The sequence below is a fragment of the Rattus norvegicus genome, chromosome 4 (assembly GCF_036323735.1).
Source record: "Rattus norvegicus strain BN/NHsdMcwi chromosome 4, GRCr8, whole genome shotgun sequence".
NCBI classification, from domain to species: Eukaryota; Metazoa; Chordata; class Mammalia; order Rodentia; family Muridae; genus Rattus; species Rattus norvegicus.
In genome coordinates, this window is record NC_086022.1 from 123694821 (window position 1) to 123766909 (window position 72089).

Sequence of the window (72089 nt, forward strand, 5' to 3'; positions counted from 1 at the left end):
TAAACATTGTAATAATGAGAACTGACATGTCAATTTTCTTTAAATCTATTCCTGTCAAACCATTCAAATATCATCCCATAAGGGAGATATATATATATATATATATATATATATATATATATATATGAATGATTAGGGATTAAGCTCGGGTAACAGTTGTTACATTTTTATTTTTGTGTGAGATAGGATCTTTGCAGGGTACCATGGAGCTGGCCTGGTCTAGCTTCCTTGAGAGGCATGCATTATAGACTTAATGTGCCTTCCAGTTCCCAAGAGACTGGCACAGTCTTTCAGGCAGTTAAAGTATTCAGACAGCTTTGTGTTTCTCTGTATGTTATTTTAGAAGTTAAGAAAACATGGAAGCTTGACAGACAATTGCTCTTAGACATAAATCTTGCATACCCTGTATTTCTTGTAAACGTCAGTGTATCTTGGCAACAACAACTGTATTGATCCTGGCAATTGCCATTATATTCTGTTTCTGATATGGGTATAAAAAGTCTGATTGGTTTCAATAACATTGTCACAGCCTCAGCCTTTCTGCCGCCCCTCTAACTGGCCTAGTTTAATTCCCCGAAGCCAGGTAACGTTGGCCCAATAAGTAGGCACAACACACTTCTGTTGTTCTCTAATGTGTATTTCATGTTAGTTGGCCCACAAGATTCTAGGGATACTCCATTCTCTGCTCTTCCCATCTCACTATAGCAGCAATGGGTATAGACAGGCACTACTATTTCTGGCTTCATGTGGGTTCTGGGTACTCCAGCTAAGTCTCTCAGGCTTCATTGACAAATGCTTTGCTGAACCCGAACCTTGTCAATCTGGCTAGACTAGATGGTCAATGAGCTTTATATTCTTGTCTCTGCCGCCTCAGGGCTGGGATTGCAAGAATTCATACCTTGCATGGCTTTTCCATCAGTGTCGAAGATTCAAATTCAGTCTTGATGTTTGTGCAGTAAACACTGTTATGCTCCCCCACTAGATACCTCCTCAACCCTACCCTATAGCCTTTTATTTGGTTTCAGAAGATTAGGGATTTTTCTTTTCTTCTGAATGGTCATTCTACAGCTATTAAGTAAGTATTCCCCTCTGTGCCCTTTCTCAGCCCCTGACAGACACCATCGTATTTTTGGCTTGAGAAATTACAGTACTCTCAGTTCCACCTTCTAGATGCAGGTTTATAGAATGATTGTCATTTTGTGACTGACATTTAACTTGAAGTATGTATTCCAAGCTCACCTGTGGTGGACCTACCTCTGGCTTTCCATCCTGTTTTAGCTGAGTAATAGTCCATGGTTATATAAAGGCTACATGTGGTTGGTATATTCATCTGCTCATAGAGAGTCGTTTCTGTCTTGGCTGCTGCTAAGTGCTGCGGCTATGAACAAGCAGGCATCTGAGACTTTGCATTGATTATTTTTGTATAACTATGAAAGAATGATATGCTAATTTGTGGTAACATTTACATATTTAATTGGGTAGAAAACAAACTGTTGAGATAATTGGCTTAGTAAAATGTGCTGTACACTTTAGCTTATTGATAAGTGCACAAGTTACCCTAATCTGTGAAAGTGTCACAGATGTCCCCTACTGACACTGAGAAGAAATACACATGAAGAAATTTGACTCAAATATCTACAGGTGTTGGTAATACACATTTCAAAAGAAGCAGGTTTAACGAAGCATGAGTCATGTATTAATTTGTTCAGGATTGCATGAGGACTAGGCCAGGATTCATTATTCAGTAGCTAGCATATTGGCTCCTTTAGTGGGCCTGCCTCCCCTCAATACTTAAGCATCTACTGTCCTTCCTAGCAAGGACTTCAAAAACCTACTAATTCGATTTTCAGTAACAATTAACAGCAAAGGGCTGAGGGTGGCATAGCTATTGGAGACCATCATCTGAATACTGTGGTGGATTGGTTCACCGTTGTGCATAAGTCTGGAGGCGGATATGGTGCAGTCCAAGCAGTACATCAACACAAAGAAGCTCATGAGCAACAGGATGGTCCTGGTGGCCCTTTGCTCTGGGGATGCTTTTGGAGAAAGGCTGGTCCTGTGAAGATGCTGGGCCTGTTTCCTGTGTCTGCACAAGAGGGCCACCATGTACCCGCTGGAGAGGGCCATGAGACCTATGAAGGACACATCCCGAAATATCCCCAATATGAAAAATAAATGCCTGGTGATGTAATCCATGGGTAAAATAATGCAGGATTCAGTGACAAATATGAGACTGCGTGAAGAGAAGTTGTAGTCAGCAACGATGGTGAAGGAGTAGTGAGTACCACAGGACATGTAGAAGGCCCAGAGCACAAGAAGGGAACACAGGCTGTGCTGTGTGGATTTATATTTGAACTTTGCTAAACAGGAGCTTCTGGGGCTAAGGGTGATGGCCTGGAAGATACTCAGCAGACAGGTAGCACAAAGAGAGAGGCCCCTCAAAAGTCTGTGTAAGTGGGCAAGGGATTTGCATTTGATGTCATTCCACACATTCTGAGATGCAAAAATATCAACAGCTCTGAATCCCATGACTGTTAGCATCCCAAGGTGGATGAGGGCCAAGAGACTGATGATCAGGTCAGTGATCCGGAGCCTACGCTCAAGAAGGAACTGAAAGATGTGGAAGAGGAAGAGGATACTGTTGAATGAGATCCCGATGACTACTTCAGAGAAAAATATAGCTTGCTTGTCAACAACTCCATACAGTGTGCTGATTCTCCTCATTGTATGGGACAAAGAACTAGGGTAAGTAGCTGAGGAGAAAGGCAACAGGAAGTCTTAGTTACAAACAATCATGAAATCAGTGCTACCCACACAGTTATTGCCTTTAGGAATATTAATGGACCCAGCCCAGTGCACCCTTCAGTACGTGAGTTTGCCTGAGGTCCAATACCCATTCACTGTCAGTCATGGTTGGATTGTACCTATAGATGGGCTTCCTTGGTGCCTAAAGTTCCCTGTGCATTAAAATGATCACATATTATAGAAGCACTTCCCTACTACTGCCTCATTTTGAGGTTTTTGGGGGACACTGTGATACCTGGCCTGTTTTTGTCATCCTGTCAGGTATAGTGAGAGTCTCATAAGTTTTGATGATTTCAAGTGAGATGTTTTCCCATTTTGTTTCTCTTGCTGTGGTAAAACACCCTAATTAAAATCAACACAAGGGAGGGAAGGGTTTATCTGGGATATACTTCAGATTGCAGTGCATCAGTATGAAGAAGGGGGGGTGGGATAGGGGGTTTATGGACAGGAAACTGGGAAAGGGCATAACATTTGAAAGTAAGTAAAAAAATCCAATAAAAGAAAAAAATAGTACCAAGTCAAAGAAAAGAAGAGAAGAAAAGGAGGAAGAGGAGGAGGAGGAGGAGGAGAAAAAGAAGAAGAAGGGCAAAAAGAAGAAGAGAAGTCAGGAACCCAAAGCAGCTAGTCAGGTGCCACCAGTTCAGTTCAGTTCCCAGTACCTATATGAACTGGCTCACAACCATCTGAATTAGGGCATCAGTGGCCTCTTCAGGCCTCTATGGCACTTGCACTCACATGCAAATAATGTACACACATAATTAAAAAATAAAAGTAAGTAAATCTTAATTTATACTAGAAATATTTGATAGAATGTTTCCTATAAAATACATGTTGGGGCTGGAGAGATGACTCAGTGGCTAAGAGCACTGGCTGCTCTTGCAGAGGACCAGGTTTGAGTCCCTTTAAACACTTGGACCTCCCAGTTGTCTGTAACTCCAGACCCAGAAATCTGACACCTTCTTCTGGCCTCCATGGGCATTGCCTGCACATGGTACACTGACATAAATGCCGGCAAACCACACGCAAAATAAGATTTTAAAAGATTAAACCCATGTTTCTATGTCTTCTTCTGCCCTCCGTGAGCACTGCACATATGTGGTGCATTGACATATATGCAGACATAATACCCATTCACTTAAAATAAGTGAGCTAAAAACAATTTAAGGTACTTGTTTATGTTTTCAGTCAAATTTCTTAAAAAGGAAAAGCATGTTGCTGTGAATTTTCCAGTTACATATGGAAAAGGAATTTCATCAGAAAATTAAGGTTTGTAAGGCTGCTGGCCATTCTGTAGTTTATACTGTGTCCTCGAATGTATGCGTCCGTAAGTTACTCAGAGAAGGCAAATGTGGTTAGTGCTCACTAACACGTCATACTATTCAGAACTGGGACAAAATCTTGACATGTGGACTTCTCTCACATTTTAACTTGCATTTATTTTCACTTAGCCGAGGGGCACCGTATCACAGCTCTTCTCTGACCGAGTCAGGATCATTTCCACCTTCTCAAATACTCTCATTTCTCTGGTTTTGAAATCTCCAATTCAGAAGCCCTTGGTCCTGCCAAGGCTGGACCCTCCAGTGTAGGGGAATGTCAGAGTAGGGAGGTGGGAAGGGGTGGGCAGCTGGGGAGGGGAACACTCTCATAGAAGAAGGGGGAGGGGCTCTTCGGGGAAAATGGTGACTCCCGCTCGCGCTCCAGAATCGCCGCCGGCCGCGGGCGCTGCGCCCGCCGTGGGCCCTGCTGGGGAACCCTGCCCGCCGCGCCAGCCGCAGCCCATGCGCATTGTGCTCGCTGCCCCGCGGCTTCGAGCCCCCAGCTCCCGAGGACTTAGGGTGGCAGAGTTCGGCGGAGCTGAGGGAGAGGTTGAGGCGCCAGGAGAGACTTTTGTGCAACGAAAAATTCATTTGCAAATTGCCCGACAAAGGTAAAAAGATCTCAGACACCATTGCCAAACTGAAAGCTGCCATTTCAGAACGTGAAGAGGTCAGAGGGAGAACTGAACTACTTCATCCTGTTAGTGTAGACTGTAAGCTAAGGCATAAAGCAACCACAAGAGTTGATACCGACATAGACAAGGCCCAGAATTCTGACCTGATGCTTGATACTTCATCATTAGTTCCTAAATGTTCCTCAGTAGACATTGAATCATCTAAAACAACCTCAGAAACACAGGGACCTACACATCTCACTCACAAAGGCAATGAAGAGACTTTGGCGACTGGCTGCACAGTGAATACCAGCCTGTTTGCCCGCATCACAACCCAGGATCCCTCATCTGAAGTTAATGAACATCTCCCCCAGCATTCAAGTCAAGTGGAAGAGATTTCCAGCAGCGTCGACAGTCTGTTTATCACTAAATTGCAAAAGATCACAATTGCAGACCAGACTGAACCCTCAGAAGAAAACACTAGCACTAAGAACTTTCCAGGACTGCAGAGTGAGACTCCTAAGAAGCCTCATTACATGAAAGTGCTAGAAATGAGAGCTAAAAACCCAGTGCCCCCCTCCTCATAAGTTTAAGACCAATGTGTTACCCACACAACAGAGTGACTCATCAAGTCATTGTCACAGGGGTCAGTCTCCTGCTTCCTCAGAAGAGCAGCGACGCAGGGCTAGGCAGCATCTTGATGATGTCACAGCAGCACGCCTTCTTCCGCTCCACCACCTGCCTGCACAGCTGCTCTCCATAGAAGAGTCGCTGGCTCTGTAGAAAGAGCAGAAGCAGATTATGAGGAGATGCAGGCGAAGCTCGCAGCATAGAAACTAGCCAAGAGACTGAATATTAAAATGCAGAGCTTCAATCCAGAAGGGGAGTCTTCAGGGAGATACCGAGAAGTGAGGGATGAAGATGATGCCCAGTCCTCAGACGAATGCTGAAGATGAGCGCTGGGAGATCCCGGGAGTTGACTGTTGAGCGTACATTGTCTCATTGAACTTCCTAACAAGTATCAAGACAGTGTCAGACCTTGTTGAGGGACAGCAGTTTTTTAAGTTACACAAAGGTAGCTACAAATAAGAACCCAGTTTGTCTTTCAGAAGATGATCTTCACATGCTTGAACAGTTTAATATTTGAACATTGTGTTTGGCCGTATTGTGTTACAGTTTTGCAGTATATTGTGCATTGGTCTGATATTTTAGTGTAAGTAGAGCACACGTTTTCTTTAAGATATCTGCTTTTTCCTTCTTCGTATTCTTATCAGATAGCATTGCTTACACCCCTTCTGGTGAAATACTTTGTTATCCCAGGCACCTAAAGTGAATTAGGAAGGCCTGGTCCCCTCACTCGAGAAATGAGGGGAGCAGTCTAAAGAATGGTACGCATGCTTGCATGGACACGTTCCTGAGACGCTGGATGTGAAATGCCGCACACAACACTCAGAAACCACAACCAGTGTATCTGCTGCTCTGTCCTCTCTGGGGGCGACTGCTGTCTTCCTATGAGGAGATTAAGGAGCACTTGAAAGAAGTGCTGGGTGGGGAGGGTCTTCTGAGCTGGTGTGGGGAGCTGCTCCTGGCTGCCCTAGGCTTGAACTCATTGCCATCTTGGATGATAGGTCCCTGTAAAGGACACTTGTGCTTGGTAAGGAAACCGGTGTTTTTCTAAGAGTTACAGTTGAATTGTCAGTATATTGCTTTTTTCCTTGTTAAACCAACAGAGATGTTTATAGGCGCAGAAACCTCAGTCATGTATGTACACATTTGTGTTGTTTAAAATGATTATATGATCGTTTTCAGCAAAGATAACAATGTTATCAAAAAGCCTTTGTCTATTATGTGGAACTTGTAAAGGAGAAATAAAATACCAATCAGAGCAACTCCAAAAAAAAAAAAAAAAGAAGAAGAAGGGGGAGGGGGACTGGAATAGGGGGTTTATGGAAGGGAAACCAGGAAAGGGGATAACATTTGAAATGTAAATAAAAGAATATCCAGTTAAAAAAAAACCCAAAAAGCAAAAACAAAAACAAAGTAAAAAAGGCTTATATCTCTACAGTTAGAAAAAAAATAAAGACATCTCTAATTTGTCAGATTCCTTTGAAACTCACAAGCAGTTGATGTGGACTACATCTGTGCTGCAGGGCTATAAGGCACAAGCACCATGCTTCCACACAGCCATCTGTGCTGTATCTATTTTCTCTCAGTCCTGTCCCACATTCTCTTTCTTGCCTTGACTGACCTCCATTCTTCTCACTATTTTGTGTATCAACTTTGTCAGCTTCCACACTGACAGATGCCAGACAGTATATTTGCCTGAAATTGAAAAATGTGCACCTCCATAAGGAAAAGCTTACTTTCCCCAGTAAGCATCATCAATAGGACATTGTCTTCCCCATTCACTGGTTCAGTGCTCACAGGTTTGCTCCCATCAAAAGCAAAGGTGCCAGTCAAAGGCCTCTATCCATTACAGGTCACAGTTGATCACTAGGACACTGCACCATCTCTGTGACATTGCTATGTATATGTAGTATATATGTATTTTAGTACTTTTAATAAAAGGTAAAATACATATTGATAATGTCTTGATTGCATATATTATGCATGGTGATATCTTAAGAGTAACCTCAGATCTGTGTGATATAATGAATGTTGAAAAGCATTCTGATATTGTCTCCTCTTGCATCAGTCTGTGAAAACAGGCTCTTATAAGGCTTACAGACCTAGCAATATAAACCCCATACAACCTAAGCTTTAGTTACCTAGGAATCAAAGGTGTTGGGTGCCACCATCTTAAGTGCGATGTGGCTAACTGCCCTCACAGGCATTAAAGGAAAGGATTTCAGGGCTGCTGAGAACTTACAGTAAGGACCATGATTTGCAGGTTTATTTTATAATTACTTTAAACCACTGCAAAGCTTTTTCTACAGGTTAAATGGACAGACGCAACATAGGAGAAACTAACCCTTTTCTCCAGAGTAGGTTCAGACACACTCTGATGGCATCGTAAGTGCCAGCTCACCTTCCTTGATGCAGCATCAGGAGCGGCTACAGAAAAACATCCCATTCGCTATCTATCACAGACAACTGGATGGGCGATCATGTCCCTCAGGCAAACATAGCTCACATATGTAAATATCAGGGATCATTAAAAGAAAAGCATATAATGACTTCCGATGCATCACTTAAAGAAAGACTTAAAATGTTTCATTTTTATTTTCTGTGTGTTTTCCTGCATAAAACATCATGATCAAGAAGCCAGTTGGGGAAGAAACGGTTTATTCAGCTTACACTTTCCACATACACTGTTCACCAAAGGAAGTCAGTACTGGAACTCAAGCAGGTCAGGAAGCAGGAGCTGATGCAGAGGCCATGGAGGGATGTTATTTACTGGCTTGCTTCCCCTGGCTTGCTCAGCTTGCTTTCTTATAGAACCCAAGACCACCAGCCCGGGGACGGCACCACCCACAAGGGTCCTCCCCCTTGATTACTAATTGAGATTATAGCTGGATCTTATGGAGGCATCTCCTCAAGGGAGGCTCCTTTCTCTGTGATAACTCCAGCTTGTGTCAAGTTGACACACAAGACCAGTCAGTACACTGTGTATGTATGGTTTGCCTCCTGAATTGCTGAAGTAGTTCTTGTACAGCTGCTGTGCTCTGCACTGACACTGCACCTAACACGCGGAGAAATCTCCCTCTTCTGCCTTTGCTGTTCTGAGTAAAGGGAAGGAGGCCATGGGGACAGAACACAAGTTTCTGAAATGTTTCCACATCTGAGAATTTTGTGCTCTGGGATGGAGGTAGGGACTATGCTGGCACATTAGAAAACATGCCCACTATGGAGAAAGAAGCAGCAAAGGAAAATCTGCACTTGGTGAAAGCCGTTATGGAAAGGTAGATCTCAGGAACAGAGTGGTGCTAAAAGTCTCATCCCAACACACATCAAGGAGCAGTCCCTTTAGGACAGGGTCCTAAATGCTGACAATCCTGTGAGACATGGAACCATTAGATGGCCCAAAACTAGTGCCAAGTTTTGTAGATAATAGACTTGATCCATCAGTAGAAAAGAAGCAGAGAGTAGAACAGGATTGAGAAGCCCTGTACAGACCCTGATCTGAGTTTGGACTTTCATGACCTTTCAGGTGGGCAGAATCCAGGGTGAAGGCTGGAGGGCAGGATGTGTTTTCTCGTCTGTAGCATGGGTTCAAGCATATCTGTTGGTGCATAGTGTAATTTCTCCACACTTACAACCCATGTCCAGACTCACACCCAGAAAGGCCTTTGGTTTGTCATTATCATATTGACCAACATTGGATGTTGCACCATCACCACCTTCTGTACGCTGAAGCAAAACTGTGTGAAAGGCCTGAGGGATGTGACTGCAGTATATGTGGTTGAATTTGAACTTCAGTTAAATACAGCCTTTGCCTTTCTAATGGTGCCGTTCTGCTTGGAAAAGTAGGGACACTAGGGAGACATGGCCAGTATCACAGTGAAGGCAAAACCTCCACCAGCTAAGTGTATTTGTTGTGTACAGAGAAAGCCCGAGTAGCTGTAGTCCAGGACTGCTAATAACAAACACCCAGGAAGGTTTGGTGAAGGACTGGCAGCTAACTCTGAATTGTCCACAGCCTTTGTACATTGATAGGATCATGAAGTTCAGCTTAGGGTCATACTTGCAGATACAGTATTTATAATAACCACTATTTAAAAAAATCTCCTTAAAAGTCAGTAGAAAAAAACATACTTTTTCCATAGAGAAATGAGAAGACCTAGAGTAGTGTCCCACAGACTCAGCCACCAACAGTGGACACACACAACCTGCTTCCCTCACCACCCAGTGATGACTCGTGAAAGGTTTGGCTTTGCTGCTAAGCAGCTCTGACCTCCCTCCCATTGTGTTTGTCTGGCATTTCTAGTATCAGAAAGGGATACTTATTGAATGACCAGAACACAGTAATGATTAATGGACACAAGTATCGTGTCCATTGGTACTGTGTTCACTGTTTATTAACAATCCGTGTCCTGTGACCTCATCACCACAGTGACTCAGGTGACCACTCCACCAGGCAGAATGAGAATAAGGGCTGACATAATTCATGAAGTAAAACAGGGAATGGAAAGGCTCTTAAGAAATTCCTGTCTATAAAGGTCAGCAAGGAGCCCTCTGTTAGGTGAGGTTTGAACATACCACCCATTTCCTTTTCAACGGCTTTTAGAACTTCTAGGTATCCACACTCTAGAAGCCAGTATGTCAACACTATTCCTTTTATGGTACATAATCAACAGAAGCAAAATTAAGTGTATTTGTTTACATTTGAAATTAAAACATCACTTCGTTTCAAGATGCATACAAAGGATCACTTCTGAAAACCTCTAGAAATTATACCATACAACTTATGGATGATAAAGTAAATTTTGTAATTAGGTCAGAAAAATATATGGAAATTAAAATTGACTGATAAATTATAAAAAATAAAGTAACGTTAGGACCTTAAGGAAATGGATATCCCAGGAAGAAAATGCACTTGATGCAGAGCCTTGTGCTGAGGGGCCTTCAGAGCTCAGCTGTGCCATGGCAGGTGCTGAAACTCCACACGCAGCTCCAGAGCTCCTCCTCCAACAGCCTGCCTGGGATCCAACCACCTTCTGATTCTGCATTTGCATGAGGAGCACTTACCCAGATACACATAGCAGGGAAGGACTCTGAGTCTGAGGAGATCCCATAGACTTAGATGAAGGGAGTCTTAAATGCATCTCTGCAGCCTGTAATTTTAGTGACTGTCAGTGACAAGTTCCCACTGGAGAGCAGGGACAAGTGGCATCCCAGTGGAACATTTTACCTGTTGAGCTGACTCTACTCTGTTGGCTAATAGCCATGATGGGAGAGCTGGGCCCAAACTTTTAGCTGAGTGTCCTTGGCACACCTGCAAGTTAGATAGGGACACTATGTAGTTTACCAACTTGCTAATTTTCCCCTCAGGCAAATGAGTACAAACTAAACTTCTACTGCATAATTCACCTGCTAACAGTGAGGTCTCTGGTGCCTTCCTTGAGCTTCCATGTTTCTGATTAAATCTACACAGAGTCCTTCAACACATGGAGAACCTATATGCAAGAAATCGTGTTTCTGTGCCCTGTGACTTCCAGCTTTCCAGCTCTTGGTAAACAGTAAAAATGAATTTAAAGAAAATACAGAGATAAAGGAAGACTTGGGAGTTTGGGGCTGTGCAATCATAGGCAGCTTGGACATAACGGTGCCCGAGGCCAATCCTGAACTGGATTCTTTTCCCAGGGAGCTTTAATGGCCACCTTCCTGTTCACCAATGGAGTCTGAAAGTCTTATCATCTGTATGGACAGAAATGACATGCAATTGTGTTTCATCCCCTAGATGGTTTACATACATCCTGACATATGGAGCTACAGCTCATACTCAGAAGAGAGTCCAATCATCCAGGGTGGCCTACTCCTGTTTTTCGGTCTCAGAATTAGAAGGTAGCATTTTTATAATAACTGCTTTCAATATGTCAAGGGTTCACAAAGGATCAAAGCATGAAAGATTACCTATTTCCAGAGATGAATGGAGACTTAAGGAACTAAATATATGTAAAAAACCAAAGGCCAGTTCTCTGCACCCAAATCCCGTGGGAGGGAGAGCTAAACCTTCAGAGAGGCAGACAAGCCTGGGAAACCAGAAGAGACTGCTCTCTGTACACACATCTCAGACGCCAGAGGAAAACACCAAAGGCCATCTGGAACCCTGGTGCACTGAAGCTCCCGGAAGGGGAGGCACAGGTCTTCCTGGTTGCTGCCGCCGCAGAGAGCCCATGGGCAGCACCCCGCGAGCAAACTTGAGCCTCGGGACCACAGGTAAGACCAACTTGTCTGCTGCAAGAAAGCTGCCTGGTGAAATCGGGACACACAGAGGCAGAATTCCTCTAGGACCGGGTACGTCCTGTGTTTACCGGAAGTCCCACACCCGCGGATCCCGGCCCACAGCAGCTCTCTGCTCCCAGACCCCGTGGGCAAGAGACCTCAACGCCTGGTCAGGTGGGCACTCCTGAGGCTGCAGAGCGGAAGAGACCACCAACACTGCCCACCCCTGCCCACATCCCTGGCCCAAGAGGAAACTGTATAAGGCCTCTGGGCTCCCGTGGGGGAGGGCCCAGGAGCGGCAGGACACCTGCCTGAGACACCGCCGGAACCTGAAGGAAACAGACCGGATAAACAGTTCTCTGCACCCAAATCCCGTGGGAGGGAGAGCTAAACCTTCAGAGAGGCAGACAAGCCTGGGAAACCAGAAGAGACTGCTCTCTGCACACACATCTCGGACGCCAGAGGAAAACACCAAAGGCCATCTGGAACCCTGGTGCACTGAAGCTCCCGGAAGGGGCGGCGCATATCTTCCTGGTTGCTGCCGCTGCAGAGAGCCCGAGGGCAGCACCCCACGAGTGAACTTGTGCCTCGGGACCACAGGTAAGACCAACTTTTCTGCTGCAAGTGACCTGCCTGGTGAACTCAAGACACAGGCCCACAGGAACAGCTGAAGACCTGTAGAGAGGAAAAACTACACGCCCGAAAGCAGAACACTCTGTCCCCATAACTGACTGAAAGAGAGGAAAACAGGTCTACAGCACTCCTGACACACAGGCTCATAGGACAGTCTAGCCACTGTCAGAAATAGCAGAACAAAGTACCACTAGAGATAATCTGATGGCGAGAGGCAAGCGCAGGAACCCAAGCAACAGAAACCAAGACTACATGGCATCATCGGAGCCCAATTCTCCCACCAAAACAAACATGGAATATCCAAACACACCAGAAAAGCAAGATCTAGTTCCAAAATCATTTTTGATCATGATGCTGGAGGACTTCAAGAAAGACATGAAGAACTCCCTTAGAGAAACACAGGAAAACATTAATAAACAAGTAGAAGCCTACAGAGAGGAATCTCAAAAATCCCTGAAAGAATTCCAGGAAAACACAATCAAACAGTTGAAGGAATTAAAAATGGAAATAGAAGCAATCAAGAAAGAACACATGGAAACAACCCTGGATATAGAAAACCAAAAGAAGAGACAAGGAGCTGTAGATACAAGCTTCACCAACAGAATACAAGAGATGGAAGAGAGAATCTCAGGAGCAGAAGATTCCATAGAAATCATTGACTCAACTGTCAAAGATAATGTAAAGCGGAAAAAGCTACTGGTCCAAAACATACAGGAAATCCAGGACTCAATGAGAAGATCAAACCTAAGGATAATAGGTATAGAAGAGAGTGAAGACTCCCAGCTCAAAGGACCAGTAAATATCTTCAACAAAATCATAGAAGAAAACTTCCCTAACCTAAAAAAGAGATACCCATAGGCATACAAGAAGCCTACAGAACTCCAAATAGATTGGACCAGAAAAGAAACACCTCCCGTCACATAATAGTCAAAACACCAAACGCACAAAATAAAGAAAGTATATTAAAAGCAGTAAGGGAAAAAGGTCAAGTAACATATAAAGGCAGACCTATCAGAATCACACCAGACTTCTCGCCAGAAACTATGAAGGCTAGAAGATCTTGGACTGATGTCATACAGACCCTAAGAGAACACAAATGCCAGCCCAGGTTACTGTATCCTGCAAAACTCTCAATTAACATAGATGGAGAAACCAAGATATTCCATGACAAAACCAAATTTACACAATATCTTTCTACAAATCCAGCACTACAAAGGATAATAAATGGTAAAGCCCAACATAAGGAGGCAAGCTATACCCTAGAAGAAGCAAGAAACTAATCGTCTTGGCAAAAAAAACAAAGAGAATGAAAGCACACAAACATAACCTCACATCCAAATATGAATATAACAGGAAGCAATAATCACTATTCCTTAATATCTCTCAATATCAATGGCCTCAACTCCCCAATTAAAAATACATAGATTAACAAACTGGATATGCAATGAGGACCCTGCATTCTGCTGCCTACAGGAAACACACCTCAGAGACAAAGACAGACATTACCTCAGAGTGAAAGGCTGGAAAACAATTTTCCAAGCAAATAGTCAGAAGAAGTAAGCTGGAGTAGCCATTCTAATATCGAATAAAATCAATTTTCAACTAAAAGTCATCAAAAAAGATAAGGAAGGACACTTCATATTCATCAAAGGAAAAATCCACCAAGATGAACTCTCAATCCTAAATATCTATGCCCCAAATACAAGGGCACCTACATACGTAAAAGAAACCTTACTAAAGCTCAAAACACACATTGCACCTCACACAATAATAGTGGGAGATTTCAACACCCCACTCTCATCAATGGACAGATCATGGAAACAGAAATTAAACAGAGATGTAGACAGACTAAGAGAAGTCATGAGCCAAATGGACTTAACGGATATTTATAGAACATTCTATCCTAAAGCAAAAGGATATACCTTCTTCTCAGCTCCTCATGGTACTTTCTCCAAAATTGACCATATAGTTGGTCAAAAAACGGGCCTCAACAGGTACAGAAAGATAGAAATAATCCCATGCGTGCTATCGGACCACCATGGCCTAAAACTGTTCTTCAATAACAATCAAGGAAGAATGCCCACATATACTTGGAAATTGAACAATGCTCTACTCAATGATAACCTGGTCAAGGAAGAAATAAGAAATTAAAAACTTTTTAGAATTTAATGAAAATGAAGGTACAACATACCCAAACTTATGGGACACAATGAAAGCTGTGCTAAGAGGAAAACTCATAGCGCTGAGTGCCTGCAGAAAGAAACAGGAAAGAGCATATGTCAGCAGCTTGACAGCACACCTAAAAGCTCTAGAACAAAAAGAAGCAAATACACCCAGGAGGAGTAGAAGGCAGGAAATAATCAAACTCAGAGCTGAAATCAACCAAGTAGAAACAAAAAGGACCATAGAAAGAATCAACAGAACCAAAAGTTGGTTCTTTGAGAAAATCAACAAGATAGATAAACCCTTAGCCAGACTAACGAGAGGACACAGAGAGTGCATCCAAATTAACAAAATCAGAAATGAAAAGGGAGACATAACAACAGATTCAGAGGAAATTCAAAAAATCATCAGATCTTACTATAAAAACCTATATTCAACAAAATTTGAAAATCTTCAGGAAATGGACAATTTCCTAGACAGATACCAGGTATCGAAGTTAAATCAGGAACAGATAAACCAGTTAAACAACCCCATAACTCCTAAGGAAATAGAAGCAGTCATTAAAGGTCTCCCAACCAAAAAGATCCCAGGTCCAGACGGGTTTAGTGCAGAATTCTATCAAACCTTCATAGAAGACCTCATACCAATATTATCCAAACTATTCCACAAAATTGAAACAGATGGAGCCCTACTGAATTCCTTCTACGAAGCCACAATTACTCTTATACCTAAACCACACAAAGACCCAACAAAGAAAGAGAACTTCAGACCAATTTCCCTTATGCATATCAACGCAAAAATACTCAATAAAATTCTGGCAAACCGAATCCAAGAGCACATCCAAACAATCATCCACCATGACCAAGTAGGCTTCATCCCAGGCATGCAGGGCTGGTTTAATATACAGAAAACCATCAACGTGATCCATTATATAAACCAACTGAAAGAACAAAACACATGATCATTTCATTAGATGCTGAGAAAGCATTTGACAAAATCCAACACCCCTTCATGATAAAAGTCCTGGAAAGAATAGGAATTCAAGGCCCATACCTGAACATAGTAAAAGCCATATACAGCAAACCAGTTGCTAACATTAAACTAAATGGAGAGAAACTTGAAGCAATCCCACTAAAATCAGGGACTAGACAAGGCTGCCCACTCTCTCCCTACTTATTCAATATAGTTCTTTAAGTTCTAGCCAGAGCAATCAGACAACAAAAGGAGGTCAAGGGGATACAGATTGGAAAGGAAGAAGTCAAAATATCACTATTTGCACATGATATGATAGTATATTTAAGTGATCCCAAAAGTTCCACCAGAGAACTACTAAAGCTGATAAACAACTTCAGCAAAGTGGCTGCGTATAAAATTAACTCAAATAAATCAGTTGCCTTCCTCTATACAAAAGAGAAACAAGCCGAGAAAGAAATTAGGGAAACGACACCCTTCATAATAGACCCAAATAATATAAAGTACCTCGGTGTGACTTTAACCAAGCAAGTAAAAGATCTGTACAATCAGAACTTCAAGACACTGAAGAAGGAAATTGAAGAAGACCTCAGAAGTTGGACAGATCTCCCATGCTCATGGATTGGCAGGATTAATATAGTAAAAATGGCCATTTTACCAAAAGCGATCTACAGATTCAATGCAATCCCCATCAAAATACCAATCCAATTCTTCAAATAGTTAGACAGAACAATTTGCAAATTCATCTGGAATAACAAAAAACCCAGGATAGCTAAAACTATCCTCAACAATAAAAGGACTTCAGGGGGAATCACTATCCCTGAACTCAGGCAATATTACAGAGCAATAGTGATAAAAACTGCATGGTATTGGTACAGAGACAGACAGATAGACCAATGGAACAGAATTGAAGACCCAGAAATGAACCCACATACCTATGGGCACCTGATTTTTGACAAAGGAGCCAAAACCATCCAATGGAAAAAAGATAGCATTTTCAGCAAATGGTGCTGGTTCAACTGGAGGTCAACATGTAGAAGAATGCAGATCGATCCATGCTTATCACCCTGCACAAAGCTTAAGTCCAAGTGGATCAAGGACCTCTACATCAAACCTGATACACTCAAACTAATAGAAGAAAAACTAGGGCAGCATCTGGAACACGTGGGCACTGGAAAAAATTTCCTGAACAAAACACCAATGGCTTATGCTCTAAGATCAAGAATCGACAAATGGCACATCATAAAACTGCAAAGCTTCTCTAAGGCAAAGGACACTGTGGTTAGGACAGAATGGCAACCAACAGATTGGGAAAAGATCTTTACCAATCCTACAACAGATAGAGGCCTTATATCCAAAATATAAAAAGAACTCAAGAAGTTAGACCGCAGGGAGACAAATAACCCTATCAAAAATGGAGTTCAGAACTAAACAAAGAACTCACAGCTTAATATGCCGAATGATTGAGAAACACCTAAAGAAATGTTCAACATCTTTAGTCATAAGGGAAATGCAAATCAAAACAACCCTGAGATTTCACCTCACACTAGTGAGAATGGGTAAGATCAAAAACTCAGGTGACAGCAAATGCTGGTGAGGATGTGAAGAAAGAGGAACACTCCTCCATTGTTGGTGGGATTGCAGACTGGTACGACCATTTTGGAAATCAGTCTGGAGGTTCCTCAGAAAATTGGACATTGAACTACCTGAGGATCCAGCTATACCTGTCTTGGGCATATACCCACAAGATGCCCCAACATATAAAAAAGACACATGCTCCACTATGTTCATAGCAGCCTTATTTATAATAGCCAGAAGCTGGAAAGAACCCAGATGCCCTTCAACAGAGGAATGGATACAGAAACTGTGGTACATCTACACAATGGGATATTGCTCAGCTATCAAAAACAATGACTTTATGAAATTCATAGGCAAATCGATGGAACTGGAAAATATCATCCTGAGTGAGGTAACCCAATCACAGAAAACCACAGATGGTATGCACTCATTGATAAGTGGCTATTAGCCCAAATAACCCTAATAAAAAATGGAGTTCAGAACTAAACAAAGAATTCACAGTTGAGGAATGCCAAAAGGCTGAGAAACACCTAAAGAAATGTTCAACATCTTTAGTCATAAGGGAAGTGCAAATCAAAACAACCCTGAGCTTTCACCTCATACCAGTGAGAATGGCTAAGATCAAAAACTCAGGTGACAGCAAATGCTGGCGAGGATGTGGAGAAAGAGGACACTCCTCCATTGTTGGTGGGATTGCAGACTGGTAAAACCATTCTGGAAATCAGTCTGGAGGCTCCTCAGAAATTTGGACATTGAACTACCTGAGGATCCAGCTATACCTGTCTTGGGCATATACCCACAAGATGCCCCAACATATAAAAAAGACACATGCTCCACTATGTTCATAGCAGCCTTATTTATAATAGCCAGAAGCTGGAAAGAACCCAGATGCCCTTCAACAGAGGAATGGATACAGAAAATGTGGTACATCTACACAATGGAATATTACTCAGCTATCAAAAACAATGACTCTATGAAATTCATAGACAAATGGTTGGAACTGGAAAATATCCTGAGTGAGGTAACCCAATCACAGAAAAACACACATGGTATGCACTCATTGATAAGTTGCTATTAGCCCAAATGCTTGAATTACCCTAGATGCATAGAACACATGAAACTCAAGACGGATGATCAAAATGTGAATGCTTCACTCCTTCTTTAAAAGGGGAAACAAGAATACCCTTGGCAGGGAAGAGAGAGGCAAAGATTAAAACAGAGACTGAAGGAACACCCATTCAGAGCCTGCCCCACATGTGGCCCATACATATACAGCCCCCCAATTAGACAAGATGGATGAAGCAAAGAAGTGCAGACCGACAGGAGCCGGATGTAGATCGCTCCTGAGAGACACAGCCAGAATACAGCAAATACATAGGCGAATGCCAGCAGCAAACCACTGAACTGAGAATAGGACCCCCGTTGAAGGAATCAGAGAAAGAACTGGAAGAGCTTGAAGGGGCCTGAGACCCCTTATGAACAACAAGGCCAAGCAACTAGAGCTTCCAGGGACTAAGCCACTACCTAAAGACAATACATGGACTCACCCTGGACTCTGTTCTCATAGGTAGCAATGAATATCCTATTAAGATCACTGGAAGGGGAAGCCCTTGGTCCTGCTAAGACTGAACCCCCAGTGAATGTGATTGTTGTCGGGAGGGTGGCAATGGAGGGAGGATGGGGAGGGGAACACTCTAGGATGAGAGCCTCAGAGCCGATAGGAAGTCATGGGCGTCCTAGGAGTCTCTCACCCCAGTGCAAACACATCATAAAGTATGAAATGGCTTGGGATTGATTACACCTGAGGTTCAAAGTGAGAAAAGTTGGAGTTGTCTAGTTGGTGCAAACTTTCTGATCCCTCCCCAGGCATTGCAAGGTAACTCAGATAAAGTTTGTGCCCAGCCCTCCCCAGATGGCTGTTATCCAGATCACAGGAAATAAGATCAAAGGCAGGGAAGATGCTCCACTGGGATGCCAGTTCTCCATGCTCCACTGTGAAAACTTGTCACATTCTACAAACACTAAATTTACAAATTGCTGATATACATTAAAGACTCCCTTTATCCTGTGCAGGGTCTCCTCAGGCACAGAGTTCTCCCCAACACGTCTATCTGGATAAGTGTCCTGCACCCTAGTGAAGAATATGAATGTGGTCTGGACCCAGGGAGGCTGAGTGAAGAGGAGTTCTCTGACTACAAGGAAGTTTCCAGCATCTGCAATGGAGATGCTGAGATCTGACTGCTCCTCAACACAGAGGACTGAGTTCTGCATGAGTAACTAACATGCTTTCTTCTGAGGATATTCATTTTCTCTAACTCCTAAAATTCATCAGTTTTGCACACTTCTGGAATATCCATAGAATTTTGGTTTTTATACATTTTTCTAATGTAAGTGACTGTCAGCAGTTGAGCCACACAATCAATTTCCTGGCTTATTCTTTCCTACAGATCTTCTCATGTTACCAAGGAAACCTTAAACTCAAAACGTAATGTCTTCATCCTTGTGTTTATCTAAAACTGTTATTGGACTTGACTTCTATAGTTTGAATAATTCAGTCATTTGAAACTGTGGTGGTTTGAATATACTTGGCTTAGGGAGTGGCACTATTAGGAAGTGTGGCCTTGTTATAATAGATGTGGCCTTGTTGGAGAAAGTGTATCACTGTGTGCATGGGTTTTAAGACCCTTGTTCTAGCTTTGTGGAATGTAGTCTTTTACTGCTTGCCTTCGGGACAAGACGTAGATCTCTCAGCTCCTCCTACACCATGTCTGTGTGGATGCTGCCATGTTCCTGTCTTGACAATTGTGGACTGGAATTCTGAACCTCTAATCCAGCCCCAATTAAGTATTGTCCTTATAAGAATTGCCTTGGTCATAGTGTCTGTTCACATCAGTAAAACTCCAACTAAGACAGAAGTTGGTTTCAGGAACTGGGATATTGCTCTGATAGGCCCACCTATGCTTTTTCTTGTAAGAATGTGAATTTTTGGGACTTTGAATTTGGAGTGTAGTGGGATGTTTTCATGAGCCATCCTAATAGGAATGTGGATGACTTGGTTGATGATGGTGATTTGGATGTTGAAGCCTTGCTCTAGAGGTTTCAGAGGAGAAGAATGTGTGACCCAAGCCTTTTGAAGGAGCCATTGAAGATCAGATGTTGATTGCAGGCACTGGAAGAAGTTGTAATGTTGAAGTTGCCTTGGAGTCCCCAAGATGTTTGAGCTGACAGAGCTGTGGGCTATCTGCTGAGGAAAGTTGCTAACAGAGAGTGGAACCAGCAAGGAGAAAGGCGTTTGTTGCAGTCAACAAAGATGAAAAAGGAGTTGGAGATCTGAAAACTGTTTTGACATCAGACATGGAGATGCGGTTTTGATTTTGCCCAGCTGTTTTTCTGTCTTGTTTGGGGGAATACAGTTAAGTGATTGGATGAATCTCAGAAGAGACTTTGAACTTTGGAGTTTTTACAGTGTTGAGACTGCTATAGAATATAGGGACTTTGGAAATTGGACGAAATGTAGTTTTTATTTTGCTATGGATGGGTATTACTCCTGTAGACTCATATGTGAACAAGACCGTGGATATCAGTAAGTGGAATACAGTGGTTTGAATAAGCTTGGTCCAGGGAGTGGCACTATTAGGACGTGTAGCCTTGCTAAAGTAGGAGTGGCCTTTTGGGGGCAAGTGGTTCACTGTGCAATAGGCTATGAGACCCTCCTCCTATCTTTCTGGAAAATACTCTTCTCTTGTTTACCTTTGGAAGAAGATGTAGATCCCTCACCTTCTCTGGGACTTCACCATTATAGCACACTGTCTTCTCTGGAGTTTCTGAAGATGTGTTTTTAAATACTGTGACCATCTCTCTGCAAGTGGGAACCCAGAGAACAATGAAAAGCATTCCAATCCCTTCTTAGCCCAAGTATTTCTCATGGTTTCCCCCATAGCACCCATGCAGTCCCTTTTCTTCATGTCCTTTCTCAATACATTGCTGACATTTGATTCCTGATCGTTTTCCTTGTATGAGTCACTGGTGGCATCTCTCTCACTGTCTTCCAAATAGTTGTACAAGTAGAAATTTTAGATAAATACTATTGCCTGATGGAACTCCGTTTTAAACAAAACCTACTTTTCATGAAGCACTGCCAGTCCCACTTTTTCAAGCCTTGGTCCATTTTTCAGGGAGACACAATACAGGTAAGAACCATGGTATCATGGTAAGTGTAAGCTGTGTGACAATGACAAACATAAGCACACAATAGGTTTGGTCTTTTTGCAGGAAGTGGCTCACTGTGGGTGTGGGCTTTGAGACGCTCCTCCTAGCTTCCTGGAAGGTAGTCTTCTCCTGTTTGCCTTTGGAACAAGATGTAGAATTCTCTGCTTCTCATTTACTATGCCTACCTGAACTCTGCCACGCTCCCTCCTTGATGATATTGGACTGAACCTCTGAACCTGTAAGCCAGTCCCAGTTAAATGTTGTTCTCATAAGAGTTGTCTTGGTCATGGTGTCTGTCCACAGCAATAAAACCCTAAGGCAGAATCCTTACAAGGACATGAAGCTGCAGGTTCAAAGCTGCACAGTGGACAGCCTCACAGTGTGCTGTGTCTCACTCCCCGTTCATCTAGAGCTATTAGAACTCAGAGGCTGTTTGTAGCTTGGGCTCTGACCCAGGGGATGTATCATTCAAAGAACATGATTGCCAGTTATGAAATATCTTGTTTGTGGTGTACTTGGTCATGGTTTCCCCAGGTCCTAAGAACAGGAATTTATGACTCTTGTTTCTTGGCAGAAACAATAACAAAGCACTCAAATAATGGGAATACCTGGATTTTGTTGCTTTCTCTAGGTCTAGTCTCTCTTACTAGTTTTCATAATTCCCCAAACTGTATCTTCTCATGGTGTTAGAAATAGATAAACTGAAATCTATCTCCCTTTTTGTCACAAGGACTCCACCCATCAAAGCTGCTGGACAGGGAGGACATTAATCCTTTGTTCCATCATGGGATTGATCCATCACATCACAGATTGTGTCAAAGTTTCTTCTGCAGAACTGCTTGGTCTCTATAGTAACAGCAGGCTTCTGACAAAACCTCTCTCAGGTCTGTGACAAGGCGTCTCTGGGACTTCCTGTCTCTTTGCCATAAGAACACGCTGTCTTCTCTGGAGTCTCTGAAGATGTTTTTTAAATACTGTAACAGTCTAGCTGTAAGTGTGAGCCCAGAGAGCAATAAAAAGCATTTCAGTCCCTTCTTAGCCCAAGTATTTCTCGTGGTTTCACCTATCACAGCCACACAGTCCCCTTTTTCATGTCCTCTCTCTTTTTTTTTTATCTTTTTTTTAAAATTTATTTAATACTTAATAATAATTCTTTGGTTTCCGGGCAAACATCCCCCTCCCCCCTCCCCTTCCTTATGGGTGTTCCCCTCCCAACCCTCCCCACATTGCCGCCCTCCCCCCATAGTCTAGTTCACTGGGGGTTCAGTCTTAGCAGGACCCAGGGCTTCCCCTTCCACTGGTGCTCTTACTAGGATATTCATTGCTACCTATGGGGTCAGAGTCCAGGGTCAGTCCATGTATAGTCTTTAGGTAGTGCCTTAGTCCCTGGAAGCTCTGGTTGCTTGGCATTGTTGTACATATGGGGTCTTGAGCCCCTTCAAGCTCTTCCAGTTCTTTCTCTGATTCCTTCAACGGGGGACCTATTCTCAGTTCAGTGGTTTGCTGCTGGCATTCACCTCTGTATTTGCTGTATTCTGGCTGTGTCTCTCAGGAGAGATCTACATCCGGCTCCTGTCGGTCTGCACTTCTTTGCTGCATCCATCTTGTCTAATTGGGGGGCTGTATATGTATGGGCCAAGTGTGGGGCAGGCTCTGAATGGGTGTTCCTTCAGTCTTGTTCCCCTTTTAGAGAAGGAGTGAAGCATTCACATTTTGATCATCCGTCTTGAGTTTCATTTGTTCTAGGCATCTAGGGTATTCAAGCATTTGGGCTAATAGCCACTTATCAGTGAGTGCATACCATGTATGTCTTTCTGTGATTGGGTTAGCTCACTCAGGATGATATTTTCCAGTTCCAACCATTTGCCTACCAATTTCATAAAGCCGTTGTTTTTGATAGCTGAGTAATATTCCATTGTGTAGATGTACCACATTTTCTGTATCCATTCCTCTGTTGAAGGGCATCTGGGTTCTTTCCAGCTTCTGGCTATTATAAATAAGGCTGCGATGAACATAGTGGAGCACGTGTCTTTTTTATATGTTGGGGCATCTTTTGGGTATATGCCCAAGAGAGGTATAGCTGGATCCTCAGGCAGTTCAATGTCCAATTTTCTGAGGAACCTCCAGACTGATTTCCAGAATGGTTGTACCAGTCTGCAATCCCACCAACAATGGAGGAGTGTTCCTCTTTCTCCACATCCTCGCCAGCATCTGCTGTCACCTGAGTTTTTGATCTTAGCCATTCTCACTGGTATGAGGTGAAAGCTCAGGGTTGTTTTGATTTGCATTTCCCTTATGCCTAAAGATGTTGAACATTTCTTTAGGTGTTTGTCAGCCATTCGGCATTCCTCAGCTGTGAATTCTTTGTTTAGCTCTGAACCCCATTTTTTAATAGGGTTATTTGTCTCCCTGCAGTCTAACTTCTTGAGTTCTTTGTATATTTTGGATATAAGGCCTCTATCTGTTGTAGGATTGGTAAAGATCTTTCCCCAATCTGTTGGTTGCCGATTTGTCCTAACCACAGTGTCCTTTGCCTTACAGAAGCTTTGCAGTTTTATGAGATCCCATTTGTCGATTCTTGATCTTAGAGCGTAAGCCATTGGTGTTTTGTTCAGGAAATTTTTTCCAGTGCCCATGTGTTCCAGATGCTTCCCTAGTTTTTCTTCTATTAGTTTGAGTGTATCTGGTTTGATGTAGAGGTCCTTGATCCACTTGGACTTAAGCTTTGTACAGGGTGATAAGCATGGATCGATCTGCATTCTTCTACATGTTGACCTCCAGTTGAACCAGCACCATTTGCTGAAAATGCTATCTTTTTTCCATTGGATGGTTTTGGCTCCTTTGTCAAAAATCAAGTGATCATAGGTGTGTGGGTTCATTTCTGGGTCTTCAATTCTATTCCATTGGTCTATCTGTCTGTCTCTGTACCAATACCATGCAGTTTTTATCACTATTGCTCTGTAATACTGCTTGAGTTCAGGGATAGTGATTCCCCCTGAAGTCCTTTTATTGTTGAGGATAGTTTTAGCTATCCTGGGTTTTTTGTTATTCCAGATGAATTTGCAAATTGTTCTGTCTAACTCTCTGAAGAATTGGATTGGTATTTTGATGGGGATTGCGTTGAATCTGTAGATCGCTTTTGGTAAAATGGCCATTTTTACTATATTAATCCTGCCAATCCATGAGCATGGGAGATCTTTCCATCTTCTGAGGTCTTCTTCAATTTCTTTCCTCAGTGTCTTGAAGTTTTTATTGTACAGATCTTTTACTTGCTTGGTTAAAGTCACACCGAGGTACTTTATATTATTTGGTTCTATTATGAAGGTTGTCGTTTCCCTAATTTCTTTCTCGGCTTGTTTCTCTTTTGTGTAGAGGAAGGCTACTGATTTACTTGAGTTAATTTTATACCCAGCCACTTCGCTGAAGTTGTTTATCAGCTTTAGTAGTTCTCTGGTGGAACTTTTGGGATCACTTAAATAAACTATCATATCATCTGCAAATAGTGATATTTTGACTTCTTCTTTTCCGATCTGTATCCCCTTGACGTCCGTTTGTTGTCTGTTTGCTCTGGCTAGAACTTCAAGAACTATATTGAATAAGTAGGGAGAGAGTGGGCAGCCTTGTCTAGTCCCTGATTTTAATGGGATTGCTTCAACTTTCTCTCCATTTAGTTTAATGTTAGCAACTGGTTTGCTGTATATGGCTTTTACTATGTTCAGGTTTGGGCCTTGAGTTCCTATTCTTTCCAGGACTTTTATCATGAAGGGGTGTTGAATTTTGTCAAATGCTTTCTCAGCATCTAATGAAATGATCATGTGTTTTGTTCTTTCAGTTTGTTTATATAATTGATCACGTTGATGGTTTTCCGTATATTAAACCATCCCTGCATGCCTGGGATGAAGCCTACTTGATCATGGTGGATGATTGTTTTGATGTGCTCTTGGATTCGGTTTGCCAGAATTTTATTGAGTATTTTTGCGTCGATATTCATAAGGGAAATTGGTCTGAAGTTCTCTTTCTTTGTTGGGTCTTTGTGTGGTTTAGGTATAAGAGTAATTGTGGCTTCATAGAAGGAATTCGGGAGTGATCCATCTGTTTCAATTTTGTGGAATAGTTTGGATAATATTGGTATGAGGTCTTCTATGAAGGTTTGATAGAATTCTGCACTAAACCCGTCTGGACCTGGGCTCTTTTTGGTTGGGAGACCTTTAATGACTGCTTCTATTTCCTTAGGAGTTATGGGGTTGTTTAACTGGTTTATCTGTTCCTGATTTAACTTCGGTACCTGGTATCTGTCTAGGAAATTGTCCATTTCCTGCAGATTTGCAAGTTTTGTCGAATATAGGCTTTTATAGTAAGATCTGATGATTTTTTGAATTTCCTCTGAATCTGTAGTTATGTCTCCCTTTTCATTTCTGATTTTGTTAATTTGGACACACTCTCTGTGTCCTCTCGTTAGTCTGGCTAAGGGTTTATCTATCTTGTTGGTTTTCTCAAAGAACCAACTTTTGGTTCTGTTGATTCTTTCTATGGTCCTTTTTGTTTCTACTTGGTTGATTTCAGCTCTGAGTTTGATTATTTCCTGCCTTCTACTCCTCCTGGGTATATTTGCTTCTTTTTGCTCTAGAGCTTTTAGGTGTGCTGTCAAGCTGCTGACATATGCTCTTTCCTGTTTCTTTCTGCAGGCACTCAGCGCTATGAGTTTTCCTCTTAGCACAGCTTTCATTGTGTCCCATAAGTTTGGGTATGTTGTACCTTCATTTTCATTAAATTCTAAAAAGTTTTTAATTTCTTTCTTTATTTCTTCCTTGAATAGGTTGTCATTGAGTAGAGCATTGTTCAATTTCCATGTATATATGGGCATTCTTCCCTTATTGTTATTGAAGACCAGTTTTAGGCCGTGGTGGTCTGATAGCACACATGGGATTATTTCTATCTTTCTGTACCTGTGAGGCCCGTTTTTTGACCAATTATATGGTCAATTTTGGAGAAAGTACCATGAGGAGCTGAGAAGAAGGTATATCCTTTTGCTTTAGGATAGAATGTTCTATAAATATCCGTTAAGTCCATTTGGCTCATGACTTCTCTTAGTCTGTCTACGTCTCTGTTTAATTTCTGTTTCCATGATCTGTCCATTGATGAGAGTGGGGTGTTGAAATCTCCCACTATTATTGTGTGAGGTGCAATGTGTGTTTTGAGCTTTAGTAAGGTTTCTTTTACGTATGTAGGTGCCCTTGTATTTGGGGCATAGATATTTAGGATTGAGAGTTCATCTTGGTGGATTTTTCCTTTGATGAATATGAAGTGTCCTTCCTTATCTTTTTTGATGACTTTTAGTTGGAAATTGATATTATTTGATATTAGAATGGCTACTCCAGCTTGCTTCTTCTGACCATTTGCTTGGAAAGTTGTTTTCCAGCCTTTCACTTTGAGGTAGTGTCTGTCTTTGTCTCTGAGGTGTGTTTCCTGTAGGCAGCAGAATGCAGGGTCCTCGTTTCGTATCCAGTTTGTTAATCTATGTCTTTTTAATTGGGGAGTTGAGGCCATTGATGTTGAGAGATATTAAGGAACAGTGATTATTGCTTCCTGTTATATTCATATTTGGATGTGAGGTTATGTTTGTGTGCTTTCATTCTCTTTGTTTTGTTGCCAAGACGATTAGTTTCTTGCTTCTTCTAGGGTATAGCTTGCCTCCTTATGTTGGGCTTTACCATTTATTATCCTTTGTAGTGCTGGATTTGTAGAAAGATATTGTGTAAATTTGGTTTTGTCATGGAATATCTTGGTGTCTCCATCTATGTTAATTGAGAGTTTTGCAGGATACAGTAACCTGGGCTGGCATTTGTGTTCTCTTAGGGTCTGTATGACATCAGTCCAGGATCTTCTGGCCTTCATAGTTTCTGGCGAAAAGTCTGGTGTGATTCTGATAGGTCTGCCTTTATATGTTACTTGACCTTTTCCCTTTACTGCTTTTAATATTCTTTCTTTATTTTGTGCGTTTGGTGTTTTGACTATTATGTGACGGGAGGTGTTTCTTTTCTGGTCCAATCTATTTGGAGTTCTGTAGGCTTCTTGTATGCCTATGGGTATCTCTTTTTTAGGTTAGGGAAGTTTTCTTCTATGATTTTGTTGAAGATATTTACTGGTCCTTTGAGCTGGGAGTCTTCACTCTCTTCTATACCTATTATCCTTAGGTTTGATCTTCTCATTGAGTCCTAGATTTCCTGTATGTTTTGGACCAGTAGCTTTTTCTGCTTTACATTATCTTTGACAGTTGAGTCAATGATTTCTATGGAATCTTCTGCTCCTGAGATTCTCTCTTCCATCTCTTGTATTCTGTTGGTGAAGCTTGTATCTACAGCTCCTTGTCTCTTCTTTTGGTTTTCTATATCCAGGGTTGTTTCCATGTGTTCTTTCTTGATTGCTTCTATTTCCATTTTTAATTCCTTCAACTGTTTGATTGTGTTTTCCTGGAATTCTTTCAGGGATTTTTGCGATTCTTCTCTGTAGGCTTCTACTTGTTTATTAATGTTTTCCTGTGTTTCTCTAAGGGAGTTCTTCACATCTTTCTTGAAGTCCTCCAGCATCATGATCAAATATGATTTTGAAACTAGATCTTGCTTTTCTGGTGTGTTTGGATATTCCATGTTTATTTTGGTGGGAGAATTGGGCTCTGATGATGCCATGTAGTCTTGGTTTCTGTTGCTTGGGTTCCTGCGCTTGCCTCTCGCCATCAGATTATCTCTAGTGTTACTTTGTTCTGCTATTTCTGACAGTGGCTAGACTGTCCTATAAGCCTGTGTGTCAGGAGTGCCATAGACCTGTTTTCCTGTTTTCTTTCAGCCAGTTATGGGGACAGAGTGTTCTGCTTTCGGGCGTGTAGTTTTTCCTCTCTACAGGTCTTCAGCTGTTCCTGTGGGCCTGTGTCTTGAGTTCACCAGGCAGGTCACTTGCAGCAGAAAAGTTGGTCTTACCTGCGGTCCCGAGGCTCAAGTTTGCTCTCGGGGTGCTGCCCATGAGCTCTCTGTGGCTGCAGCAACCAGGAAGATCTGTCCCACCCTTTCCGGGAGCTTCCGTGCACTAGGTTTCCAGAGGGCGTTTGGTATTTTCCTCTGGCGTCCGAGATGTGTGTGCAGAGTGCAGTCTCTTCTGGTTTCCCAGGCGTGTCTGCCTCTCTGAAGGTTTAGCTCTTCCTCCCACGGGATTTGGGTGCAGAGAACTGTTTATCCAGACTGTTTCCTTCAGGTTCCGGCGGTGTTTCAGGTGCAGGGGTCCTGCCGCTCCTGGGCCCTCCCCTACGGGAACCCAGAGGCCTTATATTGTTTCTTCTTGGGCCAGGGATGTGGGCAGTGGTGGGCTGTTTTGGTGGTCTCCTCTGCTCTGCAGCCTCAGGAGTGCCCACCTGACCAGGCGGTGAGGTCTCTCTCCCTCATGTCCTCTCTTGACACATTGCTGACATCTGATTACTGACGGTTTTTCTTGTATGAGTCACTGGTGGCTTCTCCCGCACTGTTTTCCAAGTAGTTGACCAAGTCGAATTTTTAGGTAAAGAATACTGCCCATTGTAACTCCATTCCAAACAGAACCTTATTTCATACAGCAGAGCCAATCCAACCTTCCAAACCTTCATTCCATTCTACAGGGAGGCACAGCAAGGATGAGAGCTATGGTTAGGGTGAGCTTGTGACAATGATGAATACAAGCACACAGTTTCAGAAACACAAGGACAGAAACGTGTTGCTCAGACCTGACTTAAACTGTGCTCTTTACACAATCACTCAATACCAGTGTGCAGGTAGGCTAAAGCCATGTCATAGAGGAGGATGCAGACAGTCTGCCTTTCTCCTACCTGGATGCAGTGTACCCACAGGGCCATAAGCACTCAGCTTGCCGTGGACTCTGCAGAGAGGTTTCCCTCTTCCATTCTGTTCTATACTCACCCCCAGATGACAAGGTCAGGTCATTGTTGTGGTGAACACTGGCCACTTGTTTGAGGCCTATTGATGATGCCATGGATCTCAGGCTGCCTATGATGTGTGTAACTGAAGGATGACACAGTGTTTACAGTCATGTTTTCCTGGCTGCATACAGAACTGGGGCTATCTCATGCTCTTGAGCTATCGAAGTCTTTACATTTCTACTAGCAAGAATACTCAGTATTTCTTTGGATATTTCTTGCTCCAGGTGTCTTTTGTCCTCTTCCACCCTCTAAGCCTTTCCTTCCTCTCCCAAAACCTATTTCCCAAAGACAGGTCTTTTCCTTATGTACAAAACATTTGGTGTCTCTGGAGGAAACATAACAGACCAGGATATAAAGGTAATTTTAGGCATGGTACAGTTTTATCTCAAGGACACAGGCAGAAGTTGCAGTATGAGCTATTGTGCAAAAAGTCTCTCTCTTACATCATTTTTCTGATGGCAAGGAGTGGCTGTCCTGTTCTCCCATCTCTTGTTCTGTGTTGGGTAGTTATCCATGTGAGGACTAACATTTGGGAAGACAGGCTTTTAGCTTGTTTATAAACATTTTAGCTTGTTTCTATGAAGTGCTGTTAGTCACTAGAATGCTTTGAGTATAAATGATGCATTAGCCTGAAATTTTCTACATACTTTCACATAGGCACAGTTGAATGTCCTGCAAAGACTGATTGGTGCTGGTAGGTGGTTCAAGGCTGTTGTCTGTGTCTCTGCTGACAAACTGGTACTCACAGTTACAGGACATCATGCTACTCTCTCAGGTGTTTCTAGTGAGAGAAAGGGACTGTCAACCTTTACCTCCATCCTAATAAGAATCCTCTGATTTCAGGGCAACCAGCTCCTGAATCCATGATGCCAGGAGTATAGCTTAAGATTCCTTTGCCTTCAACCCCCTGGCTGTCCTAAGTGACTTATGTTTTGCATGGCTGTAGATATTGCAGTGATCCTAAAATAGCACAACCCCAATATAGAGAGGAAGACAACAATCACTACCTGAGGAGTTTGAGAATGTGATGCCTTTGCAAGGATCATTAGCCCGCCCTCTTCCGTCTTCTCTCTCCCTCTCTCTCTCTCTCTCTCTCTCTCTCTGTCTTTCTCTCTCTCTCCCCCCACCCCCCTCTGTCTCCATTTCCTTGTGTTTATATTCAGTGGAACATAAAAGCCTGCATTTCATAAAAATGACAGGAAAGAAACATGTCTCAGGATTATTTTTTGGTAATTGCTAGTGAATGCATATATTACTTATTTTTTAAACTTTTAAAATGTCTCCAATATGCACATTATCATCTTCTTCAGGCAGGGAAAGAGCTGATCAATCATTAACAGAGCTGAATTTTCTTTCCCAGGCCACATGACAAGGCACTTCATGAGAAAACCATCAGCTGACATGTCTATAGAGACCATTCTGTGCCAGAAACAGTTCCAGGTTTAGTGGGTATGTATAGAGCACGCTCTTTCACAGCTAGGGTCCTCTCACACAGGTACAGGACTGACCTCCATATGTTCCAAAGGGGTTACTGGAGCTCTGAGTGCTTAAGGTCACACTCTGAGGTAGAACTCAGAGGGTATACATCTTGGTGCAAGCTTGGTGTTGGATGGCATTTGTGAATAAGGCCATGTTCTGTAATGAAGAGTTTTCACTTTTCACCCAAGTTTGTTGCTATTTGCTTCCTACACACATACAATGAATAAAGACAACATACTTCACACTGACACAAACATAAAAATCACCTTGTTCTCTGAAGTGAGTGTTGGGATCTCAGCTAACAGTATCCTGTTTTTTGCCCACCTTTCCATGCTCCTTGGTGAGAACAGGCCCAAACCCATTGACCTTTACATTGCTTTCTTGTCCCTAACCCAACTAATGCTGCTTATAACTATGGGCCTCATAGTTCTGGACATGTTTACATATCAGGGGAGATGGGATTCTACCACATGCCAGTCCTTTATCTATTTGCACAGATTTTTGAGGGGACTCACTCTTTGTGCTATTTGTTCTCTGAATATCCTTTGGACCATCATTCTCAGTCCTAGAAGCTCCCGTTTAACAAAGTTTAAACATAAATATCCCCATCACATCTCAGGTGCCTTTCTTTTCCTCTGTGTTTTCTATATGTCCTTTAGCAGTCACTACTTAGTATCAATTATTGCTACCCCTAACTTGACTTCAGATAATTTTATGTATGTTACTCAGTCCTGCTCACTCCTACCTGTGAGTTATTCCAGAAGAAGCATGTTTTCCACACCGATGGCCATCAGGGAAGCCTTTCTTATTAGTATCATGGCCCTGTCCAGTGGGTACATGGTGGCTCTCCTATGGAGGCACAAGAATCAGGCCCAGCATCTTCAGAGCACCAGAGTTTCTACAAAAGCATCGCCAGAGCAAAGAGCCATCAGGACCATCCTGCTGCTCATGATCTTTTTTGTGGTTCTCTACATTTTGGAAAATGTTGTCTTCTACTCAAGGATGAAGTTCAAGGATTGCTCTATATTCTTCTGTTTCCATATTATTGTGTCCCATAGCTATGCCACAGTCAGTCCTTTTGTGTTCATTTGCACTGAAAAGTGAATCATTAAGTTTTTGAGGACAATGTTTGACAGAATAGCACATATTTGATCATTCAGTGATGGGCATGGACCCTGAATATATTCCAGTAAGTTGTAATCAGAGCTATGGATCGTGACATATTTGCAACATTCTTGGGCTTAAATTCATATAAGAAAATTTTCTTTTTTCTGTTAACTCTGTTTCCTTTGTGTGTGGATGACAAGTATATAAAGGAAGATTAAACAGCATGTCTTCTCAGATATCATTAAAGGTTTAGATTTCTCAGTGTGTTTTTGAAGGAGATCTGTGAGAGGGCTTAGTCCACCAGGAACATCTTGAACATGTACCCTGCCAGAGAGACACCAACAGAGTGAATTACAATGACAGATCTTAGAGGACTCAAATTGAGAGAGATGATGAACAGAGTACTTTACCTGGGGTCAAAATATTCAAATTTAAAGAATAAATTAGTCATACCTAATTACTTAGCCTTAGTCTCAGTAAACATCAAGAAAACTGTGGGCTTGTAGCATGCCTGAATACTTGAGATTAAACCAATACCTCCTCAGAGCAAACTTTGTGCAGGTGAACACAAACACAGCCACACACTTTACACAGCTGAATACCCTCAAAGAGAAACACATATTACTATCCTGTCTCAGAAAATCAATGTGTAACAAGGAGAGATTGAGCTGTTGCCTCTATGGATACATCACCCTACATTCTAGTGTCTTTCATATGAGAAGATACTCTTCAGCCTACTGTAAGAGAAGGCAAACACCAACCATCCACAAAGCCTTTCTCGCTAATGCTGTCCTGCCAGCAAAATGACCCAGGGCAACCTGGCAGAAAACTTATAGGAGTAGCCAACCAGGATGTGGATTGACTTAAGGCCCATTTCATGAGATTGACCCATACCCAACAGTGTTTGGGTGAGCAAGAATAAGAAACTAGATAGACCAGATGTTGATGGCAAAAGTAATTACTTCTAGTCTTAATAAAAGGTAATGATAAAATGTCTCAGTGATGTTCTTCTGTACTCCTAGATGAGTGCTGTATTCAGTCATCATGAGAGACTTCCTCCTGCAGCAGCTCGGAAGAAATACAGAGACCCACAACCAGACATTATGCCATTATGCAGAGAGAGAGAGAGAGAGAGAGAGAGAGAGAGAGAGAGAGAGAGAGAGAGAGAGACCTTGGGAATACATAGCTTCCAGTGGGATCCCTAAATCAAATCTCTCTCCTTAGAATTCAGGGAACCCCTAGGAAGACAAGGCAGAAACCGTGAAAGAACAGAGGAAATGGAGGCCATCAAGACAACAACACCTCTAAATCCACTGTGCAAAGCTCCTCAGAACTCACCTGGACTGAAGCAGCAAGCACAGGACCTGCACAGGTCTGCACCAAGTCCTCTGCATAATATTATAGCATTCAGTTTAGGGTTTCTATGCAGCTCCTGTAGTGAGAGTGACCCACTCTTTCATTCTTGTGCCTTCTCTAGGGCCCCTCTCCTTCTGTTGGTTATATGTGTCCAACTTGACTGTGATGTTTTTGTTTTGTATTATTGTATTTTATGTTTTGGTGTTGCCTCTTAGAAAGCTGTTTTTTTTTTTCTAATGAGAGACAGAAGTAGAGTGGATCCGATGGGAGAGGGGATTGGGAAGAGCTGGTAGGAGTAGACTGAGGATGAGCTATAATCAGAGTATATCCTATGAGAAAAACAATCTGTTTTCAGTAAGAAGGACAAAATAGCAGAGAAAAATCAATCTCTAGTATGCTCTGCAGAATATGGTGATTGGAGGTAACAATAGTTTACTAGAGATTTCAAACAGCAAGAAGAAATGCTTCAAAAACATTCATCATAAGGAAGTGACAAATGCTAGAGATACATATATTTAGCATGATGTAAGCATTGTGTAGGCTGTGAGTTTGTGTGTGTGTGTTTGTAAATTATAAATAATTATGATATGTAATATGTTAATATGTGTATAATATAACAATTATAAATAATATAAAAGTATTATGTATTACCATGTTTCTAATACCATAATATATATTACTGCAGGATATTCAAAATGAAGAGGCTAGGATGCAATTATAAAAATGATAACCTGACCCAAGTTCCTGTCCTGACAATGCTCTCCTGGGAAAGCTGGAATAAAGACATCCAAGCATGGAGGAATGTGTGATGGAGAGATGGGAAAAATGAAACGCTGTGGAGAGATGCAAGAGAAAGCAAAACTCAGGGATCTGTGCACAGTGCAGAGATGTAGCTAGAAACACAAAGCAGAGAGGAAGAGACAGGTGTGAGGAGATCGTGGGGTCCTGATCCTGGCTGTCACCAAGACATTTTCTGGGTACATTGTCCTGCTGCAGCTGAGGTATGTGTTGATGTCTCTGGTCTGAGTCACCACCAAAGCCCAAACTGATACCTGTGGTCTGGGCTGCTGCTGGCGATCTTGTGTTGATATGTAACCCTTTGTGAGGTGGCACGACTTATTTAAAATGAAGACAGTCGATGTAACCTAATCTATTGCCATTATGTCTCCTCACATCACCCAAGGTTTGAATTATTTCTTTCAGTAAAAACCCTAAAAACTGGTGCTATTCAAGCAATAAATTTGCAAGCCTAGAATGTGTGTTTAGCACTGAATCTGTGTCAAACACTGAGTGACACACAGTACTGTCACCTATGTGAAAACACTCATGGCAAGTTTGGGTATTTCACTGCTAATGTAAGGCATTTTTCAAGCTCATTTGTTTATGGCATCAGCTAATACCAATGATTCCCATGTCTGACCTTCTATTTGTATTCAGACTCATGCACTCACAGGAAACTCCATCCAGGAGACACAACATTGGGGCTGCCTTTGCAACTGAGTACCAGAGCTGAGCAGGGCTCTGGCAGGATCTCAACCAAGAGATTTGCTTTCCCAAGAGAGACTAAAAAGATTCAGATGAGCAGAGAACAGTCTTCAAATCTGTTTTCAGCACACGTTTTTCATAAGGTTTTATTATTGAAAAGTTACATTCTGTTGCATTTATATTCTTGTCATTATGTGACTTTATGGGGAACACTTTAAATTTGTGTGTGTGTGTGTGTGTGTGTGTGTGTGTTCATGTTTGTGAATGCAGTCACTCATGCATTGTGATATGCATGTAGATAACAGATTTCACCGGGCTTATTACACTCGGCCTGACCTTCCACTTTGTTTAAGGTTGGGTCTCTTGTTATTCCTTAGTGTGTAGGCCAGGCTAAGTACTGCAGAGACCCTTGGAATTCACCTCCCATCTGCACATAAGAGCGCTGGGGTGGAAGCTGCCTGGTACTCATGATATGTGGATATTGGGTATCTGAACTCAGGTCTTTGTTGTGAGTCAATAATATATCCACTGAACCTCAGGGGAACTAGAGACAATGCTGTGATATCTGTATGAAGATAATATGTCTTTATTACGAGGAAGCACAAAAACATGTGAAGATGCCATTTGAATCTTCTAGACACCCAGTTAGTGTGAGTGAATACACATCATATGTCTCATAAACAGAGATCTAGGACAGTTATTTCCATGCTGAATTGAAAGTCTGTCAATCAAGGAAAAAAAAATTCTGTTGCCCTGTCTCTTGAACCTCAGAATGGCATGTGTTTTGTGTGTCTGAGTCTAACTATTGTCATGCTCTATCAGTCAATCCATGTAAAACTTCTTTTCTCTCACTGAATTATCTTACTTTCCATAACAATTTCACAGTGTATCTATGTTCCCCAGTTGCTGAAAACAACCAAGAGTGAGACAACCAAATAAGCTAGAAGTCTGCTTATTGTATAGAAACAACAGGTGCAGAGGACATCAGTTCAAAAGCTGAGTTCCAAGTTAATTTTTAGAAAGTTTTGAATGCCCCCTATGTCTCCTTCCCTAAGCAATCTAGAGTAACTTACACTTGATTGGCCTATTAAATTTCTTTCTTTTCTCTTTTCATTCGTATTGGATATTTTCTTCATCTACAATTCAAATATTATCTCCTTTCCTAGTTTCCCCTCCAGAAACCTCCTGTCCCACCCCAACTCCTTACGTCCATGAGGATGCTCGCCTGCCCATCCATCCACTCTCTCCCTCATCCCCACCCTGGCATTTCCTTGCACTGGTGTATCAAAGCTTCACAGGACCAAGGGCCTCTCCTCCTATTGATGCCCGACAAGGCCTTCTTCTGTTACATACGTGGCTGGAGCCATGGGTCAGTCCAGGTGTACTCTTTGGTTGGTGGTTTAGACCCTGGGAGTTCTGGGGTGTCTGATTGGTTGATATTGTTCTTCTTCCTATGGGGTTGCAAACCCCCTCAGTTACCTCAGTCCTTTCTCTAACTCCTCCATTGGAGATGCCATTCTCAGTTCAATGGTTGGCTGTGCGCATTCACCCCTATATTTGTCAGGTTCTTGCAGAGCCTCTCAGGAGAGAGCTATATCAGGCTCCTGTCGGCATGCATTCTTTGCACCCCAATAGTGACTGGGATTGTTGATTGTATGTGCAATGGATATCCATGTGTGGCAGTCTCTGCTCCACACTTTGTCTCCGTATTTCCCCTTGTGCATATTTTGTTCCCCCTTCTAAGAAGTACTGAAGCATCCACACTTTGGTCTTTCTTCTTGAGCATGTGTTCTGTAAATTGTATCTTGGGTATTCTGAACTTTTGGGGTAATGTCCACTTATCAGTGAGTGGAAATCATGTGAATTTTTTTCTGATTGGGTTACCTCACTCAGGATGATATTTTCTAGTTCCATCCATTTGTCTAAGAATTTCATGAAGTCATTGTTTTTAATAGCTGAGTAAGTACCCCATTATGTAAATGTACCACAGTTTCTGTATCCATTCTGCTGTGGAAGGACATCTAGGCTCTTTCCGGCTTCTGGCTATTATAAATAAGGCTGCTATGAACATAGTGGAGCATGTGTCCTTGTTAAATGTTGGAGCATCTTCTGGGTATATGCCCAGGAATGGTACAATTGGGATCTCAGGTAGTACTATGTCTAGTTTTCTGAAGAACCCCCAGACTGATTTCCAGAGTGGTTGTACCAGCTTGCAAACTCACCAGTTATGGAGGAGGGTTCTTCTTTCTCCACATCTTGGACAGCAACTGCTGTCACCTGAGTTTTTGATCTTAGCCATTCTGACTGATGTGAGGTGGAATCTCAGAGGTGTTTTGCTTTTCATTTATCTGATGATTAAGGATGTTGAACATTTCTTCATGTTCAGCCAATCAATATTCCTCCTCAGAATTCTTTATCTTTGTACTCCATTTTTTCATAGGGTCATTTGATTCTCTGGAGTCTATCTTCTTGAGTTCTTTGTATATATTGGGTATTAGCCCTCTATTGGATGTAGGATTGGTAAAGACATTTTCCCAATCTCTTGGTTGAGGTTTTGTCCTATTGACAGTGTCCTTTGACTTATAGAAGATTTGTAATTTTATGATGTCCATTTGTCAATTTTTGCTCTTAGAGCATAAGCTGTTGGAGTTCTGTTCAGGAAATTTTTTCCAGTGTCCATGTACTTGAGGCTCTTCCCCTTTTTCTTCTATTAATTTGAGTTTATCTGGTTTTGTGTGAGATCCTTTATCCTCTTGGACCTGATCTTTGTACAGGTTGATAAGAATGGATAGATTTGCATTCTTCTACATGCTTACCTTCAATTGAGCCAGCACCATTTGTTGAAAATGCTGCCTTTTTCCCACTGGATAGTATTAGCTTCTTTTTCAAAATCAAGATAGCATAGATGTGTAGGTTCATTTCTGGGTCTTCAATTATTTTTCTTTTTTAATTAATTAATTTTTTTCCATTTAAAAATGGGTATTTCTTACTTTCATTCAAATGTTATTCTGTTTCTGGTTTTCCTGTCCATCAGCCCCCTGACCCCTGCCCCTCCCATTCTATAAGGGTGTTCCCCAACCCGTCTATCCCCACTTCCACCCCCAACAATCCTCTACACTGGGGGTCCAGCCTTGGTAGACTCAAGGGCTTCCCCTTCCTCTGGTGCCCCAACAAGGCTATTCACTGCTACATATGCAGTTGGAGCCCAGGGTCAGTCCATGTACACTCTTTGGGTAGTGGTTTAGTCTGTGCAAGCTCTGGTTGGTTGGCATTGTTGTTCTTATGGAGTTGCAAGCCCCTTCAGCTCTTTCAGCCCTTTCACTAATTCCTCCAGTGGGGGTCCCGTTCTTAGTTCAATGGTTTGCTGATAGAATTTGCCTCTGTATTTGACATGTTCTGGCTGTGCCTCTTAGGAGAGATCTATATCTGGTTCCTATTAGCATGCACTTCTTAGCTTCATCCGTCTTATCTAGTTTTGATGGTTGTATATATATATATATATATATATATACATATATATATATATATATATATATATATATATATATATATATATATATATATGTGTGTGTGTGTGTGTGTGTGTGTGTGTGTGTGTATGCCACATGTGGGGCAGGCTCTGAATGGCCATTCCTTCAGTCTCTGCTCTAAACTTTGCCTCTTTATCCCTTCCTATAGATATTTTTGTTCCCCTTTTTAAAGAAGGAATGAAGCATCCACATTTTGGTCATCCTTCTTGAGTTTCATGTGGTCTATGCACTGGGTTTTCGATTCTATTCCACTGATGTACTTGCCTGTCTCTACCAATACCATTCAGTTCTTATCACTATTGCTCTGTAATATAGCTTGAAGTTAAGGATCCTGGTTCCCCCAGAAGTTCTTTTATTGTTGAAGATAATTTTGGCTATCCTGGTTTTTTTGTTATTCTAAATCAATTTGCAAATTGCTCTTTCTAAGTCTATGAAGAATTGAGTTGGAATTTTGCTTGGAAATACATTGAATCTGTAAATTACTTTTTTTTTATTAACTTGAGTATTTCTTATATACATTTCAAGTGTTATTCCCTTTCCTGTTTCCGGACAAACATCCCCCTCCCACCTCCCCTTCCTTATGGGTGTTCCCCTCCCAACCCTCCCCCCATTGCCGCCCTCCCCCCATAGTCTAGTTCACTGGGGGTTCAGTCTTAGCAGGACCCAGGGCTTCCCCTTCCACTGGTGCTCTTACTAGGATATTCATTGCTACCTATGAGGTCAGGGTCCAGGGTCAGTCCATGTATAGTCTTTAGGTAGTGGCTTAGTCCCTGGAAGCTCTGGTTGCTTGGCATTGTTGTACTTTTGGGGTCTCGAGCCCCTTCAAGCTCTTCCAGTTCTTTCTCTGATTCCTTCAACGGGGGACCTATTCTCAGTTCAGTGGTTTGCTGCTGGCATTCGCCTCTGTATTTGCTGTATTCTGGCTGTGTCTCTCAGGAGCGATCTACATCCGGCTCCTGTCGGTCTGCACTTCTTTGCTTCATCCATCTTGTCTAATTGGGGGGCTGTATATGTATGGGCCACATGTGGGGCAGGCTCTGAATGGGTGTTCCTTCAGTCTCTGTTTTAATCTTTGCCTCTCTTATCCCTGCCAAGGGTATTCTTTTTCCTCATTTAAAGAAGGAGTGAAGCATTCACATTTTGATCATCCGTCTTGAGTTTCGTTTGTTCTAGGGATCTAGGGTAATTCAAGCATTTGGGCTAATAGCCACTTATCAATGAGTGCATACCATGTATGTCTTTCTGTGATTGGGTTAGCTCACTCAGGATGATATTTTCCAGTTCCAACCATTTGCCTACGAATTTCATAAACTCGTTGTTTTTGATAGCTGAGTAATATTCCATTGTGTAGATGTACCACATTTTCTGTATCCATTCTTCTGTTGAAGGGGATCTGGGTTCTTTCCAGTTTCTGGCTATTATAAATAAGGCTGCAATGAACATAGTGGAGCACGTGTCTCGTTTATATGTTGAGGCATATTTTGGGTATATGCCCAAGAGAGGTATAGCGGGATCCTCAGGCAGTTCAATGTCCAATTTTCTGAGGAACCTCCAGACTGATTTCCAGAATGGTTGTACCAGTCTGCAATCCCACCAACAATGGAGGAGTGTTCCTCTTTCTCCACATCCTCGCCAGCATCTGCTGTCACCTGAGTTTTTGATCTTAGCCATTCTCACTGGTGTGAGGTGAAATCTCAGGGTTGTTTTGATTTGCATTTCCCTTATGACTAAAGATGTTGAACATTTCTTTAGGTGTTTCTCAGCCATTTGCCATTCCTCAGCTGTGAATTCTTTGTTTAGCTCTGAACCCCATTTTTTAATAGGGTTATTTGTTTCCCTGTGGTCTAACTTCTTGAGTTCTTTGTATATTTTGGATATAAGGCCTCTCTCTGTTGTAGGATTGGTAAAGATCTTTTCCCAATCTGTTGGTTGCCGTTTTGTCCTAACCACAGTGTCCTTTGCCGTACAGAAGCTTTGTAGTTTTATGAGATCCCATTTGTCGATTCTTGATCTTAGAGCATAAGCCATTGGTGTTTTGTTCAGGAAATTTTTTCCAGTGCCCATGTGTTCCAGATGCTTCCCTAGTTTTTCTTCTATTAGTTTGAGTGTGTCTGGTTTGATGTGGAGGTCCTTGATCCACTTGGACTTAAGCTTTGTACAGGGTGATAAGCATGGATCGATCTGCATTCTTCTACATGTTGACCTCCAGTTGAACCAGCACCATTTGCTGAAAATGCTATCTTTTTTCCATTGGATGGTTTTGGCTCCTTTGTCAAAAATCAAGTGACCATAGGTGTGTGGGTTCATTTCTGGGTCTTCAATTCTATTCCATTGGTCTATCTGTCTGTCTCTGTACCAATACCATGCAGTTTTTATCACTATTGCTGTGTAATACTGCTTGAGTTCAGGGATAGTGATTCCCCCTGAAGTCCTTTTATTGTTGAGGATAGTTTTAGCTATCCTGGGTTTTTTGTTATTCCAGATGAATTTGCAAATTGTTCTGTCTAACTCTCTGAAGAATTGGATTGCTATTTTGATGGGGATTGCACTGAATCTGTAGATCGCTTTTGGTAAAATGGCCATTTTTACTATATTAATCCTGCCAATCCATGAGCATGGGAGATCTTTCCATCTTCTGAGGTCTTCTTCAATTTCTTTCCTCAGTGTCTTGAAGTTCTTATTGTACAGATCTTTTACTTGCTTGGTTAAAGTCACACCGAGGTACTTTATATTATTTGGGTCTATTATGAAGGGTGTCGTATCCCTAATTTCTTTCTCAGCTTGTTTCTCTTTTGTATAGAGGAAGGCAAATGATTTATTTGAGTTAATTTTATACACAGCCATTTTGCTGAAGTTGTTTATCAGCTTTAGTAGTTCTCTGGTGGAACTTTTGGGATCACTTAAATATACTATCATGTCATCTGCAAATAGTGATATTTTGACCTCTTCTTTTCCGATCTGTATCCCCTTGATCTCCTTTTGTTGTCTGATTGCTCTGGCTAGAACTTCAAGAACTATATTGAATAAGTAGGGAGAGAGTGGGCAGCCTTGTCTAGTCCCTGATTTTAGTGGGATTGCTTCAAGTTTCTCTCCATTTAGTTTACTGTTAGCAACTGGTTTGATGTATATGGCTTTTACTATATTTAGGTATGGGCCTTGAATTCCTGTTCTTTCCAGGACTTTTATCATGAAGGGGTGTTGAATTTTGTCAAATGCTTTCTCAGCATCTAATGAAATGATCATGTGGTTCTGTTCTTTCAGTTTGTTTATATGATGGATCACGTTGATGGTTTTCCGTATACTAAACCATCCCTGCATGCCTGGGATGAAGCCTACTTCATCATGGTGGATGATTGTTTTGATGTGCTCTTGGATTCGGTTTGCCAGAATTTTATTGACTATTTTTGCGTCGATATTCATAAGGGAAATTGGTCTGAAGTTCTCTTTCTTTGTTGTGTCTTTGTGTGGTTTAGGTATAAGAGTAATTGTGGCTTCGTAGAAGGAATTCGGTAGTGCTCCATCTGTTTCAATTTTGTGGAATAGTTTGGATAATATTGGTATGAGGTCTTCTATGAAGGTTTGATAGAATTCTGCACTAAACCCGTCTGGACCTGGGCTCTTTTTGGTTGGGAGACCTTTAATGACTGCTTGTATTTCCTTAGGAGTTATGGGGTTGTTTAACTGGTTTATCTGTTCCTGATTTAACTTCGATACCTGGTATCTGTCTAGGAAATTGTCCATTTCCTGAAGATTTTCAAGTTTTGTTGAATATAGGTTTTTGTAGTAAGATCTGATGATTTTTTGAATTTCCTCTGAATCTGTAGTTATGTCTCCCTTTTCATTTCTGATTTTGTTAATTTGGACGCACTCTCTGTGTCCTCTCGTTAGTCTGGCTAAGGGTTTATCTATCTTGTTGATTTTCTCAAAGAACCAACTTTTGGTTCTGTTGATTCTTTCTATGGTCCTTTTTGTTTCTACTTGGTTGATTTCAGCTCTGAGTTTGATTATTTCCTGCCTTCTACTCCTCCTGGGTGTATTTGCTTCTTTTTGTTCTAGAGCTTTTAGGTGTGCTGTCAAGCTGCTGACATATGCTCTTTCCTGTTTCTTTCTGCAGGCACTCAGCGCTATGAGTTTTCCTCTTAGCACAGCTTTCATTGTGTCCCATAAGTTTGGGTATGTTGTACCTTCATTTTCATTAAATTCTAAAAAGTTTTTAATTTCTTTCTTTATTTCTTCCTTGACCAGGTTATCATTGAGTAGAGCATTGTTCAATTTCCACGTATATGTGGGCATTCTTCCCTTATTGTTATTGAAGACCAGTTTTAGGCCGTGGTGGTCCGATAGCATGCATGGGATTATTTCTATCTTTCTGTACCTGTTGAGGCCCGTTTTTTGACCAATTATATGGTCAATTTTGGAGAAAGTACCATGAGGAGCTGAGAAGAAGGTATATCCTTTTGCTTTAGGATAGAATGTTCTATAAATATCCGTTAAGTCCATTTGGCTCATGACTTCTCTTAGTCTGTCTACATCTCTGTTTAATTTCTGTTTCCATGATCTGTCCATTGATGAGAGTGGGGTGTTGAAATCTCCCACTATTATTGTGAGGTGCAATGTGTGTTTTGAGCTTTAGTAAGGTTTCTTTTACATATGTAGGTGCCCTTGTATTTGGGGCATAGATATTTAGGATTGAGAGTTCATCTTGGTGGATTTTTCCTTTGATGAATATGAAGTGTCCTTCCTTATCTTTTTTGATGACTTTTAGTTGAAAATTGATTTTATTTGATATTAGAATGGCTACTCCAGCTTGCTTCTTCTGACCATTTGCTTGGAAAGTTGTTTTCCAGCCTTTCACTCTGAGGTAGTGTCTGTCTTTGTCTTGAGGTGTGTTTCCTGTAGGCAGCAGAATGCAGGGTCCTCGTTGCGTATCCAGTTTGTTAATCTATGTCTTTTTATTGGGGAGATGAGGCCATTGATATTGAGAGATATTAAGGAATAGTGATTATTGCTTCCCGTTATATTCATATTTGGAATTGAGGTTATGTTTGTGTGCTTTCATTCTCTTTGTTTTGTTGCCAAGACGATTAGTTTCTTGCTTCTTCTAGGGTATAGCTTGCCTCCTTATGTTGGGCTTTACCCTTTATTATCCTTTGTAGTGCTGGATTTGTAGAAAGATATTGTGTAAATTTGGTTTTGTCATGGAATATCTTGGTTTCTCCATCAATGTTAATTGAGAGTTTTGCTGGATACAGTAACCTGGGCTGGCATTTGTGTTCTCTTAGGGTCTGTATGACATCAGTCCAGGATCTTCTGGCCTTCATAGTTTCTGGCGAGAAGTCTGGTGTGATTCTGATAGGTCTGCCTTTATATGTTACTTACCTTTTTCCCTTACTGGTTTTAATATTCTTTCTTTATTTTGTGCGTTTGGTGTTTTGACAATTATGTGACAGGAGGTGTTTCTTTTCTGGTCCAATCTATTTGGAGTTCTGTAGGCTTCTTGTATGTCTATGGGTATCTCTCTTTTTAGGTTAGGGAAGTTTTCTTCTATGATTTTGTTGAAGATATTTACTGGTCCTTTGAGCTGGGAGTCTTCACTCTCTTCTATACCTATTATCCTTAGGTTTGATCTTCTCATTGAGTCCTGGATTTCCTGTATGTTTTGGACCAGTAGCTTTTTCCGCTTTACATTATCTTTGACAGTTGAGTCAATGATTTCTATGGAATCTTCTGCTCCTGAGATTCTCTCTTCCATCTCTTGTATTCTGTTGGTGAAGCTTGTATCTACAGCTCCTTGTCTCTTCTTTTGGTTTTCTATATCCAGGGTTGTTTCCATGTGTTCTTTCTTGATTGCTTCTATTTCCATTTTTAATTCCTTCAACTGTTTGATTGTGTTTTCCTGGAATTCTTTCAGGGACTTTTGTGTCTCCTCTCTATGGGCTTCTACTTGTTTATTTATGTTTTCCTGGAATTCTTTCAGGGATTTTTGTGTCTCCTCTCTATGGGCTTCTACTTGTTTATTTATGTTTTCCTGGAATTCTTTCAGGGATTTTTGTGTCTCCTCTCTGTAGGCTTCTACTTGTTCTCTATGGGAGTTCTTCACGTCTTTCTTGAAGTCCTCCAGCATCATGATCTAAAATGATTTTGAAACTAGATCTTGCTTTTCTGGTGTGTTTGGATATTCCATGTTTGTTTTGATGGGAGAATTGGGCTCCGATGGTGCCATGTAGTCTTGGTTTCTGTTGCTTGGGTTCCTGCGGTTGCCTCTCGCCATCAGATTATCTCTAGTGTTACTTTGTTCTGCTATTTCTGACAGTGGCTAGACTGTCCTATAAGCCTGTTTGTCAGGAGTGCTGTAGACCTGTTTTCCTCTCTTTCAGTCAGTTATGGGGACAGAGTGTTCTGCTTTCGGGTGTGTAGTTTTTCCTCTCTACAGGTCTTCAGCTGTTCCTGTGGGACTGTGTCTTGAGTTCACCAGGCAGCTTTCTTGCAGCAGAAAATTTGGTCTTACCTATGGTCCCGAGGCTCAAGTTCGCTCGTGGGGTGCTACCCATGGGCTCTCTGCAGCAGCAGCAACCAGGAAGACCTGTGCCGCCCCTTCCGGGAGCTTCAGTGCACCAGGGTTCCAGATGGTCTTTGGCTTTTTCCTCTGGCGTCCGAGATGTGTGTGCAGAGAGCAGTCTCTTCTGGTTTCCCAGGATTGTCTGCCTCTCTGAAGGTTTAGCTCTCCCTCCCATGGGATTTGGGTGCAGAGAACTGTTTATCCCTTCTGTTTCTATCAGGTTCCGGCGGTGTCTCAGGCAGGTGTCCTGCCGCTCCTGTGCCCTCCCCCACAGGAGCCCAGAGGCCTTATACAGTTTCCTCTTGGGCCAGGGATGTGGGCAGGGGTGAGCAGTGTTGGTGGTCTCTTCCGCTCTGCAGCCTCAGGAGTGCCCACCTGACCAGGCGGTTGGGTCTCTCTCTCTCACGGGGTCTGGGAGCAGAGAGCTGCTGCGGGCCGGGCTGTAAATTACTTTTTGCCAGGATGGCCATTTTCACTAAATTAATCCTGCCAACCCATGAGCATGGGATGTCTTCCCATCTTAGGAAATCTTCTTTGATATCTTTCTTCAGAGACTTGAGGTTCTTGTTTTACAGATCTTTCACTTGTTTTGTTAGAGTCACACCAAGTTATTTCATAACATTTGTGACTATTGTGAAGGGTATTGTTTTCCTAATTATTGTTTCTATTTAAAAATTTAGATCCTTGATGGTTACGTTCAATTTCTTAACATGTTTGGTTGTGTTTTCCTATAATTTTTAAGGGTTTTTGTGTTTCCTCTTTAAGGGCTTCTACTTGTTTACCTACGTTGTCTTACATTTCTTTAGGAAAGTTATTTATGTCCTTCTTAAGGTCTCTATTATCATCATGAGATGTAATTTTTAATCTAACTCTTGCTTTTCCAGTGTGTTGGGGTATCCAGTATTTTCTCTGGTGGGAGAACTCAGTTTTGATAATGCCAATTATCAGATAATGCTTGGTTTCTGGTGCTTATGTTCTTGTGCCTTTTAACATCTGGTTATCTATAGTGCTATCTGCCCTTGCTGTCTCAGACTGGAGCATCTCCCTCCTGTGATCCTGGTTGTGTCAGAACTCCTCAACGTCCAGCATTCTCTGTGATTCTATGATTCTCAGATCCTGTGATCTTTAGATTCTGGGTGTGTCAGACCTCCTTGGAGTCTAGCTGCCTCTGGGATCCTGAAATCCTGTTGTCGTCAAGCTCCTGAGATCCTGTTGTGTCAGACCTCCCAGAAGTCAAACCTTTTCAGGGTGTTGCAGGAGTGTGTTGGAAGCCAGAGCCCTGGGTCTGCTCCAGGCACAGTTGCGGTCTGAAAGAAACCCATGCCTCTGTCTGGCAGAGTTTGGTTTTCCCTGGTTCCTGTGCAGTGTCCTTGTTATCCTTGATGTTGGGAAAGATGTGGCCATCTTTGTGTTCTTGAGTGTGTCAGAGATTCAGTACTCCTGGTTGTGTCCAAGCCCCTGAGAGTTTCCTCTGTGATTTTGTGATCCTGGGTGTCCCAGAGCACCTCTTATCCTGGGCATATTATAGAGTCTAGGAGAGCCAACCCCCAAAGTCTGCTCAGGGCATCAGTTCAGACTGGAAGGAATTCGAACTTTTCTTTTTCCAATTGATAAGATATAATTGCCTACCTAAACATACAAAGCCCTGTACATATCCATCCCTTAAGAACATTCATAACAACCTGTAAAGGTACAGCGTGGAATCTTAACGTCAGCCTCCATGTTGTCCTGCGGCAACTCTGCAGTCCTTCCTCCTCTCTTCTGTTCCTGTCTCCTCCTCTTCCTTCAAACTTTTCTCCTGCCTATCCTTCCTACTCGTCCAATGACAGGCCTCATTCTATCTTGTGCCTGCCTCACTTATGACATCATCCCACAAATCTCCTTTTCTGAAATTAGAGAATTTGAATGATACATGCTGTCTGGATACAACGATTATCTTCCAAAGACATCAACTATTTATTTCCATAACATATTTTTAGCTTAAATTCACTTCAAGAACTTTCAATAAATTCATCTTGCAGACCTAAAAATATCATTTGTATACATTCTACAGGTTTTTTAGATATTAATTGAAAACAGTGACCAGGTCTATTTTTTTAATTTTAAAAGCAAAAAATAAACAAAAATAATTAAACAAAAACTCATGTTTAGCTGAGGACAGAAATGTAGAAAAAACATTGTTTACAATCATGACAGCGTTATTCTTTCATGTTAGCCTGAGAGAACATCTGTCTTATATAAAATTCATCTTGAAAACTCACTTGATAGAGCATCTAAATATGTTTTAATTACTGCTATTACTTTTGGCAAAGAGTGACTTGTGTTTTAGCATTGTAGAGACTGGTACTGAGTATCCAAAATATACATATCATTTATAGCTGATAGAAAATTCAAAATAACAAAATAGATAAAATAACTAAAATCAACTTAGGAACAGACAGAAATCTATCACTTTAATTAATATGTAACACTTCTCTAATTTATATTCATATGTATTCAAGATATTCTAAACTAGTTCTGAAATTAATCACTTTACAATGAACATTATAACAGATTTTGGTCTATTCAAATAAGAAAGTAGATTATACTCTGTTTTAAAAATCAAAGTTTCTTATTAAAATTAATTGAATGGGTACATGGGATTTGTTTTTTTTATTTAAAATTTAGAAAAATGCAATTAACAACTTTTTATCTCCATCTATATTAAATTGGGTATTTCTTATTTTTTATTTTTTATATTTTATTTTTTTTAATTTTTTTCCTCCATCTTTATTAACTTGGGTGTTTCTTATTTACATTTCTTTTTTCTTTTCTTTTTATGGAATAGGTTACATTGACTACCTCAGTACTTGGGTGGTCGTGAACATTGCTCAATATACCATGTTTTTACAATTTTTTTTGTTATCTTTATTAACTTGAGTATTTCTTATTTACATTTCGATTGTTATTCCCTTTCCCAGTTTCCGGGCCAACATCCCCCAACCCCTCCCCCCTCCCCATCTATATGGGTGTTCCCCTCCCCATCTTCCCCCATTACTGCCCTCCCCTCAACAGTCACATTCACTGGGGGTTTAGTCTTGGCAGGACCAAGGGCTTCCCCTTCCACTGGTGCTCTTACTAGGCTATTCACTGCTACCTATGAGGTTGGAGCCCAGGGTCAGTCCATGTATAGTCTTTGGGTAGTGGCTTAGTCCCTGGAAGCTCTGATTGCTTGGCATTGTTGTTCATATGGGGTCTTGAGCCCCGTCAAGCTCTTTTAGTTCTTTCTCTGATTCCTTCAACGGGGGTCCAGTTCTCAGTTCAGTGGTTTGCTTCTGGCATTCGCCTATGTATTTGCTGTAACTGGCTGTGTCTCTCAGGAGAGATCTACTTCCGGTTCCTGTAGGCATGCACTTCTTTGCTTCATCTATCTTACCTAGTTTGGTGGCTGTATATGTATGGGCCACATGTGGGGCAGGCTCTGAATGGGTGTTCCTTCTGCCTCTGTTCTAAACTTTGCCTCCCCATTCCCTCCCAAGGGTATTCTTATTCCCCTTTTAAAGAAGGAGTGAAGCATTCGCATTTTGGTCATCCGTCTTGAGTTTCATGTGTTCTGTGCATCTAGGGTAATTCAAGCATTTGGGCTAATAGCCACTTATCAGTGAGTGCATACCATGTGTGTTTTTCTGTGATTGGGTTACCTCACTCAGGATGAGATTTTCCAGTTTCATCCATTTGCCTTGAATTTCATAAAGTCATTGTTTTTGATAGCTGAGTAATATTCCATTGTGTAGAGGTACCATATTTTCTGTATCCATTCCTCTGTTGAAAGGCATCTGGGTTCTTTCCAGCTGCTGGGTATTATAAATAAGGTTGCTATGAACATAGTGGAGCATGTGTCTTTGTTATATGTTGGGGCATCTTTTGGCTATATGCCCAAGAGAAGGTTAGCTGGGTCCTCAGGTAGTTCAATGTCCAATTTTCTGAGGAACATCCAGACTGATTTCCAGAATGGTTGTACCAGTCTGCAATCTCACCAACATTGGAGGAGAGTTCCTCTTTCTCCACATCTTCACCAGCATCTGCTGTCACCGGAGTTTTTGTTCTTAGCCATTCTGACTGGTGTGAGGTGGAATCTCAGGGTTGTTTTGATTTGCATTTCCCTTATGATTAAAGATGTTGAACATTTCTTTTGGTGCTTCTCAGCCACTTGGCATTCTTCAGCTGCAAATTCTTTGTTTAGCTCTGAACCCCATTTTTAATAGGGTTATTTGTCTCTCTGCAGTCTAACTTCATGAGTTCTTTGTATATTTTGGATATAAGCCCTCTATCTGTTGTAAGATTGGTAAATATCTTTTCCCAATTTGTTGGTAGCTGTTTAGTCCTAACAACAGTGTCCTTTCCTTACAGAAGCTTTGCAGTTTTATGAGATCCCATTTGTCGATTCTTGATCTTAGAGCATAAGCCATTGGTGTTTTGTTCAGGAAATTTTTTCCAGGGCCCATGTGTTCGAGATTATTCTCCAGGTTTTCTTCTATTAGTTTGAGTGTATCTGGTTTGATGTGGGGGTCCTTGATCCACTTCGACTTAAGCTTTGTACAGGGTGATAAGCATGGATTGATCTGCATTCTTCAACATGCTGACCTCCAGTTGAACCAGCACCATTTGCTGAAAATACTATCTTTTTTCCATTGGATGGTTTTGACTCCTTTGTCAAAAATCAAGTGATCATAGGTGTGTGGATTCATTTCTGGGTCTTCAATTCTATTCCACTGGTCTATCTGTCTGTCTCTGTACCAATACCATGCAGTTTTTATCACTATTGCTCTGTAATACTGCTTGAGTTCAGGGATAGCGATTCCCCCTGAAGTCCTTTTATTGTTGAGGATAGTTTTAGCTATCCTGGGTTTTTTGTTATTCCAGATGAATTTGCAAATTGTTCTGTCTAACTCTCTGAAGAATTGGATTGTAATTTTGATGGGGATTTCATTGAATCTGTTGATAGTTTGTGGTAAAATGGCCATTTTTAATATGTTAGTATTGCGCATCCATGAGCACAGGAGATCTTTCCATCTTCTGAGATCTTCAATTTCTTTCTTCAGAGGCTTTTCGTTCTTATCATACAGATCTTTCACTTGCTTGGTTAAAGTCACACTGAGGTATTTTATATTTTTTGGGACTATTATGAAGGGTGTCACTACCCTTATTTCTTTCTCGGCTTGTTTCTCTTTTGTGTAGAGGAAGGCTACTGATTTATTTGAGTTAATTTTATACCCATCCACTTTGCTGAAGTTGGTTATCAGCTTTAGTAGTTCAATGGTAGAACTTTTGGGATCACTTAAATGTCCTATCCTATCATCTGCAAATAGTGATATTTTGACTTCTTCCTTTCCAATCTGTATCCCTTTGATCTCCTTTTGTTGTCTGATTGCTCTGGCTAGGACTTCGAGAACTATATTGAATAAGTAGGGAGAGAGTGGGCAGCCTTGTTTAGTCCCTGATTTTAGTGGGATTGCTTCAAGTTTCTCCCCATTTAGTTTAACATTAGCTTCTGGTTTGCTGTTTATGGCTTTTACTATGTTTAGGTATGGGCCTTGAATTCCTGTTCTTTCCAGGACTTTTATCATGAAAGGGTGTTGAATTTTGTCAAATGCATTCTCAGCATCCAATGAAATGATCATGCGTTTTTTATCTTTCAGTTTGTTTATATAGTAGATTACATAGATGGTTTTCCATATATTAAACCATCCCTGCATCCCTGTGATGAAGCCTACTTGATCATGATGAATGATTCTTTTGATGTGCTCTTGGATTCGGTTTATAAGAATTTTATTGAGTATTTTTGCTTCAATATTCATAAGGGGAATTGGTCTGAAGTTTTCTTTATTTGTTTGGTGTTTGTCTGGTTTAGGTATAAGAGTAATTGTGGCTTCATAGAAGGAATTCGGTAGTGCTCCATCTTTTCCGATTTTATGGAATAGTTTGGATAGTATTGGTATGAGGTCTTCTATGAAGGTGTGATAGAATTCTGCACTGAACCCATCTGGATCTGGGCTCTTTTTGGTTGCGAGACTTTTAATGAATTCTTGAATTTCTTTAGGTGTTATGGGGTTGTTTAAATGGTTTATCTGTTCCAGGTATAATGTCTTTACCTGGTATCTGTCTAGGAAATTGTCCATTTACTCCAGATTTTCATGTTTTGTTAAGTATAGGCTTTTGTAGTAGGATCTGATGATTTTTTGAATTTCCTCTGATTCTGTAGTTATGTGTCTCTTTTCATTTCTGATTTTGTTAATTTGGATACACTCTCTGTGTCCTCTGGTTAGTCTGGCTAAGGGTTTATCTATCTTGTTCATTTTCTCAAAGAACCAGCTTTTGGTTCTGTTGATTCTTTGTATAGTCCTTTTTATTTTTACTTGGCTGATATCAGCTCTGAGTTTGATTATTTCCTGCCTTCTCCTCTTCCTGAGTGTTTTTATTCTTTGTGTTCTAGAGCTTTTAGGTGTTCTGTCAAGCCTCTGATATATGCTCTCTCCTGTTTCTTTTTGCAGGCAGAGCTATGAGTTTTCCTTTTAGCACAGCTTTCATTGTGTCCCATAAGTTTGGGTATATTGTATCTTCATTTTCATTAAATTCTAAGAAGTCTTTAATTTCTTTCTTTATTTCTTCCTTGACCAGGTTATCATTGAGTAGATCATTGTTCAATTTCTATGTATATGTGGGTGTTTTTCCCTTATTGTTGTTGAAGACCAGCTTTAGCCCGTGGTGGTCTGATAGAACGCATGGGATTATTTCTATCTTTCTGTATCTATTGAGGCCTTTTTTATGACCAATTATATGGTCAATTTTGGAGAAAGTACCATGAGGTGGTGAGAAGAATGTATATCCTTTTGTTTTAGGATAGAATATTCTATAAATATCTGTTAAGTCCATTTGGTTCATGACTTCTCTCAGTCTGTCTATGTCTCTGTTTAATTTCTGTTTCCATGACCTGTCCATTGATGAGAGTGTGGTGTAGAAATCTCCTACTATTATTGTGTCTGGTGCAATGTGTGTTTTGAACTTTAGTAAGGTTTCTTTTATGTATGTAGGTGCCCTTTTATTTGGAACATAGATATTTAGGATTGAGAGTTCATCTTAGTTTATTTTTCCTTTGATGAATATGAAGTGTCCTTGCTTATCTTTTTTGATGACATTTGGTTGAAAATCAATTTTCTTTGGTATTAGAATGACTACTCCAGCTTGCTTCTTCAGACCATTTGCTTGGAAATTTGTTTTCCAGCCTTTCACTTTGACGTAGTGTCTGTCTTTGTCTCTGAGGTGTGTTTCCTGTAGGCAGCAGAATGTAGGGTCCTCATTGCATATCCAGTTTGTGAAAGTTTGTCTTTTTATTGGGGAGTTGAGTCCATTGATATTAGAGATATTAAGGAATAGTGATTGTTGCTTCATGTTATATTCTCATTTTAATGGGAGATTATGTTTGTGTGCTTTTCTTCTCTTTGTTTTGTTGCCAAGACTATTAGTTTCTTTCTTGAAGTCCTCCATCTTCATGATCAAATGCGATTTTATATCTAGATCTTGCTTTTCTTGTGTGTTTGGATATCAGTGATTGCTTTGGTGGGAGAATTGGGCTCCAATGATGCCATCTAGTCTTGGTTTCTGTTGCTTGGGTTCTTGCGCTTACCTCTCGCCATCAGATTGTCTCTGGTGTTACCTTGTTCTGCTATTTCTGACAGTGGCTAGACCATCCTATAAGCCTGTGTGTCAGGAGTGCTGTAGACCTGTTTTTCTGTTTTCTTTCAGTCAGTTGTGGGAATAGAGTGTCCTGCTTTCAGGTGTGTAGTCTTTCCTGTCTACTGGTCTTCAGCTGTTCCAGTGGGCGTGTTTCCTGAATCCACTAGGCAGGTCCCTTGGAACAGAAAACTTGGTCTTACCTGTGGTCCAGTGGCTCAAGTTGCTCCTGGGGGGGCTTCTTTTGAGCTCTCTGTGAGGGCTGCAACCAGGAGGGCCTTCACCCCTTTTCCCAGGCCCCCAGTGCACTGGGGTCCCAGATGGCACTAGGTGTTGTTTTCCTCTAGAGTCAGAAATGTGGGCAGAGTGTAGTCTCTTCTGGCTTCCCAGGTGTGCCTGCCCCTCTGAAGGTTTAGCTCTCCCTCCCATGGGTTTTGGGTGCAGGGAGCTTTTGACCATGTCCCTTCAGGTCCGGGCGGTGTCTGGACCGCAGGGGACCTGTTGCTTGAGTGCCTGTATCTTCCAGTTCCCAGAGGTCCTATACAGTTTCACCTTGGGCCAGGGATGTGGGCAGGGGTGGGCATTGTTGGTGATCTCTCCCGCTCTGCAGTCTGAGGAGTGCTCACTTGTCCGGGTGGCGAGCTCTCTCTCTCCTGCTTCCTGTTATTTTCATTGTTAAAGTTGGAATTAACGCTTTTGGGTCTGTCTTCTTTTGGTTTCATTGCAAGGAGATTACTTTCTTGTTTTTTCTAGTTTCTCTCCTTTTGTTGACGTTTTCCATCTATTATCCTTATTGAACTGGATTTGTAGAATGTTATTGTGTAAATTTGGTGTTGTCATGAGATATTTTGGTTTCTCCATATATGTTAACTGAGTCATTCTGGATATAGTAGCCTGGGCTGGCATTTGTGTTCTTTTAGGGTCTGTGAGCTCAGGGTGACATTGAGCCAGGATCTTCTGGCTTTCATAGTCTCTGCTGAGATGGCTGGTGTAATTCTTATAGGTCTGCCTTCATATGTTACTTGACCATTTTCCCTCACTGCTTTTAAAATTATTTCTTTGTTTTGTGAATTTTGTGTTTTGACTATTATGTGACAGGAGAAATTTCTTTTCTGGTTCAATCTATTTGGACTTCTGTAGGCCTCTTTCATGTTTATGGGCATCTTTTTCTTTAGGTTAGGGATGTTTTCTTCTATAAATTTATTGAAGATATTTACTGGAATATTAAAGAATTTGGGAGTCGTTCCTCTCTTCTATACACATTATCCTTAGGTTTGATCTTCTCATTGTGTCCTGGAGTTCCTGGATGTTTTGGTGTAGGAGCTTTTTGTGTTTTACATTATTTTTGATGGTCGTGTCAATGTTTTCTATGGTATCTTTTGCCCCTGAGATTCTCTCTCTTGTCTTTTGTATTCTGTTGTTTATGCTTGCATCTATGACTCCTGGTCTCTTCCTTAGGTTTCCCTTCTCCAGGGTTGTCTCCCTTTCTACTTTCCTCATTGTTTATTTTTCTATTTTTAACTCCTGGATGGTTTGGTGCAATTCCTTCACCCTTTAAGTTGTGTTTTCTTGTAATTCTTTAAGGATTTTTGTATTTCCTCTTTGAGGGCTTCTACTTGTTTACTTGTGTTGTCCTGTATTTCTTTAAGGGACTTATTTATGTCCTTCTTAAAGTCCACCATCATCATTATAAAATGTGATTTTAAATCCAAGTCTTGCTTTTCTGGTGTGTTTGGATATCTATTATTTGCTTTGGTGTGAGAGCTGGACTTGGATGATGCCAAGTAGTCATGCTTTCTGTTGCTTAGTTTCCTGTGCTTGTCTCTTGCCATCAGGTTGTCTCTGGTGTTGGTTTGTCTTGTTTTCTCTGACAGTGGCTTTACCCTCTTGTAGGACATTGTGTCTGCACTCTTGTAGACCTGTTTTCCTGTTTGCTTTCAGCTGGTGCTGGGAACAGAGAGCTGTGCTCTCAGGTATGTTTTTGTTCCTGTTGATTGGCTTTCAACTCTTGGCACAGGCAGAAACCCAAATGGTCCTGCCCCTGACTGCTTATAAATCCTGTTCCCTGGGGGCACACATGGAAATAGGTAATTTCCTTTTTGGTTAGGAATGTGAGTAGAGACTATCCTCTTCTGAGTTCTCAGGAGTATCTGCACTTCTGAGGGTCCAGCTCTCTCCCTGACTCATTTTCTCACCCATCTATCAACTTGCTTATTGGGAACTTCCAACTCTTCAATGTGTTTTCACTTCAAAAAGATTGGATCTGTTTTCTTCCTCCTGATTCTCCTTTTAATTTTTCTCATTTTTCTTTTATTGCATTTTATTTACATTTTAAATGTCATCCCCTTTCCCAGGTTCCCCAGCAAGTGAGTACATATTGTGTGTGTTCAAGCTCTGGCAGAACCTCTCAGGAGACAGCTATGCCAGGCTCCTGTCAGCATGCACTTCTTGGCATCTGCAATATTGTCTGGGTTTTGTTTCTGTATATGAGAGGGGTCTCCTAGGTGGAACAGTCTCTGGATGGTCTTTCCTTCAGTCTCTACTCCACATGATGTTTCTATATTTCCTCCTGTGACCATTTTTGTTCACCCCTCTAAGAAGGTCTGGAGCATCCGCCCTTTGGTATTGCTTCTTCTTGAGTTTTATGTGGTTTGTGATTTGTATCTTGGGTATTCCCAGCTTTTGGGATAATATCCACTTATCAGCGGGTGCATACCATGTCTTTTGTTATTGGGTTACCTTACTCAGGATGATATTTTCAAGTTTTAATCATATACCTATGAATTTCATTAAGTCATTGTTTTTAATAGCTGAGTAGTATTCTATTGTGTAAATATATCACATTTTCTGTATCCATTCATCTCTTGAAGGATATCTGGGATCTTTCCAGCTTCTAGCTATTATAAATAAGGCTGCTATGAACATAGTGGAGCATGTGTTTTTGTTGTATGTTGAAGCATCTTTTGGATATATGCCCAGGAGAGGTATAGCTGGTTCCTCAGGTAGTGCAATGTCCAATTTTCTGAGGAACCTCCAGACTGATTTCCAGAGTAGTTGTACCCGTTTGCAATACCACCAACAATGGAGGAGTGTTCCTCTTTCTCCACATTCTTGCCAGCATCTGCTGTTACCTGAGTTTTTGATATTAGTTATTCTGACTGATATGAGGCACAATCTTAGAGTTGTTTTGAATTTGCATTTCTTTGGTGATGAAGAATTTTGAGCATTTCTTTAGGTGCTTCTTGGCCATTCGATATTCCTCAGCTGAAAATTCTTTGTTTAGCTCTCTTTGTTGGGCTGATTTTTTTTTTTTTGGTTCTTTTTTTCGGAGCTGGGGACCGAACCCAGGGCCTTGTGCTTCCTAGGCAAGCGCTCTACCACTGAGCTAAATCCCCAACCCCTGGGCTCATTTGTTAAAAGGGTCATTTAATTTTCTGGAGTCTAACTTCTTGTGTTTTTTTTTTTCTTTTTTCTTTTTTTTTTTCCGGAGCTGGGGACCGAACCCAGGGCCTTGAGCTCTCTAGGCAAGCGCTCTACCACTGAGCTAAATCCCCAACCCCTACTTCTTGTGTTCTTTGTAATAATCGATATTAGCCCTCTATCAGATATAGGCTTGGTAAAGATCTTTCCCCAATCTGTTTGTTGCCATTTTGTCCTATTGACAGTGTCCTTTGCCTTACAGAAGCTTTGCAGTTTTATGAGGTCTCATTTGTCGATCTTGATCTTAGAATATAAGCCATTAGTGTTCTGTTCAGGAAAATTTCTCCTGTTCCTATGTGTTTGAAGCTCTTCCCCACTTTCTATTCTATTACTTTCAGTGTATCTGGTTTTATATTGAGGTCCAAGATCCACTTGGACATGATCTTTGTATAAGGCAATAATAAATGGATCTATTTGCATTCTTCCACATGCTGACCTCCAGTTGAACCAGCACTATTTGTTGAAAAGATTGTCTTTTATCCACTGGATGGTTTTAGCTTGTTTGTCAAAGATCAAGTGACTATAGCTGTGTAGCTTTATTTGTGGGTCATCAATTCTATTTCCATTGATCTACTTGCCTGTCTCTGTACCAATATCATACAGTTTTTTTTTTTATCATGATTGCTTTGTAATAAAGCTGGAAATTATGGAGGCTCTTTCCCTCAGAAGTTCTTTTATTGTTGAGGATACTTTTCAGTATCTTGGGTTGTTATTGCAAATGAATTTGCAAATTGCTCTTTCTACCTCTGTGGAGTATTGACTTGGGATTTTGATGGGGACTGCATTGAATCTGTAGATTGCTTTCAGCAAGATGGCCCTTTTTACTATATTAATCCTGCCAAGCCATGAACATGGGAGATCTTTCCATTTTCTAATATCTTCCTTGATATCAGAGACTTGAAGTTCTTGTCATACAGATTGTTCACTTGCCTGGTTAGAATGATACGAAAGGCAGCAGCTCTCTGCTCCCAGACCCGGTGAGAGAGAGACCCAACCGCCTGGTCAGGTGGGCACTCCTGAGGCTGCAGAGCAGAAGAGACCACCAAAACTGCTCACCCCTCCCCACATCCCTGGCCCAAGAGGAAACTGTATAAGGCCTCTGGACTCCCGTGGGGGAGGGCCCAGGAGCGGCAGGACACCTGCCTGAGACACCGCCGGAACCTGAAAGAAACAGACCGGATAAACAGTTCTCTGCACCCAAACCCGTGGGAGGGAGAGCTAAACCTTCAGAGAGGCAGACAAGCCTGGGAAACCAGAAGAGACTGCTCCCTGCACACACAGCTCGGACACCAGAGGAAAAAGCCAAAGACCATCTGGAACCCTGGTGCACTGAAGCTCCCAGAAGGGGCGGCACAGGTCTTCCTGGTTGCTGCGGCTGCAGAGAGCCCCTGGGCAGCACCCCACGAGCGAACTTGAGCCTCGGGACCACAGGTAAGACCAAATTTTCTGCTGCAAGAAAGCTGCCTGGTGAACTCAAGACACAGGCCCACAGGAACAGCTGAAGACCTATAGAGAGGAAAAACTACATGCCCGAAAGCAGAACACTCTGTCCCCATAACTGACTGAAAGAGAGGAAAACAGGTCTACAGCACTCGTGACACACAGGCTTATAGGACAGTCTAGCCACTGTCAGAAATAGCAGAACAAAGTAACACTAGAGATAATCTGATGGCGAGAGGCAAGCGCAGGAACCCAAGCAACAGAAACCAAGACTACATGCCATCATCGGAGCCCAATTCTCCCAGCAAAACAAACATGGAATATGCAAACACACCAGAAAAGCAAGATCTAGTGTCAAAATCATATTTGATCATGATGCTGGAGGACTTCAAGAAAGACATGAACACACTTAGGGAAACACAGGAAAACATTAATAAACAAGTAGAAGCCTACAGAGAGGAATCGCAAAAATCCCTGAAAGAATTCCAGGAAAACACAATCAAACAGTTGAAGGAATTAAAAATGGAAATAGAAGCAATCAAGAAAGAACACATGGAAACAACCCTGGATATAGAAAACCAAAAGAAGAGACAAGGAGCTGTAGATACAAGCTTCACCAACAGAATTCAAGAGATGGAAGAGAGAATCTCAGGAGCAGAAGATTCCATAGAAATCATTGACTCAACTGTCAAAGATAATGTAAAGCGGAAAAAGCTACTGGTCCAAAACATACAGGAAATCCAGGACTCAATGAGAAGATCAAACCTAAGGATGATAGGTATGGAAGAGAGTGAAGACTACCAGCTCAAAGGACCAGTAAATATCTTCAACAAAATCATAGAAGAAAACTTCCCTAACCTAAAAAGAGAGATACCCATAGACATACAAGAAGCCTACAGAACTCCAAATAGATTGGACCAGAAAAGAAACACCTCCCGTCACATAATTGTCAAAACACCAAACGCACAAAATAAAGAAAGAATATTAAAAGCAGTAAGGGAAAAAGGTCAAGTAACATATAAAGGGAGACCTATCAGAATCACACCAGACTTCTCGCCAGAAACTATGAAGGCCAGAAGATCCTGGACTGATGTCATACAGACCCTAAGAGAACACAAATGCCAGCCCAGGTTACTGTATCCAGCAAAACTCTCAATTAACATTGATGGAGAAACCAAGATATTCCATGACAAAACCAAATTTACACAATATCTTTCTACAAATCCAGCACTACAAAGGATAATAAATGGTAAAGCCCAACATAAGGAGGCAAGCTATACCCTAGAAGAAGCAAGAAACTAATCGTCTTGGCAACAAAACAAAGAGAATGAAAGCACACAAACATAACCTCACATCCAAATATGAATATATCGGGAAGCAATAATCACTATTCCTTAATATCTCTCAATATCAATGGCCTCAACTCCCCAATAAAAAGACATAGATTAACAAAGTGGATACGCAACGAGGACCCTGCATTCTGCTGCCTACAGGAAACACACCTCAGAGACAAAGACAGACACTACCTCAGAGTGAAAGGCTGGAAAACAACTTTCCAAGCAAATGGTCAGAAGAAGCAAGCTGGAGTAGCCATTCTAATATCAAATAAAATCAATTTCCAACTAAAAGTCATCAAAAAAGATAAGGAAGGACACTTCATATTCATCAAAGGAAAAATCCACCAAGATGAACTCTCAATCCTAAATATCTATGCCCCAAATACAAGGGCACCTACATACGTAAAAGAAACCTTACTAAAGCTCAAAACACACATTGCACCTCACACAATAATAGTGGGAGATTTCAACACCCCACTCTCATCAATGGACAGATCACGGAAACAGAAATTAAACAGTGATGTCGACAGACTAAGAGAAGTCATGAGCCAAATGGACTTAACGGATATTTATAGAACATTCTATCCTAAAGCAAAAGGATATACCTTCTTCTCAGCTCCTCATGGTACTTTCTCCAAAATTGACCATATAATTGGTCAAAAAACGGGCCTCAACAGGTACAGAAAGATAGAAATAATCCCATGCGTGCTATCGGACCACCACGGCCTAAAACTGGTCTTCAATAACAATAAGGGAAGAATGTCCACATATACGTGGAAATTGAACAATGCTCTACTCAATGATAACCTGGTCAAGGAAGAAATAAAGAAAGAAATTAAAAACTTTTTAGAATTTAATGAAAATGAAGATACAACATACTCAAACTTATGGGACACAATGAAAGCTGTGCTAAGAGGAAAACTCATAGCGCTGAGTGCCTGCAGAAAGAAACAGGAAAGAGCATATGTCAGCAGCTTGACAGCACACCTAAAAGCACTAGAACAAAAAGAAGCAAATACACCCAGGAGGAGTAGAAGGCAGGAAATAATCAAACTCAGAGCTGAAATCAACCAAGTAGAAACAAAAAGGACCATAGAAAGAATCAACAGAACCAAAAGTTGGTTCTTTGAGAAAATCAACAAGATAGATAAACCCTTAGCCAGACTAACGAGAGGACACAGAGAGTGCGTCCAAATTAACAAAATCAGAAATGAAAAGGGAGACATAACTACAGATTCAGAGGAAATTCAAAAAATCATCAGATCTTACTACAAAAACCTATATTCAACAAAACTTGAAAATCTTCAGGAAATGGACAATTTCCTAGACAGATACCAGGTATCGAAGTTAAATCAGGAACAGATAAACCAGTTAAACAACCCCATAACTCCTAAGGAAATACAAGCAGTCATTAAAGGTCTCCCAACCAAAAAGAGCCCAGGTCCAGACGGGTTTAGTGCAGAATTCTATCAAACCTTCATAGAAGACCTCATACCAATATTATCCAAACTATTCCACAAAATTGAAACAGATGGAGCACTACCGAATTCCTTCTACGAAGCCACAATTACTCTTATACCTAAACCACACAAAGACACAACAAAGAAAGAGAACTTCAGACCAATTTCCCTTATGAATATCGACGCAAAAATAGTCAATAAAATTCTGGCAAACCGAATCCAAGAGCACATCAAAACAATCATCCACCATGATCAAGTAGGCTTCATCCCAGGCATGCAGGGATGGTTTAATATACGGAAATCCATCAACGTGATCCATTATATAAACAAACTGAAAGAACAGAACCACATGATCATTTCATTAGATGCTGAGAAAGCATTTGACAAAATTCAACACCCCTTCATGATAAAAGTCCTGGAAAGAATAGGAATTCAAGGCCCATACCTAAACATAGTAAAAGCCATATACAGCAAACCAGTTGCTAACATTAAACTAAATGGAGAGAAACTTGAAGCAATCCCACTAAAATCAGGGACTAGACAAGGCTGCCCACTCTCTCCCTACTTATTCAATATAGTTCTTGAAGTTCTAGCCAGAGCAATCAGACAACAAAAGGAGATCAAGGGGATACAGATCGGAAAAGAAGAGGTCAAAATATCACTATTTGCAGATGACATGATAGTATATTTAAGTGATCCCAAAAGTTCCACCAGAGAACTACTAAAGCTGATAAACAACTTCAGCAAAGTGGCTGGGTATAAAATTAACTCAAATAAATCAGTTGCCTTCCTCTATACAAAAGAGAAACAAGCCGAGAAAGAAATTAGGGAAACGACACCCTTCATAATAGACCCAAATAATATAAAGTACCTCGGTGTGACTTTAACCAAGCAAGTAAAAGATCTGTACAATAAGAACTTCAAGACACTGAGGAAAGAAATTGAAGAAGACCTCAGAAGATGGAAAGATCTCCCATGCTCATGGATTGGCAGGATTAATATAGTAAAAATGGCCATTTTACCAAAAGCAATCTACAGATTCAATGCAATCCCCATCAAAATACCAATCCAATTCTTCAAAGAGTTAGACAGAACAATTTGCAAATTCATCTGGAATAACAAAAAACCCAGGATAGCTAAAACTATCCTCAACAATAAAAGGACTTCAGGGGGAATCACTATCCCTGAACTCAAGCAGTATTACAGAGCAATAGTGATAAAAACTGCATGGTATTGGTACAGAGACAGACAGATAGACCAATGGAATAGAATTGAAGACCCAGAAATGAACCCACACACCTATGGTCACTTGATTTTTGACAAAGGAGCCAAAACCATCCAATGGAAAAAAGATAGCATTTTCAGCAAATGGTGGTGGTTCAACTGGAGGTCAACATGTAGAAGAATGCAGATCAATCCATGCTTATCACCCTGTACAAAGCTTAAGTCCAAGTGGATCAAGGACCTCCACATCAAAGCAGACACACTTAAACTAATAGAAGAAAAACTAGGGAAACATCTGGAACACATGGGCACTGGAAAAAATTTCCTGAACAAAACACCAATGGCTTATGCTCTAAGATCAAGAATTGACAAATGGGATCTCATAAAACTGCAAAGCTCCTGTAAGGCAAAGGACAATGTGGTTAGGACAAAACGGCAACCAACAGATTGGGAAAAGATCTTTACCAATCCTACAACAGATAGAGGCCTTATATCCAAAATATACAAAGAACTCAAGAAGTTAGACCGCAAGGAAACAAATAACCCTATTAAAAATGGGGTTCAGAGCTAAACAAAGAATTCACAGCTGAGGAATGCCGAATGGCTGAGAAACACCTAAAGAAATGTTCAACATCTTTAGTCATAAGGGAAATGCAAATCAAAGCAACCCTGAGATTTCACCTCAGACCAGTGCGATTGGCTAAGATCAAAAACTCAGGTGACAGCAGATGCTGGCGAGGATGTGGAGAAAGAGGAACACTCCTTCATTGTTGGTTGGATTGCAGACTGGTAAAACCATTCTGGAAATCAGTCTGGAGGTTCCTCAGAAAATTGGACATTGAACTGCCTGAGGATCCAGCTATACCTCTCTTGGGCATATACCCAAAAGATGCCTCAACATATAAAAGAGACACGTGCTCCACTATGTTCATCGCAGCCTTATTTATAATAGCCAGAAAATGGAAAGAACCCAGATGCCCTTCAACAGAGGAATGGATACAGAAAATGTGGTACATCTACACAATGGAATATTACTCAGCTATCAAAAACAACGACTTTATGAAATTCGTAGGCAAATGGTTGGAACTGGAAAATATCATCCTGAGTGAGCTAACCCAATCACAGAAAGACATACATGGTATGCACTCATTGATAAGTGGCTATTAGCCCAAATGCTTGAATTACCCTAGATCCCTAGAACAAACGAAACTCAAGACGGATGATCAAAATGTGAATGCTTCACTTTTTCTTTAAATGAGGAAAAAGAATACCCTTGGCAGGGAAGGGAGAGGCAAAGATTAAAACAGAGACTTAAGGAACACCCTTTCAGAGCCTGCCCCACATGTGGCCCATACATATACAGCCACCCAATTAGACAAGATGGATGAAGCAAAGAAGTGCAGACCGCCAGGAGCCAGATGTAGATCGCTCCTGAGAGACACAGCCAGAATACAGCAAATACAGAGGCGAATGCCAGAAGCAAACCACTGAACTGAGAATAGGTCCCCTATTGAAGGAATCAGAGAATGAACTGGAAGAGCTTGAAGGGGCTCGAGACCCCAAAAGTACAACAGTGCCAAGCAACCAGAGCTTCCAGGGACTAAGCCACTACCTAAAGACTATACATGGACTGACCCTGGACTCTGACCCCATAGGTAGCAATGAATATCCTAGTAAGAGCACCAGTGGAAATGGAAGCCCTGGGTCCTGCTAAGACTGGACCCCCAGTGAACTAGTCTATGGGGGGAGGGCGGCAATGGGGGGAGGGTTGGGAGGGGAACACCCATAAGGAAGGGGAGGGGGGAGGGGGATGTTTGCCCGGAAACCGGGAAAGGGAATAACACTCGAAATGTATATAAGAAATACTCAAGTTAATAAAAAAAAAAAGAATGATACGAAAGTATTTTATATTATTTGTGACTATTGTGAAGGGTATTGTTTCCCTAATTTTTTCTCACCTGTTTATCCTTCGAGTTGAAGAAGGCTCCTGATTTGTTTGAGTTAATTTTATATCCAGCCACTTTTCCAAAGTTGTTTATCAGGCTTAGTAGTTCTTTGGTGGAACTTTAGGGATAACTTAAGTATAATATCATCTGCAAATAGTGTGATATGTTGTCTTCTTCCTTTCTAATTTGTATCCCTTCGAACTCCTTTTGTTGTCTAATTGCTCTGACTGAAAGACCCCCTCCCAGAAAGGGAATTATACAAGCCCAAGGCCCTCAACTATAGAAGTAAAAAGTAAGTTTTTAGATAAACAGACTCAGAACTAAAATAAGCCTGGGAAAGTTCAGATGTGTCCAAGCTTTGTGGGACAAGCGGACCCATCATTTAGATGAAACAGACCATAAAATAAAACAAAATACAGAAACCAGTCTAAATTATTGATATTGCTCTATGGGCCACCTAACAGGAAATAAGCCCCTAGCCCCTGACATTCCGGACGCCCCAACCTGTACGTATTCTCTTGCTGTGTGACAACCTCATTTGAATAGTCAATTGGGTGTAACCATACATCCGCGCCTCACTTGAAACCACCAACCATGCATCTGCTTCTGTAAGCCTGCTTCTGCTCCCCAATACCCTATAAAAACCCGCCCCTGGTTCTGTTAGGCGCGCGCCAGTCTTCCGAATTGACTGGGACGCCCACAGATACCTGTGTATCCTGATCAATAAAAATCCTCTTGCAGGGAGGGAGAGCTGAACCTTCAGAGAGGCAGACAAGCCTGGGAAACCAGAAGAGACTGCTCTCTGTACATACATCTCGGACGCCAGAGGAAAACACCAAAGGCCATCTGGAACCCTGGTGCACTGAAGCTCCCGGAAGGGGCGGCACAGGTTTTCCTGGTTGCTGCCGCCACAGAGAGCCCTTGGGCAGCACCCCGCGAGCAAACTTGAGCCTCGGGACCACAGGTAAGACCAACTTGTCTGCTGCAAGAAAGCTGCCTGGTGAACTCAAGACACAGGCCCACAGGAACAGCTGAACCTGTAGAGAGGAAAAACTACACGCCCGAAAGCAGAACACTCTGTCCCCATAACTGACTGAAAGAGAGGAAAACAGGTCTACAGCACTCCTGACACACAGGCTTATAGGACAGTCTAGCCACTGTCAGAAATAGCAGAACAAAGTAACACTAGAGATAATCTGATGGCGAGAGGCAAGCGCAGGAACCCAAGTAACAGAAACCAAGACTACATGCCATCATCGGAGCCCAATTCTCCCAGCAAAACAAACATGGAATATCCAAACACAGCAGAAAAGCAAGATCTAGTTTCAAAATCATATCTGATCATGATGCTGGAGGACTTCAAGAAAGATGTGAAGAACTCCCTTAGGGAAACACAGGAAAACATTAATAAACAAGTAGAAGCCTACAGAGAGGAATCGCAAAAATCCCTGAAAGAATTCCAGGAAAACACAATCAAACAGTTGAAGGAATTAAAAATGGAAATAGAAGCAATCAAGAAAGAACACATGGAAACAACCCTGGATATAGAAAACCAAAAGAAGAGACAAGGAGCTGTAGATACAAGCCTCACCAACAGAATTCAAGAGATGGAAGAGAGAATCTCAGGAGCAGAAGATTCTGTAGAAATCATTGACTCAACTGTCAAAGATAATGTAAAGCAGAAAAAGCTACTGGTCCAAAACATACAGGAAATCCAGGACTCAATGAGAAGATCAAACCTAAGGATAATAGGTATAGAAGAGAGTGAAGACTCCCAGCTCAAAGGACCAGTAAATATCTTCAACAAAATCATAGAAGAAAACTTCCCTAACCTAAAAAAAGGGATACCCATAGGCATACAAGATGCCTACAGAACTCCAAATAGATTGGACCAGAAAAGAAACACCTCCCGTCACATAATAGTCAAAACACCAAATGCACAAAATAAAGAAAGAATATTAAAAGCAGTAAGGGAAAAAGGTCAAGTAACATATAAAGGCAGACCTATCAGAATCACACCAGGCTTCTCGCCAGAAACTATGAAGGCCAGAAGATCCTGGACTGATGTCATACAGACCCTAAGAGAACACAAATGCCAGCCCAGGTTACTGTACCTTGCAAAACTCTCAATTAACATAGATGGAGAAACCAAGATATTCCATGACAAAACCAAATTTACACAATATCTTTCCACAAATCCAGCACTACAAAGGATAATAAATGGTAAAGCCCAACATAAGGAGGCAAGCTATACCCTAGAAGAAGCAAGAAACTAATCGTCTTGGCAACAAAACAAAGAGAATGAAAGCACACAAACATAATCTCACATCCAAATATGAATATAACGGGAAGCAATAACCACTATTCCTTAATATCTCTCAACATCAATGGCCTCAACTCCCCAATAAAAAGAAATAGATTAACAAACTGGATACGCAAGGAGGACCCTGCATTCTGCTGCCTACAGGAAACACACCTCAGAGACAAAGACAGACACTACCTCAGAGTGAAAGGCTGGAAAACAACTTTCCATGCAAATGGTCAGAAGAAGCAAGCTGGAGTAGCCATTCTAATATCAAATAAAATCAATTTTCAACTAAAAGTCATCAAAAAAGATAAGGAAGGACACTACATATTCATCAAAGGAAAAATCCACCAAGATGAACTCTCAATCCTAAATATCTATGCCCCAAATACAAGGGCCCCTACATATGTAAAAGAAACCTTACTAAAGCTCAAAACACACATTGGACCTCACACAATAATAGTGGGAGATTTCAACACCCCACTCTCATCAATGGACAGATCATGGAAACAGAAATTAAACAGAGATGTAGACAGACTAAGAGAAGTCATGAGCCAAATGGACCTAACGGATATTTATAGAACATTCTATCATAAAGCAAAAGGATATACCTTCTTCTCAGCTCCTCACGGTACTTTCTCCAAAATTGACCATATAATTGGTCAAAAAACGGGCCTCAACAGGTACAGAAAGATAGAAATAATCCCATGCGTGCTATCGGACCACCACGGCCTAAAACTGGTCTTCAATAACAATCGAGGAAGAATGTCCACATATACTTGGAAATTGAACAATGCTCTACTCAATGATAACCTGGTCAAGGAAGAAATAAAGAAAGAAATTAAAAACTTTTTAGAATTTAATGAAAATGAAGGTACAACATACCCAAACTTATGGGACACAATGAAAGCTGTGCTAAGAGGAAAAGTCATAGCACTGAGTGCCTGCAGAAAGAAACAGGAAAGAGCATATGTCAGCAGCTTGACAGCACACCTAAAAGCTCTAGAACAAAAAGAAGCAAATACACCCAGGAGGAGTAGAAGGCAGGAAATAATCAAACTCAGAGCTGAAATCAACCAAGTAGAAACAAAAAGGACCATAGAAAGAATCAACAGAACCAAAAGTTGGTTCTTTGAGAAAATCAACATGATAGATAAACCCTTAGCCAGACTAACGAGAGGACACAGAGAGTGTGTCCAAATTAACAAAATCAGAAATGAAAAGGGAGACATAACAACAGATTCAGAGGAAATTCAAAAAATCATCAGATCTTACTACAAAAACCTATATTCAACAAAACTTGAAAATCTTCAGGAAATGGACAATTTCCTAGACAGATACCAGGTATCGAAGTTAAATCAGGAACAGATAAACCAGTTAAAAAACCCCATAACTCCTAAGGAAATAGAAGCAGTCATTAAAGGTCTCCCAACCAAAAAGAGCCCAGGTCCAGATGGGTTTAGTGCAGAATTCTATCAAACCTTCATAGAAGACCTCATACCAATATTATCCAAACTATTCCACAAAATTGAAACAGATGGAGCCCTACCGAATACCTTCTACGAAGCCACAATTACTCTTATACCTAAACCACACAAAGACACAACAAAGAAAGAGAACTTCAGACCAATTTCCCTTATGAATATCGACGTAAAAATACTCAACAAAATTCTGGCAAACCGAATCCAAGAGCACATCAAAACAATCATCCACCATGATCAAGTAGGCTTCATCCCAGGCATGCAGGGATGGTTTAATATACGGAAAACCATCAAAGTGATCCATTATATAAACAAACTGAAAGAACAAAACCACATTATCATTTCATTAGATGCTGAGAAAGCATTTGACAAAATTCAACACCCCTTCATGATAAAAGTCCTGGAAAGAATAGGAATTCAAGGCCCATACCTGAACATGGTAAAAGCCATATACAGCAAACCAGTTGCTAACATTAAACTAAATGGAGAGAAACTTGAAGCAATCCCACTAAAATCAGGGACTAGACAAGGCTGCCCACTCTCTCCCTACTTATTCAATATAGTTCTTGAAGTTCTAGCCAGAGCAATCAGACAACAAAAGGAGATCAAAGGGATACAGATCGGAAAAGAAGAAGTCAAAATATCACTATTTGCAGATGATATGATAGTATATTTAAGTGATCCCAAAAGTTCCACCAGAGAACTACTAAAGCTGATAAACAACTTCAGCAAAGTGGCTGGGTATAAAATTAACTCAAATAAATCAGTTGCCTTCCTCTATACAAAAGAGAAACAAGCCGAGAAAGAAATTAGGGAAACGACACCCTTCATAATAGACCCAAATAATATAAAGTACCTCGGAGTAACTTTAACCAAGCAAGTAAAAGATCTGTACAATAAGAACTTCAAGACACTGAAGAAAGAAATTGAAGAAGACCTCAGAAGATGGAAAGATCTCCCATGCTCATGGATTGGCAGGATTAATATAGTAAAAATGGCCATTTTACCAAAAGCAATCTACAGATTCAATGCAATCCCCATCAAAATACCAATCCAATTCTTCAAAGAGTTAGACAGAACAATTTGCAAATTCATCTGGAATAACAAAAAACCCAGGATAGCTAAAGCTATCCTCAATAATTAAAGGACTTCAGGGGGAATCACTATCCGTGAACTCAAGCAGTATTACAGAGCAATAGTGATAAAAACTGCATGGTATTGGTACCGAGACAGACAGATGGACCGATGGAATAGAATTGAAGACCCAGAAATGAACCCACACAAATATGGTCACTTGATTTTTGACAAAGGAGCCAAAACCATCCAATGGAAAAAAGATAGCATTTTCAGCAAGTGGTGCTGGTTCAACTGGAGGTCAACATGTAGAAGAATGCAGATCGATCCATGCTTATCACCCTGTACAAAGCTTAAGTCCAAGTGGATGAAGGACCTCCACATCAAAGCAGACACACTTAAACTAATAGAAGAAAAACTAGGGAAGCATCTGGAACACATGGGCACTGGAAAAAATTTCCTGAACAAAACACCAATGGCTTATGCTCTAAGATCAAGAATTGACAAATGGGATTTCATAAAACTGCAAAGCTTCTGTAAGGCAAAGGACACTGTGGTTAGGACAAAACGGCAACCAACAGATTGGGAAAAGATCTTTACCAATCCTACAACAGATAGAGGCCTTATATCCAAAATATACAAAGAACTCAAGAAGTTAGACCACAGGGAAACAAATAACCCTATTAAAAAATGGGGCTCAGAGCTAAACAAAGAATTCACAGCTGAGGAATGCCGAATTGCGGAGAAACACCTAAAGAAATGTTCAACATCTTTTGTCATAAGAGAAATGCAAATCAAAACAACCCTGAGATTTCACCTCACACCAGTGAGAATGGCTAAGATCAAAAACTCAGGGGACAACAGATGCTGGCGAGGATGTGGAGAAAGAGGAACACTCCTCCATTGTTGGTGGGATTGCAAACTGGTACAACCATTCTGGAAATCAGTCTGGAGGTTCCTCAGAAAATTGGACATTGAACTGCCTGAGGATCCAGCTATACCTCTCTTGGGCATATACCCAAAAGATGCCCCAACATATAAAAAAGACACGTGCTCCACTATGTTCATTGCAGCCTTATTTATAATAGCCAGAAGCTGGAAAGAACCCAGATGCCCTTCAACAGAGGAATGGATACAGAAAATGTGGTACATCTACAGAATGGAATATTACTCAGCTATCAAAAACAACGAGTTTATGAAATTCGTAGGCAAATGGCTGGAACTGGAAAATATCATCCTGAGTGAACTAACCCAAACACAGAAAGACATACATGGTATGCACTCACTGATAAGTGGCTATTAGCCCAAATGCTTGAATTACCCTAAATGCCTAGAACAAATGAAACTCAAGACAGGTGATCAAAATGTGAATGGTTCACTCCTTCTTTAAAAGGGGAACAAGAATACCCTTGGCAGGGAAGAGAGAGGCAAAGATTAAAACAGAGACTGAAGGAACACCCATTCAGAGTCTGCCCCACATGTGGCCCATGCATATACAGCCATCCAATTAGACAAGATGGATGAAGCAAAGAAGTGCAGACCGACAGGAGCCGGATGTAGATCGCTCCTGAGAGACACAGCCAGAATACAGCAAATACAGAGGCGAATACCAGCAGCAAAACACTGAACTGAGAATAGGACCCCTGTTGAAGGAGTCAGAGAAAGAACTGGAAGAGCTTGAAGGGGCTCGAGACCCCATATGTACAACAATGCCAATCAACCAGAGCTTCCAGGGACTAAGGCACTACCTAAAGACTATACATGGACTGACCCTGGACTCTGACCTCATAGGTAGCAATGAATATCCTAGTAAGAGCACCAGTGGAAGGGGAAGCCCTGGGTCCTGCTAAGACTGAACCCCCAGTGAACTAGACTGTTGGGGGGAGGGGGACAATGGGGGGAGGGTTGGAGGGGAACACCCATAAGGAAGGGGAGGGGGGAGGGGGATGTTTGCCCGGAAACTGGGAAAGGGAATAACACTCGAAATGTATATAAGAAATACTCAAGTTAATAAAAATAAATCCTCTTGCAGATTACAGCCTGTGGACTCGGACTGGTCATTGGGCTCGAGGATCTCCCTCCTGAGGGAAGATTCTCTCTGAGAGTCTTACATGACTAGGACTTCAAGTACTATATTGAATAGGTAGTAAGAGAGGGGGCAACCTTAACTAGTCCCCAATCTTAATGGGGTTGCTTCAAGTGTTTCTCCATTTAGTTTGGTGTAGGTTACTGGTTTGCTGTGTATTGCTTTTACTATGTTTAGGTATGGATCTTGAATTTCTAAGACTTTTATCATGAAGGAGTGTTGAATTTGTTAAATACTTTCTTAGCATTCAGTGAGATGTTAATGTATGTTTTTCTTGAGTTTGTTTATACAGTGAATTACATTGATGGATTTTTGTATATTGAATCATCCCTGCATCCATGGGATGAAAGCTACTTGATCATAATGGATGATCTGTTTGATGTGTTCTTGGATTTGGTTTGCAGGTATTTTCTTGAGTATTTTGGCATCGATATTCATAAGGCAAATTGTTTTGAAGTTCTCTTTCTTTGTTGGGATTTTGTGTGGTTTAGATATTAGCATCATTGTGGTTTGATAGAAGGAAATGGTTGGTGTTCCTTCTCTTTCTATTTTGTAGAATAGTTTGTAGAGTATTGGTATTAGGTCTTTCAAAGTCTGATAGAATTCAGCTCTAAACCCATCTGCTCCTTGTTTTTTTTTTTTTTTTTTTTTTTTTTTTTTTTTTTTTTTTGGTTTGGAGACTTTTATTGACTGCTTCTATTTCTTTAGGGGTTATGCTACTGTTTAGATGGTTTATCTGACATCGATTTAACTGTGGTACCTGGTATCTGTCTGGAAAATTGTCCATTTCATCAAGATTTTCCAGTTTTATTGAGTATGGGCTTTTGTAGTAGGATCTGATTATTATGTTTTTATTTTCCTGGTTTACGTTTTTATGTCTCCCTTTTCATTTCTGATTTTGTTTATTTGAATATTGTCTCTGTGACCTGTGGTTAGTCTGGCTAACAGTTTATCTATCTTGTTGGTTTTCTCAAAGAAACCAACAAGATTCTTTGTATAGTTTGATTCTTTGTATAGTTCTTTTTGTTTCTACTTGGTTGATGTGATCCCTGAGTTGATTATTTCCTGCTGTGTGCTCCTCTTGGGTGTCTTTGCTTCTTTTCAGTCTAGAGCTTTCAGGTATGTTGTCAAGCTGCTAGTGTATGCTCCCTCCAGTTTCTTTTTGGAGTCACTCAGAGCTGTGAGTTTTCCTCTTAGCACTGTTTTCATTGTGTATATTAGTTTCTGTGTGTTGTCCTTCATTATCATTACATTCTAAAAATTTCATTTTTTATTTCTTTATTTAACAAGTTATCTTTGAGTAGAGTATTGTTCACCTTCCATGTGTATTTGGGCTTGCTGTTATTTTTGTTATTATTGAAGACCAGTTTTAGCCCCTGGTGATCTGTAGGATGCATGGGATTATTTTAATCTTCTTCTTTCTGTTGAGGCCTGTTCTGTGACCAATTATATGGCCAGTTTTGGAGAAGGTACCACAAGGTGCTGAGAAAAAGGTATATTATTTTGTTTTAGGATGAAATGTTCTACAGATATCAGTTAAATCCATTTGGTTCATAATTTCTGTTATTTTCCTGTGTCTCTGTTTAGTTTATGTTTCCATGATCTGTCCATTGATGAGAATCGGGTGTTGAAGTCTCTCAATCTTATTGTTTGAGGTGCAATGTATGCTTTGAGTTTTAGTAAAGGTTCTTTTAATGGATGTGGATGCCCTTGTATTTGGAGCATAGATATTCAGAATTGACAGTTCATCTTGGTGGACTTTTCCTTTGAGTATCCAGTGTCCTTCCTTATCTTTTTTTCATAACTTTTTGTTGAAAGTCAATTTTATTAGGTATTATAATGGCTACTCCAGCTTGTTTCTTGGGACCATTTGCTTAGAAAAAATTTCCCAGACT

General features: G+C 41.1%; 2 protein-coding genes, 1 long non-coding RNA gene and 1 pseudogene across 3 annotated transcripts; 3 read left to right on the forward strand and 1 right to left on the reverse strand.

Annotated features, from left to right (window-relative positions):
• Positions 1-1452: 1452 nt before the first annotated feature.
• On the reverse strand, positions 1453-10456 carry Vom1r90 (vomeronasal 1 receptor 90). Its single transcript, NM_153729.3, has 3 exons — positions 10424-10456; positions 5347-5512; positions 1453-2753 (listed from the first exon to the last, which is right to left on the reverse strand). Exon 3 carries the CDS (start codon positions 2722-2724, stop codon positions 1792-1794), a length of 933 nt encoding a protein of 310 aa, NP_714951.2. The 5' UTR covers positions 2725-2753; positions 5347-5512; positions 10424-10456; the 3' UTR covers positions 1453-1791.
• On the forward strand, positions 4489-6197 carry Polr2m-ps3 (RNA polymerase II subunit M, pseudogene 3; annotated as a pseudogene).
• An 18466-nt stretch (positions 10457-28922) lies between the features above and the next one.
• Positions 28923-35064, forward strand: Vom1r97l1 (vomeronasal 1 receptor 97 like 1). Its single transcript, XR_005503338.2, has 4 exons — positions 28923-28970; positions 30496-30584; positions 32946-33093; positions 33763-35064. It is a non-coding gene; the product is annotated as a vomeronasal 1 receptor 97 like 1 (long non-coding RNA).
• LOC134478863 (vomeronasal type-1 receptor 44-like) lies at positions 30803-32584 on the forward strand. The gene has a single exon (XM_063286969.1). The coding sequence runs from the start codon at positions 30834-30836 to the stop codon at positions 31716-31718; it is 885 nt and encodes a 294-aa protein (XP_063143039.1). The 5' UTR covers positions 30803-30833; the 3' UTR covers positions 31719-32584.
• Positions 35065-72089: the final 37025 nt, after the last annotated feature.

Coding starts and splice junctions, on each gene's coding strand:
- Vom1r90 (NM_153729.3), bottom strand. CDS start 2,724: ATGAGGAGAATCAGCACACTGTATGGAGTTGTTGACAAGCAAGCTATA.
- LOC134478863 (XM_063286969.1), top strand. CDS start 30,834: ATGAATAAAGACAACATACTTCACACTGACACAAACATAAAAATCACC.